The sequence below is a fragment of the Mya arenaria genome, chromosome 12 (assembly GCF_026914265.1).
Source record: "Mya arenaria isolate MELC-2E11 chromosome 12, ASM2691426v1".
Taxonomy (NCBI): domain Eukaryota; kingdom Metazoa; phylum Mollusca; class Bivalvia; order Myida; family Myidae; genus Mya; species Mya arenaria.
This window is the reverse complement of record NC_069133.1, coordinates 18,306,178-18,378,266: the sequence shown is the minus strand read 5'-3', so window position 1 is coordinate 18,378,266 and position 72,089 is coordinate 18,306,178. Positions and strand designations below refer to the sequence as shown.

Here is a 72,089-nt window from a genome sequence, read left to right as displayed (position 1 = left end):
GAAGAAGCATTATCATCATATTCAGTTGTATTTTCTGTCGATGTTATGTTAACGTAATCACATTCTGTTAAAATAAATAAGAAAGTCTTATTTCTTAAGCAAATCTTTATCACTATATATAAGTTGTAGCATAAGAAGTTAATATGTAAGAAGAAACAGGCATATGTTTCACAATGAACAGTACACACAAGAAGTTGATAGTGCAAGCTTTAAACGATCTCATGTTGAAAGGGTGGTATTTCTGTGGTCATTTAAAAATTCATAGTCTAATGATTGTTAGACATCGCTTAAAAGAAACATTTATTATTCTTTATATTTTGAAATTTCTTTTTATTCGTCATTGTTGAATCGGTGTAAAATGTTTCGTTAAATACAAAATTTATGCTTCGCACCCCCACAATGTTTTGTATTACCCCTTTTTCACACGGCCATTTTAGCAAAGATGGCAATGGCCGATTTTGCCCAACATAATACTGTTGGTTCTGTGTGCTGACATCCGTTTAAATTAATTACAGAATCAGTGCTTTTTGGTGATGTTTAAAGCATCGCAGGGCCAATAGATAATGATATTGTTTATCACGTTCTGTCAAACATAGTTAGTTTATAGAAAGTACTAAATGTGTGCTTTCGTAAAGTGAACTTTACGCTATACAGTAACTTAAGACACTTCGTTTACTCATTTAGTTGTCACTAGGTATTGTTTCCAATCACACTATCACACAAAGAAGACAATTGCTCATTGTTGTTTAGTACTCAATTTTAAACAAAACATGAGATAATAGAAACTTGAAACACTCATTCCTAATGTGAGATACCCATTGTTTTACTCAAATAAATTTGAAAAGATATTTTAAGTCACTCTGCAAGTCACAGTTTTAGTGGTGAAAGCGACTTTATGAACAGTTGATATTCTATTCAACATATATTATTCGATTGATTGAGCTACTTGGGAACTATTAAAAGTTTGCATTTCAAAACAATTAAATGTCCCTTTTAGTTAATGAACCCCCTTAAATAATAAGGAAACAGAATGGCAACCAGTGGTGGTGCGTGTTATATAAGAGGTGACTTAATGGGCTTCAACAATTAATATTATTCAAAACTCAATGTTTGAGAAGGGGAATGGTTTTAATCCCACACATTGCGTATTGATGTTGTATTGATATGCTTTAGATCAGTCAAAACCATTCTTTTGTAAAAACAAAACAAGCTGTCACTAACATTTACATTTGATTAAGGGGTAAACCACATATAATGGCTAAATCGGAGCTGCCCAGGAAAGTTTATTTACTGACCCTGCAATATCCCTGAAATATTGTTGAAAGCCTTCAAAACAACGTTAACCATCATTCGAACAAACAAATTAACAAATTACTATTGGTGGCTCAAAACACTTGTGACTGTTGGGCTTTATATGCTCTGTTTGTAGAAGAGTTATAAATATGCTCAATAAATGATCTTTTTATACAGTTGAAATTAAACTGAAAAAATATTATAACTTATATTTTTTAATTTTAATTTTTTTCTCGACTGGTAGATTTCAGAGGTACAGATTTCCTGTAAATTGATTAATAAAGATGCTGCCCTTATTTGGAAAAACAATGTGAAATACCTCATTTTTTGAACACTATAGAATGCCAACAAGGTCAGTATTATTTAGAGTTCTGTCCGTTTTAGTAATGGTCAATACTACTTTCTTAAAGTATTCTTCACACTGTGTTCTATAAAATTGAATAAACTGTGTTGAGGAAAATTGCATTCATTGTAAATGGACGTCATGTTGTTATGAAAGATAATACGAAGATTAAGAACATATTTTTTATAAGAAAACTAGAATGATTTAAGGTTTTTTGCACTTACTGAAAACAACAAAGCTTTCATGCAAAAACAAAATTATCATACAATCAACAATTACTTTCAAGAAACAACTGTAAAACATGTACCCGGTCAAATCTACCTTATTCGCAAGCATTCTACAGCAAAGTTACTTTGCGCATGCACACTATGATGGACAGACCCTTCATGTATGTAGTGGATAAGGTGAAGTAAGAAAATGACATAACATTCATCTGAATTGAAAATACAAGAAACTAGAATTGTGCTCATAAACATAGATTCCCCAATAATCGTGCGTTTTTCACATGGATGCCTTTATGTAAGTGAATTTGTGCTTCACTCGGAGCAATGTTAAATTATTTTTTTCAAAGAAGTAATCCGATTATTTTGCGTTCATCAGAATGAAATGCTATTGAGGGATATTGTTCATCCCAGGAAGCGCAATACGATTGTGAAGAAGGCTTTATAACTCTTTAGGTCACATGTTCCATGTAAAATTCACTCTGCAATACACATTATTAAAAGGATTATTATGTGGTCTGCTTTATGATTGTTTTTGAAGTCATATATTTCTTAACCACTTCCATAATTACTATGGAAATGCACATCTGTTGTTTTTTGAAACATAAACAGAGGTCTCCTAATGCATGTCTCATTATGTTCCATAAGGTTTGTCCTTTATAGATATGGAGCAGAATGTTGGTGTAACGTTGATAATGGGAATATAGGACACAAATGTTAAGAAAACCATTGAAGACTTGTAACAAAAACTGAAGGGGTATGACAGTGTAATAGGTAGAATATTTCGTTAAAATCTATTAAGGAGTTTCGGGGACACAAAATATGTAGCTAAATCTTTGACCTGAAACTTTTACCTTGACCTTGAGCTAGCATGCATGGAATGTGAGTTATGCACTTCTTTTTAATGAGGGGAAAACTTCACCTGAGGTTCATGAAAATCTTACAAGGGGTATCAGACATATGGAGTGGACAGAAAAGTAAACAATCAATGGCTAGAACATTTGACCTTCAACTGTGATATTTACATTGAAAGGCATTCTTGGAATGACACACAGACGGACATTTATGCTAAAAGATTATTACTTGCCCTTAATAGTATCAAGTTTGGGGGGGTATTTATAGCGAAACAAAATTTAACTAAAAAAACTTTCAAAAAAACACATACCAGTATGCAATGTTCTCTGCTTGATTGTTGTTTGAGAGTTATCAACAGTTTTATCTTCCTGCAGTTTATTTCTCCGTGGAAGAGGATTTGGTGGCTTTCCAAATAGGTTGCCTTGTGTAATACACTTTTTATCAGTACAAAAGGGAAAATATGGCCCTATTTCGCTCACCTGTGTATCTGGAGATATTTCCAAGAAAGTCCTTTGGGGTCAATGAGGCTTTGGTTGCTTATCAAAAGGAGGTTCTATTTAAGTCAGTGGAGGGTTTGGAGTCCCATGGTTGCTAAGGAATGGGATGGTAAACAGAGATGCAAGTCTTGTTGATTTAGCCACTGAGTACGTACAAAACATGTGTTTGCTAGGAAAGTCAAAGGATGTATATATTAAGGGAAGAAGTGGTTGCTAGGGAAGCAAGCTGCTGCTAAGAAAGGTCACTTAAAATGTATCAAGAAAGTATTCCATACCACAATATAGTAAAAACTAGCCTGCCCTCTGTCAGCCATGTTTCTTACAAACCACTATGGCTTTAAATAATTCTGAAGATGGTCATCCAATATTTTTTGTGAAATAATTTGAAATTGGGCAAACAGTTTAAAAAAGAGAAGATTTTTCTTTCGATTTACATAGAGGAATCTTGGGTTGGACCATTAACGATCATCCCTGAGAAATTGGTTGAAAATGGTCGAGTTGTTTAGGATGAGATGTCATTTAAAATAATTAACATCCACGACAGATTGATAACGGACAGAGACCCATCCTTAGACAACCAGATGGTTGTTTCTGATATCAAAAACAGATGTCTACCATTATGGTTTTCTCACGCAGTTCCCCGACTATGGAAAAAAAATGAAATATGTATGGGCGAGTTTTTTCAAAATCCTTTCAGCAGTTCCAGAACCATGGAACAGATACAACATATAGTCATACATGCACATTGTCTCGATATGGTGAACATTTGTGGTTATTCATTTCAAAATCCTTCAATGGGTTCTCAATATATGTAGCAGGCGCGAAATATAGCCATAATATAGTCATATGGCCTTTGAACTCTAAGTATGACCTTGACTTTGGTGAACATTAGTGGCAAGTTATTTCAAAATCCTTCAAAAAGTTCAAGATATATGGAGAGGCTTTTTACAGACATATGGACGGACGGACGGACAGAAATTTGTCTCTTAATTTATGGGGGGAGACATAACAAGATCTGTAATTGACTCTGATGCATGCCCGCATGGACTAATGTGTTACGGTTAAACCGAAACTTTAAATTTTCAATATTTAAATGACATTCAAATAAGGGCAAGAACAATGTTATTTTATTCTTATTTCGTTCTGAATTTGTTACTTGGCCAGATTTCACAGGCTGTCCACATGCACAGGTAGTTGAATGCAGTTTTAATGACAACATACAATTTCTTACTAACCGAAATATTGTTAAATTTGAACTAAATAGGGTGCGGACTATCGTCAAAGATATAGCTTTTCTTAGAGACTTGTTCATAGATTAAGAATTGAGAAAATGCATTTTAAGCATTTTTGACGGACGAACAAACATACAAACGCTGGACAATAAACACTAAACATGCTTTGATTAAAATAAAAGAACTTTTGAGTTTTTAAAAGTATTTGAGTAGCTAATAGTTTTAATTGCATTTGTGGGTTATTCAAATTCCGTTGTTTGTTTTTCAAAAAAGACCTATAAGGCCTATATGTGGAGATATGTAGCTTCGCCTATGCAGTTGAGCTCAAAAAACAAGTATGGCCAAAGTTAAGTTTTATTGGTTAAATGACAAAAGTTAAACTAGTAAATACAAAGCGGTCTGCAAGTCTCTTGGAAAGTTCATACCTTGACCTGTTCCAGTAACTGGTGGCTTGCCTGGTTGTTCTGTTGAGCCATCATGTGAATCTCCTGTGGACCCAGGATTGTAACTTGGAGAAGCTTGCCCTCCGTCACCTGGATTCCGTTTTTGCCCCGTTGAAGGTTTGCTGCGAGAATTGTTCTGTTGTTTGCTCGCCCTTTCATCAGACTGATTATCACCGCTACCTTCTGTTTCTTCTGCTTCTGTTAAGTATAAATGAGCAGATATATTGTTATTATTTTAATGGACCACAAACAGACTACAATACCAACAATTCTGAGTAACAAGAGATGATTGCAAAACATGTATGCATCCCTTATGGCAGCCATTAAGTCATTTGACTTTTTTTACTGTCTGTGGGGTTATTTAATGTTATGGCCAACATCCCTTCGAAGTAACAAGTGGGGTTATTCAATGTTCTGACTGACACGAGTTTGAATATAGAAGAAATATTTCATGATCATTTCTTGACCTTTGATCTTACTAAGCATTGAATGGTGACATGTTTAGCTCATTGAAAGAGCCTTTGGTACATAAATATTCAATACAGAATATCATGGTTTTGAACAACACGCAGATTATTGGTAACATTACATGATAAAGATACAACCCTTACAAGGTTCAGTCCCCTTTGACGAATTGACACAGCACCTACATACTGAACAAAGAAGGCAAGTGTTTTTGAAAATCCTATAATGCATGGTCAAAATCCAGCATGGAAAAAGATCATTATTACCTTTAGCCTATAAAAATGGCATTGACCTTTGAGTTACAGAGCAGATTTTGTCCGCAAGATGCTATCTTACCATAGTGAATCTTTAGTTTTTTGAAAATCCTAAAATGCATGGTCAAGACACAGCCAGGACAAAGATTATATCAACCTTAAGGTGGAACGCGACTATGATTTTTTTTTCGAGTTACTGTCTGAAAATTGGTATACGAATAGAAGAGCATATATGCCCAGTTAGGGACTGTTTTTACTTTTTAAATATTCGGAACTGTTTTGAATCTACGAGTTTTCAAAATATACCACTGACGTCAATTTTGAGACGTCTCTCATATTTTTGCGTTCCAGCTACAATAACCGATCGTTTCATCAATTCTTCGTTTACAGCTATGAAATTTAAACCTCAAGTCCGTCTTGTGAAAACGTTCACGCACATATATTTTTCTTTCTCTTGTTGAACGTCATTGTTTCTAAATTTGTCTATAACATCATTTTTCGCGGGAAAAACGGCGTCGTGTTTCGCTGAAAAAAGTGCGCCCTTCTTTAATTCTTGAAAAAACTGCTCGTTTAATTTTTGATTTTTTTAAATACATGTATTCAATGTTTTATTACAAATCGCATGATATCAAGAAAAGGGTACCTCACCGACTTCGTTTTTGCGCAGTATCAAATAATCTAACCCCTATACCTGTTTCTTTTTCAATACGTAGTGTATTTAAACGTTTAGCATGACGTTAATCGAATTGCTTTTGTTTATTAAATGGAAAAAATAGAAATCTTAGAGTGTCTGATCAGTTTTTTGTTAGGGATATTTGTTATTGTTGTTGTACAAAATATCTAATTCCACACAAGACGGGCGCTGAATAACCAGCTTTATGAATCAATGACTTAAATCTGGTGGCTATTTTAATGAGAGGCTTTCTTAATTATTAAGCAATCTCATTTGCCGAATTATAATATTTTGATAATACACATCAATAATCGTTCCAGTCACTATGCTATGAGCTGTGACTGCTGATTAGTGCTTTGTTTTTTTATATAATTATACATCTACAGTAATAACACAACAATAAACGGTTCTACTACTTTATTAGTTACCGATTTCTTTAATAAGTATCAGTAGAGATCTGCAGTTATAAGACTCTAAACTAAGCAAAAGCATAGTAAATCCAGTGTGTGACACTCATTTCATACACAAAATATAACTAACAAGCCAAAAAATTATAATCGACCGAAATCTGCATTGTAATAAGCACAAACGGATCCCGGCAGTAGAGGGGGTGCAGCTCACCCCCTTCCCCCTTAAAATCATCCAAGTTTTCTTCTGTATGGCACTATCGGAGAAAAATGTAATAGTATACAGATCTATAAAATACCCGACTATAGTGTTCAGTGTCTTGAATCTAAGTTTGATGTAGACAATCGGTTATCGTTGAATAAAAACATATACAATTAATAAATTCCACTTATATTGGTAACCATATTATTGACTAAGTTTGGTAGTGAATATAACCCTTGAACATTTTTAACAAGGGTCATTTGTTACGCAACGGTTTGGGGAGGGGTGGGGGATGGTCAGTTCTTGATGTTAAAAAAATGACGGTCATTCTTTGAACAGAAAGAAAATTACTCATGTGGTCAATATATAACCGGGTCAATCGGCGTTAATTTAAAACACACTAAAAATTTAAAGTGAAACTCTTATTTAAATCAATATTACACGTGTATAACAAACATTTATTTTGACTGATAAACCCTTACTTCTTACGTAATAATAAACTCATACAAAATATTATTCACTGATAACAAGATTGTAACTGTTTATTTAATAGTAGAAAAAGCAAAAATGATTCATTTTTTATTTGGTGAATGCTAAAGGATTTACTATGGTCTCTTATTTCTTTCAAATTAAACTCTGTATTCTTCATAAGAACCATTGTTTTCGATATGTATTTATTCTTTTAGTATAAGTTGTGGTAAATCGTATTTGTGTTTAATACTTGTGTTTGCACTGATTGTAAATGATCCCATTGAATTGTTTCTATTATCTCATCTTATTAAGGGTTGTTATAGTTCACACAAATGCACTTACATGAACGCACGTATACGCCCACATACTCGTACATGCACGCACGTCCATACACACGAACGCGTGCACACACACACACACACACACACGCACACACACACACTATGATAAAATATATGTTCCAAATGGCTCAAATGATGATCTTAAAGTTAATGTTTTAGTGCAGTAAAATGTTTAATTTTGTTAATCAATGCATTGTTTGTTTTAATCCATAACGAGTTATTTTGTTTTCCTGACTTTACCACGCAATCAAAGCTTCTCGTGCGTTCAAGCAAATTCATGAGACAACTTTCGGCGATGCATTTAATGCCCATGATACAGAAGCCAACATAGCTACCTTATCCCGCACTCAATGTCCCTGCCGTGCGTATTGTACACGCGTGCGTGCGGGCGTGCGTTTGTACATACATGTCTGCGTGTGAGAGCGTACATGTGTGTGAGAGCGTGTGTGTGCGCGTGCGTGTGTGTGCGTGTGTCTGGGCGTGCGTATGATCGTCTGTGTGTGTGTGTGCGTGCGTGCGTGCGTGTGTGTGCGGGAGCGCGATCGCGTGCACATTAATGCATGTGTGTGCAGGCGTGCTTGAGTGTGGTATGGTGGGGGTGCTTTTTAACGAATAAATAAAAAGCTTACATTCTACATGCAAATAAAATAAGTCTATTTGACTTCCATGAGAGTAAGGTCGTGTGTGATCTGACGCTTGGATGCAGAATTCTTGTCGAAAACAGAGGTTCTTATGAGAAATACCGAGTTGATTTGAAAGAAATGAGCATAAAACATGGTATTTTTACATTATGAGACAGTTAATATTTTAGCATTCACCTATAATTTAATGTTTTTGTGCATTTTGTTATTAAACACGCGGTTAAAATCTTGTAACCAGTATTTAATATTTTCCATAAATGCATAATTGAGTAAGAAGTTAAAGTTTTATTAGACAAAATTGATCTTGTTATACATGTTTATGCATGGATTTTGGATAAGCATGTCACTTTAACTATAATAGTTCATTTATAATCAGTGCTTTAATGATTTAATAATGTTAAACTATTCGGAATTTAAAAGAAGAAAACAATGAATTATCAATTTAACTAAAATTAACAACAGCTGTTAAATGTTATTGATCAGTGGTTTATTCAAAACTAAGCTTTTATTAGCGTTAATAATAGTTCGATTTACGTCATGCTAAACGTTTTATAACAATACGTAATGAAAAAGAAACAGGTATAGGGGTTAGATTATTTGATACTGTGCAAAAACGAAGTCGGTGAGGTACCCTTTTTTGATATCAGGCGATTTGTAATAAAACATTGAATACATGTATTTAAAAAAATCAAAAATTAAACGAGCAGTTTTTCCAAGAATTAAAGAAAGGCGCACTTTTTTCAGCGAAACACGACGCCATTTTTCCCGCGAAAAATGACGTTAAAGACGAATTTCAAATAAATAACGTAAAACAAGAGAACGAAAAATATATGTGCGTGAACGTTTTTACAAGACGCACTTGAGGTTTAAATTTCATAGCTGTAAACGAAGAATTGGTGAAACGATCGGTTATTGTAGCTGGAACGCAAAAATATGAGAGACGTCTCGAAATTGACGTCAGTGGTATATTTTGAGGAGTCATAGTTTCAAAACTGTTCCGAATATTGAAAATGTAAAAACAGTCCTTAATTGGGCATATGCTCTTCTATTCGTATACCAATTTTCAGACAGTAACTCGAAAAAAAAATCATAGTCGCGTTCCACCTTAATGTCTTAGTGTGATCCTGACCCTTTGAGGTACATACCTTGTTCGTGCGCCAACTATCCACCTCATCATGGTGAACCTTCATGGCAAGTGTTTTGAAAGTCCTTTCGACATAGTCTAGCCACTGGATGTATTCAGTATTTATTTTAGAGAATAAGGTAATTGAATTTCTAGTGATAAGAGTTATGTGTTACCTTTGAATAAATCAGTTCCTGCCCCTGCCTTCATGTATGCCATTGCGTTTTCTGTTCGAGTTATGTTCGGCTGCTTTTGAAAACGACGACTGGGTTCTTCAGACTCTGGCAAACTATTCGACGTCGTCCTTGTTTCAGAATAATCATCATCTGATTTTGACCCTTTAAAAAGAACACTACCGGCATAATCTTAAAAGTATAATTACTGAATACATTTATGATGATATTATCCTTTTTTGCATGTTACCCTGCAATCGCTGGTAGAAAATAAACACAAGATTTAAAACATGCTTAAAAGAATATTAGAAGGGTAACAGAATAGCAATAGCAATGAAATAACATTCCAAACGTATATTGGAATGGTTATTAACTAGTCAGAAATTTATAACAACTACCAGAAATTTAACATTCTAGAATGAATATTGGAATTGAAATAAAAGAGCAATAATAGATATTCAAATTTGGTAATTCATCCTTACTTGCACTGGTTAAGGTCAGACGAAGACAGTTTTAACCGATACATTTTCCATTTTATACACTTAAAACCAAAGTGGCACTGAAGTAAACATTCTTTTTATTTAAGTAGATTCGAACCACTTATATTCTTACCAGAACTGAAATCACATGCGTTTGGTTTCCTCTCATCTTCAGATGATGATGAAGACCTCTCTGCTATTTGGAGCTTAGGTTTCTTCCCATTATGCACAATCAGTTGGTGAAACACACCATCTACACTAATTAATTCTTTGCTTTCAAAGAAAACTTCATTAGCCTTGATAGTCTTTAACGTTGTCAGTTTGTTTGTTTTTAAATCTCGAATGCACCAGACTCTTCCTTGTTTTGAAATCTCGTATTCCCCATTGCTTTTCAACTTGTCACTGCCAGCTGATGTATCAAGTGCAGATCCATAGCTAGAAGCATCTCCTTGTAAGCTGAAACTTTTCGAATTTCCAGACTGTCGAATGCTTCCAGTAGATTGATTATTTCCTTGCAATGTTTTTGGTGGTCCCTTTCCTGTATATTTAAGTTTTGGCTGAATACTTTTACTATTGAATGAACTGCGCATCGTTAATTTTGATTGTGAAGATGTTTCCTGGAGCGTGGATCTCTCCATAGTTGTGTATCCATCACTATCTGTAATAGACAAATAATTTAGTTATTTATTCTTCAAATCAAATTATTTTAGCTCTTTTTATACAAAAGAAATATTTATCAATATCAAGGTCATAAGTGATCACTATGATGTCACTTTGACTGCATGACATGTGTATTCCATTACTTCAAGTGAAATCATGTGATATTAATAACAACAGTGCGCGATATCGCTCTCCTAATTAAAAGAACCAACAACTTTATGGTTATATATGATGTTGCTGCGTGCGAGGGAAATAAGTGGTTGTCTAGAGATGATATGGTTAATCAGATTATTTTGAGGGACAATTGATGTGATGGCAATAGAGGCCAACAGTTGTTATGGAAATCAATTTATGCTTAGGAAGTCATTGATTGCTACGGGTGAAGGTAGTTTCTAGGGTATATGTGGTTGCTAAGGAAGTCATTGGTGGCTAAAAGGAGTGTCAAGAAAGCTTTATGACTCGTTAGATGATGTTTCATTTCTTATTTACTTTGCAAGAAGTCATGTTTAAGGACTACTATGTGGAATGCATTTGGATTGTTTTTGTTATATATTGCTAAACCACTTTCTTTGGAGCTTTAGACATGCACATCGGTTGGTTTTGGAAACAGATGTCTCATAATGCATTACTCGTTCTCTTCCACCAGATTTGACGTGTGGAGATATGGAGCAGATTGTTGGTGTTGCGTTGATAATATGAATATTGGACATAAATGTAAAGAAAATTAGAAGAAGGCCTGTAACAGTAACACAGGGGATACGTCAGTGTAACAGGTGGACTATTTCATTATAATCCTTCAAGGGGTTTTGGAACCACGAAATCTATGGCTTAAGCCGTTGACCCTAAACTCTGACATTAACCCAAAACCAGCAATGTGAGTTTTGCACTTTATCTGTACCCGGGGAATTTTTGACCTAAGCTTATTGAAAGTTTTAGGATGGGTGTAAAACATACAGAGTGAACAAGAAAGTCAACACAAAATAAATGGCTTGAACAGTTGATCTTGATATTGACATTGAGCCGGCTTTCTTGGAATGATAGACCGACGAGAATACACCTGAAATAATATCATGTCTCCTCTATAGCAACAAGGTTGGGGGAATTGGGGGAGACATTTCTTTTCGGCGACAAGAATTTAACAGAAATACCATTCAAAACTCACATACCAGTATGCAATGTTCTCTTAGAGTTTCTTGTTTAAGGGTTATCGACAGTTTTGTCTTCCTGCAGTTGAGTACTCCGTGGAAGAAGTTTCCGTGGTTTTCAATTTAGGTTGCGTGGTGTTTCTTGATGATATAAAACATATTTAGTTGTTGAAATTTCTTTATTATCCGCAGTTTATAACAGGGAGACTTCTAAAACAACATAAATGCTGTTCCGCTTTTATCAGTACAAAAGATCCAATATGGTCCTATATTGCTCACTTAAGAATCAATAGATATTTTCAAGACGGTAATTTAGGGATAAAGAGGCTTTGGTTGCTAAGAGAAAAGGAGGTTCTAAGGAAGTGAGTGGTTCGGAAGTACATGGATACTAAGGAGTGTGAAAGTAGTAAAAAGGGAAGCAAGTCATTGTTGATTAAGCCACTGGATAGTTAAAAAATGTTGTTTCTAGGGAAGTTAAAGTTTGCTAAGGATAGCCATGTTTATTACAATAGGAGATGCTAGGAAAGCAAGCTGCAGAACAAAAGGGTCACCTTTAAAAAAATGTATCAAGAATGTATTCGTATAGCCAGCCATATGATGAAAACGAGCCCGCTCGCTGGCAACCATTTTTATTACATACCAACATGGCTTTAAACAATTTGAAAGAGGGACATCCAACATTTACTTGAAATATTTTTGAAATCGGAAGAAATCGGGCAAAACGTTAAAAATGAGAAGATTTTCTTTCGGGTTGCCATAGAGAAATCTGGGGAAGTGCCACCAAGGATTATCAGGTGAAGTTAAGTTGAAGTTGGTCCAGTGGTTTAAGTTGAAGTTGGTCCAGTGGTTTAGGATGATATGTCATTTAAAGTAAAACATTAAAACAAACATGTTGACGACGGACTGATAATAGAGAGAGATTCATCCCCATAGCTCCTTGGAAATTTGTTCTCTTATTAGTTAAAATGTCTACACAACAAAGACAGCTAGATGGTTGTTTTTGTCAATGGGGTTCACAGGATATGTAACAGACACGAAATATAAGCAGACGCCTTATTTTGATTACAATTCATACAGAATTTGTTTTCAAGTGCAAAAAGATTTAGTAAAATACGAATAATGAAAGTAATTAAAACAAGCTACTTGATATGTTTTAAATATCATTAAAGCGTTAAGGGTGAAGCCTTTTCCTTTTTTTCCATTTAAACACAAGATGTTGGTAGAATGCATACTGTCCTAAATTGCGACTTTCCTGACATTACATAGTAAGATCTATTGATATATATGTAATGTTATAACATTGTCGTGTCTATGATTTCGTTAAGAGTTTCAATACAAATTGAAAACACAATACAGGCTCTTGGACTTTTAGACCAGAACGAGGTTACTCCGCCAGTCAATGATAAGCTAAATATCATTGAAATATCTAGTTTCTGCCATCCTTTTTTATCGAACATAATTTTGACCTTTTAGTTTTTGGGTGTAAACGAAATAAATTGTGCTAGCCAAAATGTATCGTGATTATCACAAATATTATATCATTTTAAATTTAACTAAAGAATGTAAATTTTCCACAAACTTTTATCGCTGAAAAAAGGCATTAATTTAATGTTTTTTGTAATTATGAATATAATTATTCATTTTATTCTTAAGATTAAGAGAGCTTGCATTAAAACGAGGATATGTCCATTAACGATGGTAATTGTTGTAGTTCAATGTAAGCTTATCCAATAAAATCATTTAATACTTTAAGCCGCAAATAAAATCGAAACATAACGTGAGATATAGTGCACCTTATCTTTTTTGTACATAGCTGTTAAGATCTGACGCTATCAGAATATTGAACAAACGATATAGTTTTAATACTTTAACATGGCCCACTTTTGAAAGATATCATAATATGTGACAGTTATACAGCGTTATCAATCCATTGTGTATAAAATCAAATAATGCAACAAGACTGATCGTAATAATAATAACTAAATGTATAATGTTTAAAATAAAAATGAGGCTTGATATTTCGTCTATTTTTGTCTAGTTGTTTTAAGATTTATAGCAGACAAATACAATTGAGCTTATGTTGATTTTTTCCAAGTTTTTTTTCAGACAAGTAAGTGCCTTGACATGAAGTTAAGTGTTTGTTTTTATTGAATATTCTATACGAGGGTTGTTACCTGCTCTGATGTTCTTATTTTCATCAATTGTCTCGGAAGCTTTGTTTGTAGGTCGATTTCCGGATAAGCTAGTGTTTGGATATAAAATTCCAGATTGCATCTGCTGACTATTTCCCCGTGAAGAGTCATCTGCCCTCGCAACCCTTTTTTGTTGACTGCCTGGTGTTGTCTCTGACATCACTGAAATATTCCACGAAACGCTTTAACAGAATATGTTTTTATTCTCAGTAATTCGATTTCGTGCAACTTATCGATGTTTTTTTTACATTATTTTATGTTTGGACAAAAACTATGACCTTGTACATTAGCATGATATTTAGTTCCAAATATTGACGCACATGTAAAAGTAATTGAAAACAATGATGGTGATGATGATAATGATGATGATGATGATGATGATGATGATGATGATGCTGATGATGATGATGATGATGATGATTATGATGATGATGATAAAGAAATAAAAAAATAATTTATATTTATCCTAATGAGCATGCGCATGCGCATGCGCATCACATGGTCAATTGCTGTCGTCAAGATACCACACAACAGTCATCAAATAACTTCCTCTTTCGTAGGTGTTTATTTGTTTATGCTTGTTGGCCACTTATTCTATCAATTTATGTAATATTTAACACATGTTTTAGTTCCGCAATTAATTGTTGGTTAACACACACATATAATTTCGTAATTAGTTCCTTCTTGATGTTGATAATATATTGTTTCATCTTACCTGAAAAATCACTGATGACTTAACATTATCTATAAACGTTCTACTTTCGCGTTCGATCGATCAACACTGATAAGATAGGATGAAAAGCACTTTATTTGCACAAAGTTTATGTAGTAATTTGTGTCGCGATTTGCAGAGTGAAAATGTTCATGCGAAAAACTACAGAAACGAGCTCAGTAGCAACATAAACATAAACCCGGTTTAATGGCACTATGAAAAAACGAAAAATAAGGGAGTTCAGGGGTGACTTGAGGACATTTTGACCTGTCGTAGGCTCGCTTTGGTGCCTGCTTATCGTACTGGTCTCCACAGCCGACAATTTTGTATGCATATGTCTCTGCCACTGACACAAAACCATGTAAGTACGGACATTTGTGACTGATGCAATCATTTATCTGGGGTTCAATGTGCCTATGGCACTGTCGTCCGGTCCACCTTTTGTCACTCCACCAAAGCAGATTAAAGATTCTCAATAATCTGGTTTATGAAACCATAATGACAACCATTGTTGCTTGTAATGCTTACTCTCAGATACTTCGAAAAAGGCCATCGATGACTGTCTTGCTATTGACTTGACACTCAATACTACAATTCCCCTCGTCTTCCAACTCAGTATGTTCTGATATGACGTCATGACCGTTCCATTGCACGCTGCATTCCCGAAGGTGAAACCTACCCAAATCAATCACACTACTTGTTGTCGTCATGAAAGTATTACGTGATTAACTACTAGTGATTTTATTCACTGGTGCACAAGTCTAGTTCAGGAAATGTCATGTAACTCTGTGACAATTTTCCATGTGGCCAATTGAAAATGAGTAGACAAGTTAGGGCTGACAAGTCGGTTCTGACCTTGAACGGTTTTCCCAGCAAGTAATGCTTAAAGTGCCAGGTGAAATAAGCTACAGCAAGTAGCAAGGAGTTCCTTTCTCATGGTGAAATACCTCTTCTCCTTTTGTGTCTTCAGTAGACAAAGCAAGCTTCTACCAGCTGACCTTTCTTGCAACGAACCTTTAACACAGATAGACCATTTAAATAATCAACAAATCCTTGTGAGCCACGGAAACATTGAATGAATCAATTAATCCCTGGCCACCACTTTAAGGTGGTAAAACAACTGAACCATTTCACCCGACTCCACATTGTCTTTTCTTCCTTCCTTCGACACAGATCCCATACGCGTTTTATCGATGCTTGTTGACTATCCACTACCGCCACGTTATCCTATACACCAGAGTTAACATAATACAACCGACCAAATAATTTCATTTAATAATAATGCGCTATGCCAAAATTCATTTTTTATTTGCCAAAATTATTGTTAGTTTGGTATCATTTTTTTTCTTACATTGTTTTTATACATTTCAATATTTCAAAGTGCCCGATAGTGATGGGGAATAGTAATTATCAATAAAGGTAATATTGTCATTTTGAAAAGCAATTAAGCAATGTTCAGTTCGGTAGGAATTTGCAATCGGCCGCCGATTAAATTTTAGCAAATTTCGTCAAGGTTTTTTTTTGGGTGTTCCCCTTTCATATTGCACTTTTTTTTCAATCAAACAAACATAAGTTTGATAGTGTATTGAAAGTTACTTTGCTATTTATTTGATGTCTTCAACAGTTCGTTTCGAATTTTTGGGAAGGCCATCGACCGTCAAATTTCCGTCGCTTATTTTCATTGAGATCTATTCTGACGTATTGCAGAAAAAAATATATCATATTAACACAAATTTAACTTTTTCATATCAAGGAAGCGACAATACACCTTACGGTTTATTTATTATAGTTTATAGATAACAATCAGGTAAATACATCATTTAGTATGACGTCAATGAAAAAACATGAATCGACCCACTTACATAGACCAATAACCTAAATAGATTACGGGATAATAGGCTCTGATATGTTTTTGGAAGCTATAAGCCTGCATAAAAAGTCATAACATGCTCCCCAGCTGCTTAAATTATCTTGGTAAGGTATTTGTGCGACTCATCAGCTTTCAAGGCAAATACTTTGTGCTCTTTTTTACATAAGAAACCTATTCATAAACTATAGGTTGATTTTACATGATATAGGTTTGCATTGTCTGAATGCATTCAGTTGTACAGTGATGCTTGTCGAGAATAAATGTGTGTAAAGCTTATGCAATCTTAAGTTATTACACTTATGTTAACAAACTTTAATATAAGAATAACTGTAAACACTTTATCGCAGTCACGTATCACTTAACGCCCAAAATATTACAAGTGAAGACGCAAGTAGATTAAAAGATATATAATTTTAAACTTACTGGGGAGTATCACGTACATCGACCGAACAAGATGGCGAAAAAATTCGCCCGCTTATTCCTATTGTTTCGGCTTTTACGGATGTTGAATGTTAAGGTAAGATCTTTAGAATAGGTGCAGAGGTAACCCGCATTGTAACACAATTTACTCGCGTGATTTTTGTTTTTCGGAGGTTTGCTTAGTTTTAACCTGAAACTCGATACAGATTTTATTTTTGTTCGTACATTGTCCGAATAAGTTTGTTTTCCATGTGTTTTAGCGCAAAAAGCAGGTATATAAAACAAATATTTACATAATATCAATTAAATTTGCAAATGTTGTAATTTTCAAGTGATAGTTCGGTGTTAAACAAAAGTTCTGGACAATTTTCGTAGCGAGTACATTGTCTGAACAAAATATTTACAAGGTATTTTTTGGGTTTCACCTTTTCCATATTATATATTTCGTTCATTTAACTAGCGATTACCAAATTTATTGAATTTCCATTAACTTTCTTGGTGTGATTAAAGTCGCGCTTTTTTACAATATAGGTGCTTTTCGGTGAATCTCCTATACAATGCATATTAATGAAGCGATATAACCTGCCATGGATTACAGCCCCCGAAGAAATCTTAAAAGTCTCAGGTATCATGTATTGTCACTGGCTCAACTCCTGATTACAGCTTTTCATGTTGCTTCAAATATATGAGTCATGCTTTTTTTAAATATTGAACCTCAAAACTAAAAAGAAGTTAAATTTTTAAAACATTTAAAATTTGGGTCCCTTTATCGACTTTTGCATCGCTGCCGACCCTTAAATCTCACACACTCAACCTAGGTCAGTACTCGTATGTTTAAGCGTTTGTGTAAAATGCAACCTTCTACCAGATTTAATGTATAAAATATTTGGGTACGCATCTAGATAATATTAAAAGCACCACATGTGGTGAAAATAAAGAAAAGTTGTTAGGCTCGCTTTTCTTTACCTAATTGGCAAAAGATGTAAAGAAATAATGTAATTTGTCCATTTCGAGGCGTATAAACAAATATGCCCGGAGGTCAATAACTCCTTTCAAATTTTAAGCATGCGCAAAGAATAGTTGGGTATAAAATATTGTCCGGACCGGACCAAATCCGGACTAACGGAAATCTCCGAACTGTTACGGGAATCGTTCGGAATTTTCCTAATTTTGTGTTGGTATAAAAAGACTGGCCGGACCAGACCAAATTTAAATACGAATTGCTATGTTTTATAGATATTGTATCTATTATAAAATATATAGAGGATATTTGTTTAATTCAGTGTAAGATCGTATTTTATTTCACGAGTGTCATTGAAAGCCACGAGTGAAAATGTAGTTTTTTTATGATCACGAGTGAAATTAAATACGATCTTACACTGAAATATACAAATTTTCTGTTTCTTTTATGCTTATTTTCGGAGTTTTATTTGTTTTTTATTTATTTATGAACTACCCCCTTTTTTGAAAAGGGTGGGCTTTACGCCGCTACCCGTGGGGCGCCCCTCATGCATAATTATAGCTGTCAACTTTTCTACTTTCGGTTTGCTGAGAAATAGTTCTCTGCTATTCATTCTTATTGCTTAATATTCGCTCGTTTTTTATTGCAAAGCTTTATGAAAAGTAAACATGAAGTATTATTAGTGCACTAATGTTCCAAAAAATAATGAAAACACTTTTTATTTTAACCAAATTACTACGCCGCTATTTATAGAATGAAAATTTGGAAGGTCAAATGTGTTAGCAAAACAAATGTGGATACTTATTGGATTTTAACCATTCTTCTTAATTTAAGACTGGAAATACGCGTGTTTTTAAAGTAAGTTAATATTCAGTCATCTTACTGTCAGAGACCAGTCTGTTTCGCTTTAAAATGTTTGTTTTCCGGAAGAGTAAATGCCACGCTAGTTTGTTGACACATTTTGAGATGTGGGTGGGGTAAAAAATATCGGATCTATCTGTAAATTGTTGTGTGAATTCTCCAGGAAGCTCATTTTACGTACTACAACGGTTAACAGTTCAAAATACATTTGAACGATGATATAAAATTTTATTTATGTTCGAACAGTTGTTTTTGTCTGTAATTTGTTTGGAATGAAAGCAAATGTTCGAACATTCGGCTTCAAAGATCAGTAAAATGTTTGATAAACGGGATAACCGGTAATAAACGGTAAGTTGTTAATTTCCAATTATATATTTATTTAAATTTATAAAATATTTCTTTATTTTTTTAAACATTTTTTGACATAATTTACTGAAGTCCAGTGTTCTGTTTTGACCAAGGCAAGTACATGTAACAACAAAGGATTTTAAAAGTAGTTCTGAAAATTGATATTTTCACTCCTTATTTTGCAGTGAAAATATCAAATTGATATTTTCACTGTTGTTATTTCACTGTTAAAACCCCATATTTCATCGTAAAGCATGAAAGAAAATCTATTATGTCTGTCTGTGCGTCTGTTTGGGCGTCTGTCTGTATGTATCTCTGTATGTGCGTCTGTACGTGCATCTGTATGTGCGGCTGTCTGTGTGCCTGTAAGTATGCCTGTCTGTCTATATGTATGTCTGTCTGTATGTATGTATGTCTGTCTTGATTAAAATTTCCATGTGTCAGTACTGAAACTGTCCATTTCGCCCCCTCACAAAACACTGACTGTACATTGCTATGGATCTATTTAGAGCGAGCTTTTTTTGCTGTCTCCTACAGCAATTTTGTACTTGTAACTATTGCCCTCAAACAAAACTGCCAAGCTCCATTTATTAGCTCGCAAACTTCTTGAGATTATAAGTATCTTCCATAGCCGAGAGTGTAAGATAGGTTCATTTCGACCCGAGCGTAAACCTCGTTTCCGCAAAACACCCTGCACGAGGGTTGGAATGAACCTAATTTACACCAGCGGCTATGGTTACTGCTTTTACTCCCACCTCAGTTAAACAAAATTAAGTAAAAATGTGTTTTTTGCTGGAACTCTTTCATGCGTAGTGAAAATAAATGTGTATGAATATGTGATCATTCGTGGTTGTCATGGATATGTGCGTAGTGACTCAGATTAAGTTAATAGTCAAATCGGTCTTTAATAGTTCTGAGGAGAGTGAAGCATTATTTCTTGAAAGGTGCGTGAACACTTTTAATGGTGACATTTGAAGCGAGAAATAATTAATTAGCATTCTGAATAAGACAAGGTGTCTGTGATGCTTCAGACGACAGTCTTCAACAAGGGAGGTAATTACAATGTGGTGACAATTGAAAAGAAGTTCCATACGGGCATTTTATCTTCGCTCGTGAGCAAGATTATAGGTATCTTCCATGGCCGAGAGTGTAAGATGGGTTCATTCCGACCTGAGCGAAGGGTGTTTTGCGGAAACGAGGTTTACCGAGGTCTTACACGAGCGGCTATGGTAGATGCTTTTTCTCACACCTCAGTTAAACAAAATTAAGTAAAAATGTATTTTTTTGCTGGAACTCATTTGTGCTTAGTGAAAATAATTGCGTATGGATATGCGGTTATTCGTAGTTGTCATGGATATGCGCACAGTGATACACATTATGTTAATAGCCAAATAGTTCTAATGAGAGTGAGGCATTATTTCTTGAAAGGTGCGTGTAACCTGTTTTACGGTAACATATGAAGCGAGAAATAATTAATTAGCGTTCTAAATATTGCCATAAGACAACGTTTCCACGATGCTACAGACGACAGTATTCAACAAGGGAGGTTATTACTATGCGGCGACCATAAAAAAGGAGTTCCATACGGGCATTTTATCTTCGCCCGTGGGCAAGATAAGAATTTCTAGCATTGTTAAATTATGGGATCTACTTATCTGAGGTGGGAGAAAAGAATTTCTAGCATGGTTACATTATTGGATTTACTTATCGGAGGTGTGAGAAGACAAATTCTAGAATGGTTAATTTTTTAACACCGCATGTAAGATAAATCACGCGCAACAACGCACAACTTCTTATTTCTTTTACTGTATGGTTTATGAAAAGTATATTATATCATTTCAATAAAGCGCAAACAAATATAAAAGTATGCGAAACTTTTAAATATGATTGAAAAAAAAATCATAGATACGCGATTTTTAGAGGAACTACTGGACATCAATAGTGATTCAAAATAACTGCGCTCTATGACGACAGTACACAAAGTCGCACGCGTTTTTTTGGTGCCGCAAAATGTACAAAAATGCGTTTTCTACGTAATTTTTGATAATTTTACATATGCAAGATAAATATATCAGTTTTTCGGCAAGCCTCGGTACGCGCGTGTCCGGGGGTTTGATTGTTCTATCCGTACCGGAAACACTTAACAGATACTTAAAGGATCCTGATGTGTGTGTGTTTTTCTTTCGGACGGAGGTTCAACTCATAATCCCATCAGTTGAAACTTCTATGGGCCTTATAATTTAACAATCGAAGCAAATATGTCAGGCGGCTGAGCAATGTCATGATAAGGGTACCGCAATGAATGGGAACAACTCGACAACAATATGTACTACTAAAGCCAGATTAATGAGCCTTATTTCACATTGTTCTTGTTTTCATTTCCGCAATGAAGGGGGACAACTCGACAACAATATGTATTACTAAAGCCAGATTAATGAGCCCTTTTTTACATTGTTCATGTTTTCACTGGTAATATGTCTACTTACTTCCATTTGAATATATTATTTGTTATGTAAAGTTATTTTAAACATTTATGTTTTTACCGATAGTTACTTCGAAACAGACGACCTACGAACTTCTTCATACTCGCGTGTACGTCAGTGTACGTCAGTGGTCCAATGCCCACGTTTAAAATGACACTCTTATTCAAAATCAATAACTACACATGTATAGCAAATATACATTTTGAGCTATACACCTATAACTAATAACTAAATAATGCATTTATGGAAAATATTACTTCTAACAAGATTGTGGCCGTGTAATCCCAGAAAACGAAATATTATTAAATGATTGGTGAATGCTAAAAGATTTCCTGTTATCTGCTATAGTCTCATAGATAGAAATATCATGTTTTCTGGACCTTTTTCTTCCATTTCAAATTAAACTCGATAGTCCTCATAAGAGCCATTGTGTTCGACATTTATTCAACTTTTTGGTACATCAAAACAATCGTTTAAATTGTGGTAACTCTTATTTGGGAGTAAGAGTGCATCAGTTACATATACTCAGTACTCAGTACTGTATCAGTATCAGTACTCTTCTTATACGAGAATAACAGTACCCCGTTCGGTACACTCATAAAAATAAGGGTGGTTTTCAACATACAACTTATTTTAGTCTTATCGTCATACATAATCGATTTCACTCACTCTATTGGTCAGTTATTAAAGTTAATAAAGTAATCCGATTAGCTACATCGTTTTTAAATTCAATTAAGACCAATATTGAATACCAGTCCGGCGCTCACAGTTCTATATGGATACACCTGTTTTCTGGATCAGTCCACTGGAATGTACCTGAAACGGGCAAATATGTTCATTAAGAGTACATCAATAACAGTAAATTTCTTATAAATATGCATTTTGTACTGTCTATAATTATAATATTCCCTGAAAAACATATTATATAGACAGTAGAAAGTGCATGGTAATAAAATAAAAAAACTTTTTCAAAACATTTGCATAGTATATGTTTTAGTTTGGATTTATAAGATTTTTATTCCTTTTTAAATATTATTAGTTTGAATATGCCAGTGGTAGATTTGTATTGATCCGTTGTGTTATCTTGAAGAGGAGGTACATTTTACCGGTCTTGGTGTTATAAACATACGGTTTATTCTGAACAAAAATAAATAAAAAATAAATAAAATAAGGTATGCTTCTATAAATTATATGTTAAACTGTTAATACAAACATTACGCAATTGTCTATTAGAGTTTGTTTTTTCTAGATGTTGATGTCTAATAAATTAAGTGGAAATATTTCTCCAGAAATCAGCCCAAACTCTAAAATCTACCTTCATACCTCCATGTACCTTCTTACCTTTACTCGCAAACTTCCAAACCATCACAATCGTCGTGCCGTTCACTGAGCATTGAGCATTCGTCCCGTTACCAAACACGCTGGCAACGCAAACCAGTCCGCCATTGATGACGTCAGTACGACGCCAGAAGCGCACTGCCTCATGCGTATACGCGTACGTCAGACCTCCATATGTGCAAACTGGATCCAGCACGGTGGCGCTGTACGCCATGAAGCCACTTCCGGGGAACCGATATCCGACGTTTGGACCATCTAAGGCTTCCACCTGACAGAACATATCACAAGGATACAGATGTTTTAAACAACATGCCCATGTTGTGTATGCCCATTTATAATGACGGATTAACCAGACTGAAGAAGAAGAAGAAGAAGAAGAAGAAGAAGAAGAAGAAGAAGAAGAAGAAGAAGAAGAAGAAGAAGAAGAAGAAGAAGAAGAAGAAGAAGGAGGAGGAGGAGGAGGAGGAGAATGAGAAGAAGTAGAAGAAGAAGAAGAAGAAGAAGAAGAAGAAGAAGAAGAAGAAGAAGAAGATTCGGTCATCGAAAAATAGTTTTTCTGCACATCAATGACGGTAGCATTATGGAATGCCAATACATTACAATTACGGACGCACCCATGCTCTGGTAAGAGAGTCCACGCTGACGGAAGTGAGCGGAATCTCAAGCTTTTCGTCGACTACTTCCGGTCCAAGGTCTACGGTGGCATTGAACGTGCTGGGTTAGTCACGTGGTTAAGTTATTGTATGACCGGAGAAATTGTAGATTTTATACCTTGTCTTTATAAATGAAATTATTTCCATTAAAATTTATTATTATTATTATTATTATTATTATTATTATTATTATTATTATTATTATTATTATTATTATTAATTCTTGCTTTCGCTGGATTAAAGTCTAGAACAGGAAATATGTTACATCTTAATATGCCGGAAAATGCTCTGACTTTCATCGACAACAAAAACAAAAAACAAACAATCCGGAACTATAGCACGGGAAAATGTAGTAACATGTACACAACAGTCTACACTATAGACTTTCGTTAAAGTGAGTTGGTAGAACCCGTTACACAAACAATCCGCCACCCTATACTACGCCTTGGATAAACATCTATGTTCGTCTCGCAATGTGTGAGTCATAACTTATTTATTCTTATGTAGAAGCCATGATTCAAATCAAAGCAACGAAATTTAAGCAGTATTGGATTGTTTTATTTACTAAGTGTACTAAATTGCATTCCGGAATGAAGTTCCGGCCCAAACAATGAACGGTTTCCCATTTCATAACATCGATGAAATAGCAAGCCTTAAACATTTTCGATAAAGTATTATGCTAATCCAACCTTGCATAAGAAAGTTATAGCGCGGACACTAGAATGTGTACTCTGACCTTTAAGTGTCTCGTATGACCTTGACCTTTGAGGTATGGACCCGGGTCAATGTCACTGCATATCGTCGTAATGAGAACAACATTCGTACCAAGTAATATGGTAATCCATCCATGCATAGGTAAGTTATAGCGCAGACACGAGTATGTGTACTCTGACTTTTAAATGTCTCATGTGACCTTGATCTTTGAGATGGACTTGGGTGAAGGTCACTGCACATCGTCTCAATGAGGACAACATTTGTACCAAGTAATATGGTAATCCATCAATGCATAAGTAAGTTATAGCGCGGACACGAGCATGTGTACTCTGGCTTTTAAATGTTTTGTGTGACCTTGACCTTGGAGGTACGGACCCTGGTCAAGGTCACTACACATTGTCTCAATGAGGACAACATTTGTACCAAGTAAAATGGTTATCCATCAATGCATAAGTAAGTTATAGCGCGGACACAAGTATGTGCACTCTGACCTTTAATTGCTCGTGTGACCTTGACCTTTGAGGTATGGACCCGGTTAAAGGTCACTGCACATCGTCTTAATGAGGACAATATTTGTACCAAGTAATATGGTAATCCATCAATGCATAAGTAAGTTATAGCCCGGACAAGAAATGTTACAGCATGACGGACAGACAGACGGACAGACAGACAGACTGACAGACGGACGAAGTGCATTCCTATAATCCCCTACCCACTCCATGGCGTGGGATTTGACGTAAGCGAAAACTATGATGACAAACATGTTTGTTACAAAAAGTAAATAGAACGGCAGTTCCCAAGTAGCTAAGTGTAGTTCTGTTCAGGACTATTGAATAAAATAAGTTTATCTTGTTTCGAGCTAACAAAAAATATTCTTTCAACACACCTGGACAGTTCCTTGTCGTTACAATTATGGCCGAATAATTATCGACGTAGTTAGAAACAGTCAATTAATTGAAGAATAATTAAATGTACGAATCATACATAGGTATAGTTATCCACACTTAGAAACTGAAAAACCAGAAATGTGTCAAATAGAAAAACATGCTTTTAAGGTACATTTACTGTAAAGGTAATTAACGTAGGTTAAAACATGCGCAATGCATGATTCTAAATGGTCAATTTCAAACAATAATAAGAGTTCCTTTTTTCAACAAAAATTGCAAACACTGAATAAATGCACGAACTGAAGACGTTGACCCCCAAAGTTCATTAATATTATCATACTGAGAGCTGATATTTATTTTCTGCAGGCATCAGACAGAAATATCTAGTGTGTTTCTCGACGTTAGGTCTCAAGGCAGCAAAATGTCCGATTTTCGCAAGTATTATACTATTCGCTTTAATGTGCGGAGGTAACCTTTCCTCGGGAATTACATAACAGGTTTCATCGTCTAAAGGACTGTTGTCCAGAAAAGCGTGTGTCATAATAATCTTAAAGTGATCTTCATGAAAAAACTTCAGAAATCATCCAAGGTTTTCCATTACATTTGAAATACCAAAATAGCGTTGTCTAAATTGCCATTTATTTCCTCCGTGTGATTAAAGTCGCGCGTTTTTATACAATCTGCTTTCCTGACATTTCCTCTGCCATGCATATTGATGATGTGATTAGAGATTCTACAATTACCTGTTATTGATTACACCCTCTGAAGTGATCCCAAAGGTACCGGGTATCATGTCTAGTCACTGGCATAATATTATTACATCTTACATCTCACAAATGAAACAAGAAGAGTACGAGTTGGGGAAAGAGTGGTAGTAAGGTCAGTTAAAATACTGTTGTTGCAGAGTGAAACTACGTCGGATATTTGATAAAGGTTACGACAAAATTGAAGATGAGGTCATTTGTCTCTTTTAAGCAGACCAGAACGAGTTGAAGTGAGGTAGGCCTGAAAGTGTGAAACTTGTGAAGTACGCTTGTTCTTTAATCCTGGTAAAGTGTTTTTTGTGTCTTCAATTTTACTGCATTGGCAACAAGAACTATATACAATTTTTTTAGAACAGTCACCCGGTACGAGTATTGCAGTGCATGCTTACCTTTAGTGTGTTGCATACTCGACTTCCGATCTCGATCGTTATGAAACTGAAAGGAACAGGTTTGTTGATTTGGTTTAAATTGCGTTCGAAAGCTTGAAAGGATGGGCCGGATGCATTTTCGTCCGAAAGAGCATTTCATGGCGTGAAAGTGGAAGAAGGAGAAAAAAAGTTCGGCAATAACTGAGATCTGCATGGACTTTTATTTTAAAATTGGGCAAGCTCGTGTTTGTGTCGTCTGTCCTTTCGTTGTTCTCGAGCAAGTTAAATGCATATATTGTTAACATGCGCAATATATGTTGCACCAGAGATAATTCTGACGGCATCGTGTTGTTTTTTCTCAAGTTCTTTTTCGTACTCGACTAAGGCTCTGAAAATTAGTTATTTAAAATATTCCTAGTGATCCTTAAATTTGTCGTAGAAAATGGTGAATGCGTTGGATTTTTTATATCTCGAGAGGAGAGAGGTGTCTCTGTTTCGGCGGATTAGGAAACTAGCCAACAGTATGAACCTTCGTCATTAAGTATACTTGCTTCAGCAATAGGGTCATCGACAATAATGTACATGGCTGTATCATATGCGAACAGGCAAATTTGAGACCTAATTTCCTGCATAATGTCGTATTTATAATAGACAAAGAAGCGAACCAAAAATGTAGCCTTGAGGAACGCCTGCTGTTACAGATACAATGTCAGATTTGGTACCAGACAGAACAATTATAATGTTTTCTTCTGTTAATTTGTAAAAAATACCTTTGTGCCAAACAAGGTCAAAGGCTTGAGAAATGTCACAAAAAAACTGCCATAACACTTTTGCCTTCGTCCAGAGCAAGACAAAATTAGTCATACAAGGAAACCAATAGACAGTGGAGAATAAAATCAGACAGAAAAAGTGTAAAGTATTCGGTTGTTCTAAAGAAATTTAAGATAAACTTTTGTAATATACAATCAAGAGCTTTGCTGACAATACTCATGGGGATGAGGTATTTCCGTAAAATTGTATTAAAGAACATAAGTATTCAGACGAATTGCTTCTGTTGCCGTGCCGATCTCTAGAACCTGAACTAAATCAAAGACTTATTGGCAAGCTATATCGACGTTTGGCGAAGTTGGCCTATCCAATTTAGAAACATAAAGGGTCCTAGTAAGACGATCCGGAAAATTCAATGTTAAATGTGATTGGAAATGGTATCCATGAAGATTAGCCTTATCAGACTTGATTTTAAATATTCCTTCAACATGGTTGAGTGAAACTAGAACATAATCTTCTAAGTTTTGGAAAGTTATACAACACTTTGTTTGCACTTTCACTCAATCAAAGAATCTCACTTTATTTTACAAAGTTCTACATGTTAATTAAGCTTTTATAGAACAGTGCAAGAGTTCCGATGCAATTATATTTTCGCCAAACATTTAACCAAGGTTTATATCGTAGAATAATGTAATTTCACTGAGTATTTGCACTGTTGCTTGCGCTGAAAAAATGAGAGCTATTTAAGAACAAAGTAAATCAGACCTTTACCTTACGAACCTTCAACGTTATTAAATTGCAACCCTTTATATTAACCAATGCACGCGTATATCTTAAAGGTATAAGACGGTTTATTACAATCACATTTTCTTTAACACTTACATCTACATATCTAGGCGAGAAGTTGTACAAGAGCCCGCGACACTACGTGTTGAACCTGACGCAGACTGACTGGCACGTGACCCTTGTGTACGTGATGGCGGCCCCCTAGCAACTGTCTACGACCTGTCAACTATCCCCGACCTAAACTTGTCTTCCGCGCACTCTGGGTCAGTGCGTTAAATTGTTCGGATATTGCAATCATCGTTCTTTTTAAGAGAGTTTAATATGTTATAGTTATAAATACTACTATGATTAGTTAATTATCACCTAAACTGAACACTATTGAAGTATTGATCTTTTCTACACCCTAGAACAAATGGCCCGGTCTGGATAGGACACGTCTTGAGGACAGCTACCTAGGATTGGGATTTCCAGGAAGATAAGGTCATGTGGTTCAACTGGATCCCAGATCAAATAACCAGTGATGACGAAACCGTAAGTCAATGCGTGGCGGCGTCCGTTGACAGATCGTACTATTGGCACGTCATATCATGTGACAAGGAGCTTCCACATCTCTGTCAGTTTAAACAAGGTCAGTGGCCGAGCGTACATACCGCATCTAAACATAATGTAGACTTCCATTGGTAATAATTGCAATGCAAAACAAGTTATTGAACATTGAATATGTTATCATCTAACCTTTAAAGAAATAAATATTCTAAATATTCTTAAAATGGACAATGGACGAGAGTAAAAAATATCCAATCAATCTTGCGTCAGGATAGCAAGTTTTTGTGTTAGAAACATTTCAGAACACTTGTTGACTAAATTGGCATTAATCTAATGATTTTTATATCACCATATTTCTGTACAAAATTTATTATTAAGATTTGTGATGTTCCTACAAAATATACAATGAATGTTCTTTTGCAAGCTGATTCGTGCCGGTTTGAGCCGTATCCCAACATGACCATAACGGCCCACAATTACGTGTATCTTTACCAGAAAACCGCCACCCAGTGCATGCAAGTCTGCACACAGGAAGTGGTGAGGTTCATGAATATAACGATCATTCAATCATCATCATCATCATCATCATCATCATCATCAGCATCATCATAATCATCATCATCATCATCATCATTATCGTCATCATCATCATCACCATCATCATCATCAGCAGCAGCAGCAACAGCATCGTCGTCGTCGTCGTCTTCGTTGTCGTCGTCTTCATCATCATCATCATCATCATCATCATCATCATCATCATCATCATCATCATCATCATCATCATCACATTCTTTTTGGTAGTTTGGATAGTACGAAACAGCAATTATTGCTTTGACGCCCTGCATCCTTCAGTAAACAGATTAATTTCAAACCAGAATGTGTATCGTAGGATCGTTTGTAGATAAATAATAAAAATAACTTTTCAGAACCTAATACATGACATTTCACACTGAAAAAGTATTTAAACTTTACTAAAGGGCTACACATGCCAGTCGTTTGACTTCCGGCTTAATGACGGACGTTGCCAGTTCAACAGTGGAAATAGGTGGACCCTGCACCAATACTACACGTTCACTTCCGGCTGGGTGTACTACCATCGCACGTGTAACTCGGGTACGTCTCTTTATAATTGGCTGGCCTTAATAAGTTCGAATTAAAATTAGCAGCTCCTGCGTTTTTGAGCCATTCCAAACCTTAGCATATGCCCTGTACTACATTCTGATAAGGAGAAACCTTTCGTCAGTCAAAACAATATGACTTAATATGTTGAATGTGTGGAACGTAATTTTAGTATCTAATAATCTTTCAGACGTATTCATTTAGGCTAAAAACACTTATTCAATGTCCTTTTTACCCTAGCACGACTCTGGTGAGCAGCAACGTCAAGAGCTCCAGCTTCATTCACACTTCCACGTCATATATAGGTATGCACATACACTTCATGTCATGTCGGTAAAATCCGTCACCGTTCGGTGTGGATTTCGTCAATAATCTGACATTTGATGCTGGGTGTAGTTGATGTACCTTGAGGGCCACCTTTAAAGAAAATATGCTTATACATTAGGAATATTGATGATTTAATCATACTTACTCGAATAATAGTGATTCTTTACAAAACATATCGTATTCGTAGAACCTTCGAAAGGTATTCTACTGATAACGGCAAAATACAGAAAGCCTTCCCTCATAAGTCACCCTGTTAATTACAAATGAAAAGTTTAAAGTCACGCTCCAGATCCATGTGTAATCTGGTTAAGGTTTTTACATGACTTCTTAAATGTATTTTACTGATAATCGCAAAATACAGAACACCTTCCCTCATTAGTAAACCTGTTTTTAACGAATTCTAAGTTTTAAAATCACGATGTAAATCCATGTGTAATCTGGAGTAGGATTTAACAAGAGTTCTTTCGTTTGACTAGGATAATGTTTCCTTTAAATAAACCTTTAATTATTCTGATATAATCGCTGTATTCAATCGTTCTTTGTCTTTTTCTGTCATTTCAGAATCGTCGTTCGAGAATCGACCTACGTGTTACGAGACCAAAGAGGTACTATTAACTCAATACCACTTGATCTTACGATTACACGTGACGTCACATCTTCTCATGAACTGACACAGACTTATTGTCTTACATTTACACGTGACGTCATGGTATCACGTGACGTATTTGTTACGAGGGATGTTTATGTTACCTACAGAGACACAGACGGTCTGGCAGACGTCAAACACGACGATAGTTGCCACGTCGACGCATGTCATAACGTGGACGCCAGTGGTTGCAAACTTCTCAATAAGCAATGAAACTGATCCTGTTCAGGAGCTGGAAGAAATAACAGAGCAAGCCAAAGAGAGACAGAAAATCCTTAAAAAGGTCAGCGCCAAGGATAAACGCCCTTTAGCAAAGTACATGGGCTATGTCGCAATAATATTTCTCACATGCGTCATCGGATCATTGGTTTTCTTCGATATGTTGACGATATGTCAGAAGTGTTCGGAGCGGAAAAAGAAAAGGAAAGGGAATCAGAGGTCAAGGCGTGGTGTTAATATTGAGGACCAACGAACTAAACCAGTCACTCCGACAATTGACTGGGCAAAGCTGAAAGCAAACTGTGATAAAAAGCGAGAAGAAGCGGTTCAAAAACGATCAAAAGAGCCGATGTGTTCTGCAAATGTAACTGACGACCAGAAAACTGAAGTAACGCTTAAACGTGTGAGGAAACTATCAGGCGTTCCCATTGTAGTGAATGGTGGTACTAAAATGACACCGGAAAGCACAGTTCTGGTAGGTCATAATGGAATTGTAAAACTAAAAGGAGTTAACAATAAAAATATCCAAGATCAAAATGAAGAAACAAATGACTGTTTGGTTACGGCGGCAGAGATCCCAGAGACGAAACAAAGGAGTAAACTTCACTGGCGTTCCAAACATTAGAATATGGATGAATTGGAAACTGAGAACAGCGATGCCGCCATTGCCGATGTTTTTCAGAAAAGAGAAATGACTACATGTTAGATTCCAATGACTCAAAAAGCGGATATACTGTGGGAACTAGCGTGGACGTTCCCAACTCGACTGACTTTTAATGCTGTTATCTATCTTACATTATTAAGTCAAGCCAAGTATACTTTATTGAATGTCACAGGTCCTCTTTATGCGGCAACATGAGCAACGCATATACACAAAACAGTATGCTAGAAGTACACTACAATCGAATCTATGTGATTTGGCAATGTTAATAAAGTATAAATAAGAAATTGCTAACAATACAGATGTAGAGCAAAACAAATGAAATGGAAATATTCTAAATGTAAACATCCATATATATTTTAATTTGTATATGCAGTTTATCGAGTAGGAAAAACAGTTTACGATAAGTATTGTTAATTATTTGTGTATGTATTTAGTTGTTTGAATGTTTCGAGGTTACGTGTGTTTAATAGAGTTTTAATGCGTAGTGCAAAACAATGTTAGGGTTTCTATATGTTTAAACTGTTTATGGTTACCATGAGTTGAGATTAAATTACTTTTCGAGATGTTTGAAAAATTAGCAACTATACGTAGGAGTTAACAATTGTTTGTTTGCTTCGACTCTTAATACTTAATAACATTCGGATGTTTATAGTTGAACATAGGGATGATTTGTTTTCTTGATTTTATAAACTCTGGGCACAACAGGAAATGATATCTCTTTACAATTATTACTTTTCCTTTGGCTCAAGTCAATATGTCTTTATCTTCCTGTTTCAACTTTGCCCATTTTGTATAAATTGATCAATTAATGTTTGTATGACTAGTTTGTCGATTACATTTGGAGTATGTGCACTTGCGTTGCACCATACATATGAATTACCAGTTTCATCCAAAATTGAGTTGACATGTTTATATCATTTGAGGGAGTTTTGTGTTGGAGTTGTAGCACTCAAAACTAAGTTTTTCTTCATAACCTGTGATTATTGTTCTCCTGAAATTATTTTTTTTTATTCAATTTCAATTTCAATAAGATATCTGCTGGTTTCGCCATAAAACATAAATGACTGTGCAATTTGTCTGGTTTTAGATAGAATGCGCAAAAAAATGATGCACTTTTTCGGTCACACTTAGGTTTTCATACCCTCATATATCAAATCGCACGAATTTAATTTTATTGGAATTTCCCTAAATAATGGCTTGATGCAAACTAGTAGACGGGGGACATGAACAGAAATAATGTAGTTGTCTATGCTTGTCCTCGATTTGATCAGCTGTGAACCAAACACATGATTCACATACCATTCTGAGTTTGTTTACATATTTTAAATGAGGGTTTGCGAAATACAACTTGTACATGTACCTGTTCCTGTAAGGTGTAATTCGCGTACATGTACGAGATACTGAATTTCTGTGTCTACGTCGAGGATTTGAGAGCGTATGTCACATTAATTGTGATTACGTCACATACTAAACAGGCCTGTGTCTCGAAATTACAGTTATTAAGAACATGAAGTCATTTTGAAGGAGCTTATGGATATGTATACAACGTATCTTGTGACTATGTCTGTAGTTTTCATTGTACAAAGTACACATAACTAAATCAGAAGAGAAGAGAGCATACGAAGAGAAGTCTACCTGTAGTGTAGTGTAGTGTAGTGTAGTGTAGTGTAGTGTAGTGTAGTGCAATTTCTCTACTTGACGTACTTATTTGTTTGTAACTATAATCTTTTATTCTTTTAATGTTTTTTTAATTATAAAAATGAAACAAAAAGGGCCCTAATGAGGAGCAAAATAAATGGAAATGTCATTTAATTGCAGTAGGTGGAGTCGGTCCGCCATTTGAAAGTATGCTGAGATAGTAAACATTTTCCCCCAGTGTTCTGTGGCAAATATTACGAAAACAAATGCTTCATTTAATTTCTTTTTAAAATAAATAAGTCTGAATCCGACTGTACATATATTGATTTTATGTTAGACTTTCTAAAGTTTGTAACTCAGTATATTTATAAACTTCATTATTTATTACAAATACATGACGGTGTGTGGGCTTGGTCTGCCTGCCATTTGACAGATTCTGGGCGACACACATAAAACAGACGTTCATGGCACACATAAGCAAAATAGACGACAGTTTCTCCCTTAGAGGGAGTGACATATCAAACATTCGTTGGGACCAAACCTCGTGTCTCGGAAATGGGACGAAGCTGGTGTATGATAGGTATGCAGGCTAATTACACAACGCACTTAGAGGAGAGGCGCCGGATCTAAACTCATAATCGACTTTGGGCCCAAATGAGCTTATGACAGTACCACCACTTTGTTAAATAAGATCATATTATCTTTTTAAGAAGTGCTCATTATTTTTGATGTGTTCCGGCGTAATATCTACGTGGGCCAGAATGTTCTTACGGTGTGTGTAAGCACCAAAAGGGATTTGTTTACCTAGCAGATCTCAAAACATGCACATGTCCGATTCGGCAATAAAGCTCCTGGCGCTCAGTTCATACAATATTGAAATGAAATAGGAGCAAACCAGCAGTTAAAGTGTTTAACTCGGTACCGCATTCTCCGATTCTCGAAGTATGTACATTTATGAGATTATGAAATAAAATATAAATTCTACTCACGTGTGTAAAAGTAAAGAAAGTCGCAGCTTCACCACGAAAGTATCAAAAGCACATTCTTTTTGCATCACAGTTCAGTAAATTGGAGCGTTTAGAAGCCATGATGATGCTGCTTTACAAGTTGGTCACAAAAGATTGCTATACATACCATAGTCGTCTACCGGTTACGTTGGTAGAGCAAAATACTCTTTGGTATTCTGCCGAGTTTTCATCGTTTTTAAATGACGAGTTTAATTAATTTGATACAAAATAATCATGAATTTGAGATTTTATTTATAACAAAACTCAATCCCTGTCGAAATTTAGGTCAAAATTTCTTCAATACGCATTTTCGTGTCCTAGAGCGAAGAATTTGCATTGTGTATTATTAGGATGCTTCATCCGAAGGAAAGAAAATAGCTCGACCTAAAAACACTTAAAAACAACAAAAATACATATTTTAATCCATTTAAATCAGGCAAATCAATAATAATAGCAATGTCATAACTGCGTGACGTCATGAGTAATCACGCGAGTGTGTACATGTCCCTGGAGTACAGGATGCTGGACATTTCCTTGTGTTGATTTGGATTTATGTGGCTATCATTGTTTATAGATGCTATTTTCTTGTGTACCGATGTTTGCAGGAACATTGTTGTCGTTCAATTTCTGGACAAGGTATATTCTGGCGCTGTGATCAGGGAGGTGTTTGTTTGGATTAAGCCCAGCCTTCTTCACCATTCGTTTCATCCATTGTGGAACTGAGTTTGTTGACACCGACATGATTTCTTTTGAGTCATCGTTTCTAATGTTTGTCAATTTTTGACAGCGCGTATGAATACATTTTTCTGTGATGCGATTACCTAGTTTGCATAATTATTACACTAGTGATATATGAAAATTATTGCATGGGGTTATATCACTTCTGCGACGTATGTTATGTTTTAAATAGCCTTACAACAATACGGCTGTATGGTTACCGCAATGGTTAGCGCACTCGCCTCTCACCAAGGCGACACGTGTTCGAATCCCGACCAGGGCGCATATGAGTTGGGTAAGTGCTCACCATGCTAGACGAGTGGGTTTTCTCCAGGCACTCAGGGTTCCCCCACAACATTAGACCACGCTCTCGCGCAACATCGTGCCAACGCGAGTGACTTAGTATAAGTTGTTATTACTTTCTTCACAATCGATGTATAATATATACTGTCGAAACAAACAAAAAGCTTATTTTCAAAACTAAAAGCTTGTAATGCCATTGGTAAATAGCCATGTAAGTACAAAATACGTGTATATACGTGGTTTCTCATGGTTTCTACGATGGATCAGTCGATTTTCAGTTAATCTCTTAAATCCTAAATAAAACGTTGAAGAGCTAGCGCCTGTGGTCTGACCAAAGGTCTGACCAAAGCCTGGTCTTTGTGATTGCGTATCAGCGGCACTAACAGGAAGTTTTCGTCCAGATTTTGACTGAATCTTGAATTGTACGTAAGCCTTTTTTAACACAATTGTCTTCTTCCTTTTAGTTTAAAGTCATCACATCAAGGTCCCAGTGACATTGAAAGCGAAAACGTTGTCTCATTAATGACTCGCTCTCTTCATGCCTACCACAATGGACTGTGAACGCGATAAGCTTGACCGTGGTTTTGATTGAATTGATTGCATAAGCCCCTTTTTATCACAGAGGTCTACTATATGCTTGAATCGATTAATCAGGGCTTGATTGAATAGTTTATAATAACGCTTGTAACGCATTGCCACTAAACACACATTGAATCAATTGATGTTTTTTTTATTATTATTTAGATGATCAAACATATCTCAAATAAAATGAAACCTCCAACTCATCTCACAACCAGGGAAAACACTTTAAGTTTGGCTTTGCTGTTTATTTTATTTTAAAATAAGGTTAATTGTACAATTTTGACTTTGTAATGATTTATGCATAGTTCACCTTAAGATAAATAAAGTTTTTTGCCGAATGTATGACGACCCGTAACATATACTTGATGGCCACACTTCTTAAAACAAAAGTCTATGATTTTCAACACTATATTTCACATTTCTTAAACAGTTAAACATCTGTATTTATGACTTCCAAAATTGTTGAAATCAACATCATGAAATACATCTTATAAACATGCATTTGTAATAACATTGCAAGCTTACCATCGTGGTAATTCTTCGTACAAAGTGTCTAGTTACAAGACATTGTAAAGTTCAATAAATTTAATTGTTCTGAATAAATAACAAAAAGTATTTGACTTTATATGCAACAACAACAACAACAACAACAACAACAACAGCAAAACAAACGGAATCTTTACCATTTCATAAACACATTAACTTTAAATATATGGCTGTATGAATGGTTTAATGGTTTTTTCCAAATATTGAAAAAATGTCTATAAAACATTTAACTCAGATATGACGAATCATTCATTAATTAATTAATTATGTGCTTGTACTTATTGCATTATAATTTGGCGAGCATTTTAATTTTCGAAATAAAATGGCCTTATAGTGTTACTATTTTTGACAATGATTTGTGCATACACACATAATTATACTTTAATTTGTTTGGAAAGCAGATGTCACAATAATAAACAAGTTATTAACTAAATTTCTTGCTTACTTACATACTTATTTATAAAGAATACACAACAATGTACTATGAACAGTGGAGCTTGAGAGTCCTTAATGCTCAAGTTTAAATCAAACATGGTTTATAAATCATTGGAAAAAACAAATGAACTCTACTAAACTCGGTGTATAAGCAGTATTGTAGTATAAACGCATTTATGTTAGTGACTGAAGTACTCTTTGGTATAAGGTTACAAAACACACAATAGCACTGTTTACAGACATCATAGAGATACATAGCTATATAAATATAAAATGTTACATACTTATAGTTCCATATCATAAGACCAGGAATAGAGCAAAGCTAAACTATGTATGAATGCAACAAAAAGCTTTAAAAAATGTAAGGTATTAGAATAGTAAACGTTCTTAGTCACAAATATTCTGACACGAACACAATTTGTTCGTACAAAAAAAACCTTATTGTTAATTATAATAATTCCTCAACTACATGTAAACATCAGAATAATACTAAAAACAATTCACGAACAATTGAAATATACCTTTAATAAGTTGGATATTAACTGAAATCTTTAGGAACATTTATACAATTCCACAAATTTATACAACTAAGCAAAATATCCATTCACACATTCTATACAGTAGACGGAAGAGAAAATTTCTTATCACAATATCACTTAGAAATCAGCTTCGCAGAATAACACAAAATGCACATTCTAGTTCAATAATGTTGTTCGGATCATAGTTTGTAATCCATATTAGAAATAACCATGAACCTCACCAATGCCAATACGTGAAGCAATGTCGATAACTCTGGCTTAAAATAGTGTCCAGTGATGCCCCGTAGTCATTTTTTCTCTGACCCGTTTCAAAAATGCGTCGTCAGGGTAGCCAACTCTGCAAAAGCATGACTATATGGGGTTAACCGCTTTTTACAGTTCAGACTTTTCTACTGATCATTGGTCTTCGGTAAAATTGAAGTATCATTAAAAAGTTTACTGTTTATAGAATATTTTTATAACTTAGATTTAATTAATTTGTTCTGTGAGGATTATATTCATTATTTACATTAAGTTATATTTTATCAACTACATGACAACTACGCTTGTGAAACTGATATACTGTAGGCAAAACATACGCACATATAACTTGTATAATATAGTTATACGGACTATACTTTCTTAAGTTTAAATAATATTTGCCTTTAAATTACAAAACAATGGCTTCCGACAGACAAACAAAGGCTTTTCTTATTTTAAACGGGCAGTACCTCGGATGTAATTGATTCAATTAAATGAAATCTTGAGCGGGCACCGCTGCACTTAGACTATACATCATTATTTTTTGTGTGTTTATAATTATAATTAGTAACGTAGTAACGTAGCAATCAGGTTCGGATAGACAAACTAATTTTGTGTCTTTAATCAAAGAGAATTAACTCTGGTCTTACTGCTCGTATGTAGAATAATCTTGTGTGTTCGTTTTACACACTAAATGGTTTCAAGTTTAATTATTCCTATCTGCGGAATACATATATTTACTATTGTCACAGCTGTACACTAGATTACACAGTTACTCTTGTTATACTGATCCAATCCAGGCATTCTTGCGGGTATACAATCACATTAGGGTTATACACAAATGAATTAAAGTTTATCAATTATATAGAAATTTATTTCAATAACACTGTTTGATACTGAATAAATCCGACGATACTTGCGTGTGCACCCCACCCTATTATTATTCACATTTCATATCAGCTACAGTAATTTGTAATTGTTTTCTTTATAGGTATAGATTCGTAAGGACAAATATAATCTTTTTAATTAATCAAAGGGCTTTAACTTTGTGTTACTGTCCCGAACCAAACGAAATTTGAGCGAGCATTCCCATATTTATACTGGACACATTCGCAACATGTGACACAATTTCATTGACTCATTAAAAGTGTATACGAAATATAAAGTGGACAAGGGATGCATGTTAAATCTTTGGATCTTGTTTTTGTGTCATTGACTTTGAGCTTTTTTCTAACAATTACAATTCGTAGAGAAAAACCAAGTAGTGATTAACATCTCACTCAAAGACTTAAACGAATGTAGGAGAATGTTATAGAAATTATAGAGTTGCGTAATAATTTATCCTCTGAATGAAGGACTATAACAAGTTCACGGCACAGTTATAGTCAAGGCTAATAATTTGATTCATAGCAAATTAAGTCAAATATATATAAATTACATATGAATGACGTGTAAATCGCGAAATCACAAAATAAAATATGTTTTGACAATTGTGCTTTATCTTATTGAGGTTTTTGTGCCTTTATGCATTAGAAACGCTCGTGAGAAATTGTGCTTATCAATGAAACAAATTAATGTTAAATATTTACCTGGTTTCATTTCTGCTTCTACTTTCTTAAATGCCTAAAACAAATTTATTCAGTAGATATGACAATTTTGCATTGTGGTTTTTATTTATTGAAATTTCATGACATTCGAGTATATTGGTAAACTTATTAATAAACATTGATTCAAAACCTGAAAACACAATAACTGCATTGATCTAATGAAATCCGTGTAAGTTGCAATGATATAAGCACACAAAAGAATCGTTGACAAGTTGGGAATTACCATACCTGAAATATGTTTTCCTCTGTCTGATATATGACAATTGTTATATCTTCCAAATGACTCCTATCGCCATGAAATTGCACAAAGTCGCTAACAGCTAGGAATATGGCCGTTGCTGCATCCCTGGGTTTATAACCCAGATAGCCAGTTCCAAGTGCCGGCAGAGCAATGGAATTGCAGCTCATTCTATTTGCTTCATTCAACAGCAGTCGAACCGTTGCTCGCATCTTCTGTAAAGGAATGACTAGGGTAAAAAAGCAGTTATTTGTTTGTGTGATTTTATTTTGTTTAAGTAATAAAAAAGCAGTTAGTTTAGATTTTTCGAAAAACGTTTCAAACACTATTTTAAACACAGGTTTCGTGTAAGGATATGTGCAGCCTACCTTTTCATTTAAATACCGGATCTTTTATACGAGTCCTATTTTATATGCTCACTTAAAATATCAGGCTCATAAGATCAATGTTGAAAATGGTATTGAAAACCATTTAGCTAGTTAGTTTACTTATTATCTAGTTTTTGAATTTAATTTTTGACGACGGCTTGTACACTCAACATAGGTACTATATGGCCATTGTTTTGTTTAAAAACCTATAATGTTTGCCGTGAAAGTAAAATGTGATTTTAACTTGGTGCAAAATCAGAATAACCCTCTTGTGTACGTTAATATAAGTGCAAGTAAGACCCGAGCTGTAACAAATGTTACGGTAAAGAGCACAGTTTTTTTTAAAACTAGAGTTGTGGGCCTTGCTGTACTTGTGCATATTGTCAAAGATTAACTTATTAGCACAGCGACGCTGACAACGTCATCCCCAACAACAATGCTATCTCATTAACCCGACATTTTGTCGAGCAAAAACAGACGAACTTAAAATCCCAATCGTAATATTTTAACGTTAATAAAACATCATACCGATAGACAGCTTTTCTCCTGTTTTGTTCCATCATTGTCGTTCAATGGTTCGAGAGCACAATGAAATATATGCTTACAATTGCTTAGATCAAAGGCCGAAGTAACAATGTATTCCCAGAAGTTAATCTTTTTAGCATTTCTATACACAGCTTTTTGCAGCTTTGTTCCTGCACGTTTATTTATCTGTGATGACACATGTCCACGGTCCAAGTTCAAGTCAACACTTGTCGAATTAACAATAACATCTGCCTGAAATAATCGGAAGAGACAATCCATGCATTTAAATACAGTCCAACATTCCGCCATTAAACATTGAATTAAAAAAATACAATAAAAAATAAAGAAATAAACAGATTTTTAGCTTGCTGTACAAAGAAAAGGGCATTGATCGCCACACTTTGACAAAGTGAGATGAAAAAATTGTCGATCCTTACTTTTCCCGAGCTAACTAATGCTGAGAAACATTATCAATCCAAATTATTGCTAAGACTAATAGTCGATCCTTACTTTTCCCGAGCTAACTAATGCTGAGAAACATTATCAATCCAAATTATTGCTAAGACTAATAGTCGATCCTTACTTTTCCAGAGCTAAATAATGCTGAGAAACATCAATCCAAATTATTGCTAAGACTAATAGTCGATCCTTACTTTTCCCGAGCTAACTAATGCTGAGAAACATTATCAATCTAAATTATTGCTGAGACTAATAGTCGATCCTTACTACGGTATTGCTTGTCAACTGTAACCATTGTCAAGAATTAGCCATCTTAACTATTGCTAAGAAACATTATAGAGCCTAATACTGGGACAAATTGTCGACCCTATCTATTTCTAAAGAACCACTCTTACTATTAACGTGACACACTAATGATCATATCGATTGCTCGCACACGCACTATTCGATTCTAACTAATGCTGTGACACATTTTTGATCATATCGATTGCTCGCACACACTATTGATTCTAACTATTGCTGTGACACATTTTTGATCATATCGATTGCTCGCACACACTATTGATTCTAACTATTGCTGTGACACATTTTTTATCACAATGTTTGTTGAGACACATAATTGACGTCTGTTTTATCTCAGTCATGTGGAATAACCCATCATCAGGTTTTGAATCCATGATCAATGCCATTGCAACACATACGCTTACCTGAAGGAAGTAGTTTATAGTTGCTGCACATGCCCTTAATTCTGCTGCTTATACTTTTTTGAAAAGTTTAGGAGCACTGCAAGGTTATTACGTCGACAGACATTGACGATGACTGACAACATACCAACACTTTGAATAATTACAGAGACAGAAGATTAAATTAAAAATACCTTGACACGTGTTATTTCATCTTTCAAAATTTGAACTCTTAGTTTGTTTCTTTCTAGAAGGCTCGGCATACTTAATCTTGAAGCTTCTTTTTCTGAATAGAAGAAAACGAAAATTAAACACAATAATTACATTATTCTAATATAATTCATGAATGATTGCGTTTATATCTTTTATTTTCACAAAAAAAAAACACGAATTCAGGTTTTGCCTCGAATATTTGTCAAACGTTTTAGAAAAAAGTAAATGTATGCGCTATAACACAGTTTTTTTTTTACATTTTCGAGTTATAACCTTGAGTAATCTCACATAAAATTGTTTAGAATGAAAAATTTCCTGGTGTGTTCTTAATTGTGTATCAGTTACATAGTTCACATATTTGGTAGATGTTTATTCTGTTAGTGGTTGCTGTATAGTTGAGGAAATATCTGGTATAAAAAGAACAACAGAAAAGATATTCAGTGAATAGTTATGCTATTTTTCGGTCTGGAGTGTGATTTTGATTGAATAAATTAAATTAACTAAGAAGAAATATTAAATTATTCAAAAAAATGTTCGTAAATAATATCACTCCAAGGATAGTGAAGTGATAGGGCATTATACATTGTATGTTTTCTCAAATAAAGGTAGTGCTAAATGAACGATATGTCCGAATTATTACTAGACAGTTAAACTCGATGTAATCAACTGCTGCAGGCGGCCTTTGAACAGTGTATGTAACTGGATCCCTATGTGGTTGTTCCATCACTTTTGGTACATGTGCAAGTACATCGTTGGAACTTGTTTCTTCTTCTTCTTACATGAATTATTATGCATGTAATTGTGGCTAAAATAGCACATTCATTGCATTTTAAAACTCTCTGTGATTGCAAGAAACGGGAAATTATCATCCATTTACATGAAACCTGATTCAAATACTGTATTGATGTGGTGGTGATTGAAATTTGTATTTGTATTCATAATTTATGCGAAATAAGTTCAATAATGTGTCAATGTTTCTGAGAGTAAAAGTTAGGTTAGACACTTTTTGATTGGAGGTGCACATGTGCACATTCTCACAAGTAATTTGGTTAAACATTTTTATGTTATTACCTTAAACTGATATACAGTACTCGCTAAATAAAAGTTTGAACATGTCTTTTCTTTCAAACTATCAGGAGGAATAACCAGAAAAATATGCCTTGTTCAAATTATCATAGGTAATATGTATGCAAGAGTTCATATGATGATCTATAATAGTTATTAAGTAATGGCAAAGCTAAAGTTTTGCGTGACCTTTTCAAACTATTAAGAGTCATTATTAGACAATTATTAAAATCTGAGTGATTTTCTGTGCTACTCATGAGCACATTTTAACTGGTAAACTGTAATCACAGTTTAATGAAATGATCTTAAAAAGTTGTTAAGTAAGGCTCAAGTAAATATGCAGTACTTTCTACGGGTATAACTGAACTATTAGGGGAACCAGTGTGAACCTGTGCATGAGCTTTTTTTATCTAGTTACAAGTGTACATAATTTTATGGGAATATATTAAAGATTTATTTGGTTATACACAACGCTAATGTTTGTTAAAGACAAATTGACTTATCAAAAGTTATAACGTGATCATATGTAGAGGCGTCTACACATGTGTACATTGTCACTAGAAACAGATGTATGAAGTATCATGTAAATATCTTGATTTTTTATTATTAAAGTATTGCATGACTTGACAATCAAAGGAGGCAGAGTTACAACCCTTGTTGTTGTATTAAACATTTTATGTGCGTGTTGCCCCTTGCAATATATGTAAATCATTCAAGTTTCATCTGACTACCTGCATTAGTGTCGGACGAACAGACGGAACAACGCTGGACCTAAACACCCGATCCTAATAGCTCGACTAAAGAAATTTGTGCGCCACTTTATTCTTCAAATCACAACAGTTAAACTGGTGAATACAATGCATTATGCATGTGTCTTAGAAACTTTATACCTCGATCTGTTCCACTAACTGGTGCCTTCACTTCCTGTTCTGTTAAGCCATCATTTATATCTCCTGTGGACCCGGGACTGTAACTTGGAGAAGCTTGCCCTCCGTCACCTCCGTCACCTAGACTACGTTTTTGCCTCGCTAAAGCATCATCTGGTTTGCTGCGAATATAATTCTGATTTATGCCCGCCATTTCATCAGGCCTATTGAGATCACTGCCTTGTGTTCCTTCTGTTTCTGTTTCTATAACTTAAAGTATAAATGAGCAGATATCAAAATTAGGATATTTTTCATATTAATGGACTTCAAACAGACCAACAAGTCTAAGTAACGAGAGGTTACTGTAAAACAAGTATGCACCCCTATTGGCAGCCAATAAGTCATTTTACTTTTAAATGTCTGTTGGGTTACTTCAGGTTATGGCCAACATCCATTTCAAGTAACAAGTGGGGTAGTTCGAGGTTATGACCAACATCCCTACATATTAAATATAGTATATATTAATATTGACAAGTTCTTAGGGCCGAATCCAGAACAACCACTCTCACTAACACTCAATGAGTTAATCCCCTGTAATCACATACCAGTTCATGTATTTTCGTGTAAAAGGTATATCCGCATGTTCAGGTGAGAGTGAGACTCAAGTGCTTTGCGTGAGTGGGACATGTGTGAGTGATCAGGTAGGCCACTTAAACCGCCCTCGAAGTTTGGTTGTGAATACGAACTGGTTGAGTGTGAGTACTATATGGACATGACAAGTAAAAACGACGAAATATATCAGATATTTGAAACAAATAAGCGACATCCACTTTACTCAGACAATATTTAAGAGACCGGGATGATTCATCGAAGTACATGTACTTCAATAACGTGGACTTCTATTTTTTTATAATTTTCAAAAGGATGCGCCAATCACATATTTGTTTTGTTTCGTGCTGATCTTGAAGCCCCAGCAAACTTGATGGTTGCAATTCATCGATGGCTGCAAAAAATGCTACTTAATGTACGTGTAGTTAGCGGCCTAGCGGTGTGAAGTTAGCGCCCTAGCGGATTGAAGTTAGCAGCCTACCGGCCTAGCTGCGTGAAGTTATCGGCCTAGCGGATTAAAGTTATCGCACTAGCGGATTGAAGATAGCGCCCTGAAGTTAGCGCCCTAGCGGATTGAAGTTAGCAGCCTACCGGTCTAGCGGCGTGAAGTTATCGGCCTAGTGGATTGAAGTTAGCGCCCTAGCGGATTGAAGTTAGCGCCCTAGCGGATTGAAGTTAGCAGCCTACCGGCATAGCGGCGTGAAGTTAGCGCCCTAGCGGATTGAAGTTAGCAGCCTACCGGCCTAGCGGCGTAAAGTTAGCGCCCTAGCGGATTGAAGTTAGCGCCCCAGCGGATTGAAGTTAGCAGCCTACCGGCCTAGTGGCGTGATGTTATCGGCCTTGCGGCCTTGCGCCCTAGCGGCGTGAAGTTTATGGCCCAGCGGCCTAAATGTGTTCTCTAATTCAAAGTAATTGTTCATTTCGAACACAAATGATAAATCAATGCTATTTCATTCAAACATTCACAAGGCCTTAAATTGTTTACTATTTTAAAGCATTTTTATATGAGTTTGTTCTAAAAGAATGCAAAAATAATTGTTTTTTTATGCAGAATTCATCACTCTGGAGCGATTTTTTTCCCCAAAAAGTCGATCAAGCGGCCTAGCGGCGTGAAGTTAGCGGCCTAGCGGCCAATCCAGCAGCCTAAAACTGGGTAAAATGCTGATATTCGCTAAATGATGTTGATTTGTGAATAGAAACATTTAATTTATCATTGTTTTAGAAAAGAACGCATATTAAATGCTTTGAAATAGAAAGCAATTGTAGGCCAAAAGGCCGCTTACTTTACGCACAAGGTTTTATGCAACATGTTCATTTCAGAGCGTGGTTAGATAATTGATATGTATTTTCCAGCCTGCATTCACTTGGATTATTATTATTATTATTATTATTATTATTATTATTATTATTATTATTATTATTATTATTATTATTATTATCATCATCATCAAATTTCCCTACATTTCATGAGTTGTTTTTCACTCCGAGGTGTAATATCCCCATAAGAAGAAGTTTCATTCGCTAATTCTATCCATGTGCTATTTTTGACTAAGTGTTTTCAACTTTCATCTTCTATTTTCAAACGCAAAGACCGGTTTATGCAGACTACAAAAGCAAAACTATATACGAATACAAATTTAAATCACGTGATACAATTGGAAAACGTAATGTATTTAAAGAAAAACACAACAACAAAAACCATGCATTTTAACGCATTTTGCAGCAGTTATTTACAATCCAAAATATTTATTTTTTATTAACCAATTGTTTTAAAATGCTAATTTCAGTTTCAGAATAATAATGATTGTCGGTTGTTTGTCGACATATCTAACAATAAGGTACTCAAATTTCATATATAAACATATGTTTACATTGTATACCACTATAGTCAATCAGATAATCCGATATGATCTTGGAAATAGGCATGTATTTGTAGAGTATTGGCCACTTGATGAAGTAGAGTGTTAGCGATGAGTGTGAATACGAACAAATCACTTGAGTGTCACTCCCCTTATTCCACTCAAGTGATCACTTGAGTGTCCCTTACTGGAATGTGGTTGGAGTGTGAGAGATAGTGAATGTTCTGAATTAGGTCCTTAATGTCAGTATAGGAGTTGGTGAGTTATAATTTTAAGTGAAACATGTAAAACAATGAAGTAGTAAAATGGATATTATTAAGTTAAGACAAGCAAAACAGTTGAATTATTAATCATGTCTTTCGAGATTTTTTGGCCTTGACCTTTGATGTTTTTATCAAACTTGACATCAAATAGTGACATGTTGATTCCATTGAAAAACCCTGTTACACGGACAATGCTCTTCCATGCAATTGCAACACAGAATATCTTTTAGTTGAACAATGCGAAGCTAGGTAGTATTGCATGGAATAGATACAACCCTAACAAGGTTCTGACCTATTTGAGAAATGGACACACACACACCTGCACATACAAAAATGATTGTGTGACACTCAACCTCATCATGGTCGCCTGGGTTTTGTGAGCGACATGCTTTCTATTCATGTGAACCTTCATGGTATGCTGATTTTTTAATCCAATAATAGATGGTCAAGATATCAAAATAGTCAGCCCTGATACGATTCAGTCAAGGTTGACGGTTGGATGCATGGACGGATGCACTTCCATACATCGACCTATGTCTTGCTCTCCACACACTAGCTCGACAAATACCAATAGAGATCTACAGTTCATGACCAAACTCTCCTGTTTCTGGATGTGCTAGGAGTATTCTTAAAGGATATGTTTCTTTTTCTTGATATGTATTTGACTCTGATAAAAAAGTTTAACTAAAACGATCATGTCGGAGTCGAAGCCTATCACTTTTCCATCAACTAAAACTCAAGATGTTGGAAAAACACAATGCTCTCAGTTGCTTCTTCCTCAACCTAACATTTGAGCTGATGTTGATAAAAATAGTAATAATATATGAAATTACAATTATCATATCCTGGGTGAAGACACTACAGTGACTTTTGACTTAGAGGCCAAACCATTTAAAAGGGTCTTCTGCCGTTTAATGGTAGGCTAATTATCATTCCAGTTTTTATTTTGTTATAATCGTTCACATTTAGTCTTGTTTAAAAAGTAAAATGTGTCAGCTATTTATTTATCTATCTATTTACCCCTTACAAAATGATCAAGCTCAAATAAAAAGAAAAAAATAAGTGTTTTTAACCTAAAAGTATGCATTTTCAACCTAATCAATGAAAAACGTATTCCAAATATTTAAAGTAAGTATATCGTATGATCAGTGTGATACTTAACTTAAGAAGATAATTAATGTTAGGAAACCTAAGTCGGAATTCGTAAAACATCTAATTATAAGTTATTTCCTAGTTAAGTGAGTCAATTTCCTAAAGTTTTCATAGTCAAATTAAAAGAAAAGTGTTTTTTTTTAACGTAAGTCTGTATTTTTAATCAAATCAATTAAAAAAAGTATTTCAGGTATAATTTTGTTATAAAATCATCCGATAAGTGAGATTCTTTACATAAAAACATGACATAATCTTTGAAATGACTCAAATTATTTTATGAATACCTGCCCTTAAGTCATTTCTTGTTTTAAGTCGCATTCGTATACAAATACAATAGCTTATTTTAAGAAAACATATATATATATAATCAGCTCACATGAGAACAAAGGTCTACGTCTTACTAACAGGTTTATTATTGTGGAAGCTACTGATATACATATACAGTATAGTTGGTCACTTTGCCAGGCACAAAGTGATTTTAAAATAGATTGGGACTTGTTTTTGGTACAAAGAGAAGATGTGTGGTTTGCAAGACCCATGACCCTACTTCAAAGTTAAAGTCTTATATGGAGTAAAATCATAATGGAATGCTGCATATATTCACATAGAGTAGTATTGGCCGTATCAATGGTGTAACTTTGTTATGCTGAAAAGATTTTTTATCACTTGGCAAATGCGTTCAGTTCATAAAGACCACGGCTGCCAAAATTTTCAATTTAAATCTGTCGGCGCCTGTAAATGCATTATTTCCGCCGCCATCCCAAAGAAAAAAAAAGTATTATAAAATGAAATAAATGATCTACCGCGTGTAAACAACTTTCATGAAGTTAACTCGGTGTTACAAAAATATTTATATTGTGAAAAAAGAAAATATCGATCGCGATTACTCTATGCTAAACACCATGCGAACAAACTGTTGCGTTTTTGAGTGTCAATAAAAATAATTATTTTTAAAAGAATTTGCATTTGAATATTGAGTCAAAGGGAGAACAATATCCAAGATTTGTATTATTTATATAATCAGCAATATATGAGCAATAAACCAAGAATTGCCAGCAATTTTCTTGTGCTTCTAAAGATATCTTTTAAACCGTTTTAAAAATATTGCAACAGTTCTATTTATACTCACAGCACAATGCAATACTTTATGACATAATTTGTTTATTTGTATACGCTGTTATCTACAATGTGTCTGAACCGGCAATTAACATATATCGATTGATCATAGTATGGGATAAGCACTCGTCGCGTCGATCGATTGGTTATCTTGGCATGTTTATTTGGGTATTTAAGAATGACAAGACAAACAAGGTTTGTGTATTATATTTTTACTGACTCTACTGACAAGAAAAAATGGAACAAATATTTAGCCCTTTTTTTTTTGTTACAGAAACTTGACCGGGGGTGTCAAAATCAGTAAAAAAAAACGGCAAATTGTTGGTTTTAAGAAGCCCTGTTAAGGGCGACATGTTGCATGCAAGACTCCTGACAAGATAGTTGGTCATGTCCTGGCTGTAACTTTGTCAAGCAAAGAGTGATATTAAGACAAATTGGCACTTGTATTTATTACATAAAGGTGATGTGTTACATAGAAGATTCACAATGCTCCATCAAACTCAAAATTCAAGATACACTTAGAGTTTAACGAAGTGGAATGCTGCATATATGTATTTTCAATATAGGTTAATACGTCTAGGCAGTAGCTTTGTCATGCTTAGAGGGATTTTAAAATAATTTAAAGATCTGTTCAGTACATATGGAATACATGTTGTCTGAAAAATTCACTTCCCTTCTTGTTACTTCATAACTCCACCACACTTGACATCTACCATGATGGGGGCAGGTGTATGTTGAAAGTTTAGGATAGCTCTTTGTGGTTGTAGGAATATTAGTTATTACATAATCCTTAAAATTTATAGCATTTGTCACTTTTAGTGACATCTCTTGTGCTTTAATTGCTATATTCACATTAACCAGTTCAATTAATAAATTGCAATGAACTTTAATTTTTAAAACTGTAAGTTGGTTCCATATCGTCAGCTAGTATTCCAGTTTCATAAAAAAAATTGTAGAAGAATGACATACATTTAACGAAAAACTAAGTTGCATTGTTGGATAAGATGTTATACAAACTGTATTGATAACACTGTAAAACCTTCACAGATATTATTGTATCTTTTATAAGAGGGCCAGGTAATTCAGTTGGTGTTGAGGTCATTTTATATTATTTCGTTTAAATATATTGATTGTGTATGATCTCAACAGTAATGTACAAAAATAAGATAAAATGCACTATACTTCATGTCACTATTTTATTTTATTGCAGCTGACATTATTACATGATGTCTTTTTTTGTATGCTTAAGTCATGTGATAACATTCATTATTGTTATTGCAATGCAAACTCTAACAAGAAGATAAAATGTTGTCAACTGAGTTGAAGATTTATGCGAACTCTAAGTCAACATTTCCAAGTGCAATAAGAACATAATTAAACATTCATGAGTGATTAATCTAATTTTATTAAACATTCATGAGTGATTAATCTAATTTTAATACAAGATTGCATAATAATGTATGCTTACCAATACAAAACATTAATATTTTAGTTAGTACAATGGCAAAAGATAGGTATTGTTTTGTTTGAAGTCTAACAGTTCAAATTATATTTTAATGCATAAGAACTTATGATTAACGTATGAAGAGTGCTGGCTTAGTTTTCAAAAGACACCTTAAGTCACTTTCCAAAGTCAAGTATCACACTGATCATACTATAAAATAATTTAATAATTCGTTAAACACTTAATTTTCATTAACTTTTTATATATTCAATAATAGGCATATATTTTTATTCGAAAACTGTAAGGCTTTCATTCAAAAAGCTACTGATACATAGTTTACCTTGTTTGTGATCTTTCAATTTCCTTTGATGTTCTTCATTTCCTCCTTTCCCAGGATGGCGACTTCTTTCCGGTACTACAAAAAGTTTTTCTTTTCCATAATCATACATTTTTGGCCGTGCTCCTCCAGGATATTCACTTTTTGCAGCTTGGCCAATATTTCTGTCACCCTGAAACATTTTCAATATCAGTTTCATTTTTATTAATGTTACATCAATATCATAAACAACTTATACCAACTTATACCATTAAAAATTTGATTGAAATAGAAGGGGTTTCTTTCAAGCTAAAATAAGATAAGACCTTATTGGGGTTGCTTGCAATTTCAGCAAATTAAGATCTTTATTGATCACTTTCTAAAATAAATAACATTGATCAATTATACAGTATAAGATGGCCACAATGTCCCATAATCGCTAACCTGAGTAAATGTTGTTAACTTTGTTACCAACATACAATGTTACAAAACATTGTTTTATATTTTTATGTAACACTGGTGATCAGGACAAGTTTTTAACCCTGACGTATATTTTCAACAATCTCAGTAGAGGAACATTGAAAATGCACACACCATGCTACACACCAAAACTATAAGCTTGATATTTGTCTCAAAACTGTTAGCATAGTCGCAATTTCATTGCTGTACCTTCAAAACAAGTAGGTTAAAGGGTTAGAGTCAAGGTCATACAACGAAAACATAAATTTCTTAATAACTTTTTGATAGAAAAGATATGAATGTTTCTAAAACCTATTAAAAACTATTGCTATTTTCTGCTTCTCTATGTGTGAACAATTTATATTTGTTTGTATTTCAACGATGCAATTCTTGGCCAAAAATTTCATGGCTATCATAGCATTGCATCATTCTACAAAATTTCGTTGAGTTGAAATTTTGGCCAAGATTCATCAAAATTGTCCAGTCGGTCTAGGAGGAGCTGATGTTTTTAAGCAATCGTTGATGCCGGACGACTGACAAAGGATATAGACCGATCACATACCTTTCAATGAGCACATTGGGCATAGGGGAACTAAACAAACAGTTGGAACTAGATGGTTGTTTTTGGAATAAAAAGTTGATGTCTCCCAATCTGCACATCGTCTCAATATGGTAAACATTTGTGTCAAGTCATATTTTTTCAAAATATATAGAGGGGACACAAAATGTAGTTCTGACATTTGGCCTCGTTATTGTGACCTTGACATTAAACTGGGCTGGTTGTAAAATGTGCTCTGCACATCATCTCATTATGTGATTTGATACAAAATTGATACAAATATTATGACAGTGTATTCAACACGACACATGTTTTTGTTAAAGAATATATAATTTGTGATTTGTTAAGAATAAAATGCTTTTAAAATACCTTTTTAACATCTCTGTTGTCTGCACTGTCATCACCTTGATCAGTTTCGTTAAATGGTTCTAAAAATATAAATGTACATATGCAAAATGAACTTTAAGTGTTTCAATATGCAAAATGAACTTTAAGTGTTTCAATTCACATTGCAATTATTATTTCTTAAGCTCCTGTTAAGAATTTGTTATTGTCACATGGTTTTTATTTGCTGAATAAAAACAGCACGCCTCCACCCCTCCCCCTCCCCCCCCCCCAAAAAAAAAAAAAGAAAAGATAAAATATATCTAGGAAATTTAAAGTTATTAGCTTATTATGGGTACTTTAACAAAAGAATATATACACCGTCTTCACGGTAAGTTTCTCAATTTTTTGTAACATGACTGCGAGACAATTTGTGAGGCCCAAATGTCATTTCTTTTTTAATGAACATATTTTTTTATTTCATCCAATTATAATATTTAGCCATTGTCTAATAAATAAAAGACAAAACAACTCCATGGTCTCAAATGTGAGTCAGTGAATAGAAAAAATGTAGCTATGATTGAGGACGTTCCCATTTCTTGGGGAAACGTGATATATCCCTTTAAATTGGAGCAAGTAAAATTTCATCATGAGCACTATTTGTCACAATTACGGTAAAAATATTTTAAACCAAAACATTTAAGAATAGCATAAATACGGATCTGATTCAGACAGCTACCATTACCTTTAATAGATCATCAACATGACAAATGGAAATGTAAGGTATGGAATCTTACTGAAATGTTTGGGCAATCCAGTTTTCAAAATTTCTTTGAAATCTCTATAGACTTCTGCATTTGCCACACAGAAAGTAAAGCCAAATGGAAGATTTTTTGCATCATTAAGAAACTGACCGATTAACCAAATAATGATCTTCACATATTTGTAACTTTTTGGCCATGTTTTACATGGCCTGACATTAACTCCAATTTTGAAAAAGGCTTTCTTCTTTATTTCTTGTAGCACAAATTTTGTTCTAGTGTCTAAAAAATGGTTTTCCTTTTTGTTTCCTCCTTGCCACTTTGGAATCAGTATTGTTGTGCAAAGCTGATTTATTTCATTTGTGGTGAAAGTTGCTGGAAAACAACACAAAGTGAAACAGTAAATAAAGTTTCAATACATGCAGATTAATTTGGGCTCAGGTAAATACAGCTAACCTCTGACAAATCACTGAGCCACTATGAACTCACCTTATCAATAATATTATAATATAAGTTGAGTATTATTTTTTTTGTTCCAGAATATTCAACAAACAAAAATCAATATTAATATAAGTAGAACAAATGAAGTGAGAAAGTACAATGCATTAATTAATTGTGATTGTTCATTTATGTTTTGAGGATAAATTATCTTCTACACCGACATAATGTCCATCCAAATTTACTGTGCAACATCCTGTTAAGTTCTTTTGACACGGTTGTAACAAAAAAAGTGTTGTACAACTAATGTATTATCTTTACTTTACATGCGTTGTGATTAGCTAAACTGATTTATAACTAGAAAAGTTTTCATAGAACACAGATGCCCCAAAGTTGGACCGAAGGTTAATGTTTCTGTTTCTGACTCATATGACTCATATACACAGATGCCCAAACTTTATAACAAACAGTCATTATACACATTTCACACATTTAGGATTAAGTTTCTGTGTCTGACTCATAAACCTTTCGATATATGTAGGATACAATATTGCATGATCTGTAAGCTTTATGAATATACTCTAGAGCCTTAACATTGTACTAACTGGGCACAGCAAAACATATAGCACATGGTGCATAACAACAAATGCTGACGGACGGACAATTATGCGCACTTTGTGTGAAAATGGATAAATTAAGGGACTGTCACACCTAGCTGATTTTTATCGCCAGAGCTATAATTGAGCACAAATTTGAGAATTTTGGGAGATCGGTACTATAACAGCAGCAAAGCGGTATTACATCACTAGGAATATAGCATATAGTATATCGCCAGGACATCGACAAATTTTAAAGAGCATTTGCAGTGATACAGTATTTATACCGTACATCTGTAGTACAATGGCCGTGCAACGGTATCACTCAACTTTAGCTCTGGTCAGCGTTAGCACATCTGTAGAACAACGGCTGCACCTCAATATAACAAGATAGGTGATAATAAATTGGTATTTGCTAGCTGATCAGCTCTTACACTGGCACTAAATATTGCTACATTGGTAGTATGTGACAGGCTCTTAACAAATGTACTAAATATGTACAAGTATTTAAAATTCATACGTTCAAAGTTTTCATCACTTTCTTCAAAGCTCACAATCAGTTCTGCTCCACAATCCTCTGATGCAAGTTCAACAACAGATATGGTATTGCCACTGGGAGTATACCAAGATGCGACGTTTCTTAATCCGGGTGTCTTCACTGCTCCACTAACAGTGGCTTCTGACTCTATCACACTCTCTGTGTTTTCAATTTTGCATTTTTTAGAAGAAATCGAACTTCCAAATTCACGAAGGATATCTTTTAGTTCTTTTTCTAAAGAAACCTTATCCTCCTTGAGGCAAAAAAAGAAAAGATCAAAAACATCACCCTTTGTTTGACCATTTCTAAAAACCATATTTAGCACACCTTTTTTGGTTTTGAAACGCATCTCAACAAAATCTTTCATTTTGTTATCAAAAGTATTCTGAACTTGTTCAAGACAGTTTTTGATTTCTCGGACAATTTTATCCGCCTCTTCTTGAGAATGTAAACAGCAAACTACAACTGTCCGTTTTCCAGTATTAATATCCCAAAAAATGGAAGGATTTTTTGAACTTGTTTTTTCCATGAAAATAAGTAGAACATCTGGTATTTTCACATGATCACTATATTTAATGTCAGTGAATTTTACTTCGTTGAATCTCAACTTTTCATCTAGCCATTGCAAAGCTGCTTTTGATCCGCAAGCTTTCAAAGTTGTTGTAAAACCATCAGTTTTGACAGAAACATTCAATTTTGGATGTGTTTCTCTTAACATACTTTGAAAGTCTACATGGTTTACCATATTGCCTACACACTTTGGTTTTGTAAACTCATGTCTGTAACATACAGTCAAAGCACTGTTTAAATGTCCAATGATTGATTTTTTGGTATTTGAACTGCATGCAATAAATAATGAGGAACTCTCTTCTTCATAAAATGCAACATAATTCATGTTCATCTCTTCATCATGCAGCCTTTCAAACAACAACTTTATGTCAAAACCTGTTGCACAAATCTCCTCAACTTCAATATGTGAACTGGTTTTGAGGATAGTTTTCACAGTTTGTTTTACAATCTCTTTAAAACCAGGTTCTTCATCAAATCCTTTCTGCAAGTAAATGAGCAACTCCTCCCGTTTTACATCAAGGCGCAGCACACCTAAATGATGCAATTCCTTCACTTCTGATTGCCCGACATTTTCATTTTCACAGGCAATAAACAGCCATTTCACATAGTTTTTAATGTTTACTGGAACATCTCCTTCAAGTGCCTTACCATCAATGAAACACGTACATTTAATGAATAATTCTTCATGCTTTCCTGTTGACTGAGTGAGTAATGGTAATCTTTTATGACGTTCGGTCTTCTCCTTACAGTCTGGAAATGAATTATTTCAAGCCTAAAGCAACAAAAGTTATATGGTAGTTATATATTATTTATGCTACAAGGCGATTGACAACTATTTATCTTGACAAATATAGTCAGAGTATAACAAGAGCTGTCTCAGAGACAGCGCGCTCGACCTTATCCGCACTTTAAACCTGAATTCCTTAGTCAAATAATAAAACGACATCGTTTGCATTACATGCAAGATAATTATTTTACTTGACTGGTAAGAAAGTAGGATGGTTGAAAGGCCTAATATAAAATTTCAATGATATACATCAAGTATTTGCTGAGATCTTGCTTTATGCATGCTTGCATGCTTAACCTTAATACTTATTTTCTAAGATGAGTTATAAAGGGCCATGGTTTGCATTCATAATATGCAAAATAGAGTGATCTACGTGTAATTTGGTTTGATAGTTTGGAACACATTTCTAAAGTTTCAATGCATTACATGCTGTTTTTGATGAGATATTGACTTAAATGTGGTAACATGCAAAACCATAACCAGAATTTTTAATAATAAAGCAGCATAATTTGAATTATATGCACAATAAAGCATTATTTAACACCGACACCATGATGAGTAGTTTAGCTCTCCTTCTTCTTAGAATACTAGAGCTTAAAATGGCGAATATTTTATCTCCTGTTAAAACATCCGTGTCTGTGTCCTGTCATACACATGCATATATCAAAATGTCAATTATGTCAAACCTGCCAATATCTCAATCATGGAACAGTTCTGAGAAAGATTGCTATTTGACTATGAAAGCTATGGTAGGAAAACGATGGCTATGCATGCAAGTCCTATGTCAAACAGCAATACAAAATATCTGAACAGTTATCCAGATGTGTGACCTTGATCTATGACCCATCTAGATATGGGTCTTGCATGCTTCAAGCCCTCTTTTCATGATGAACATTTGTGCCAAGATATTTTAAAAACTCCCAAAGCATGATCAGATTATCTCCCAATGCATTGCCAGATTACAGCCTAAATAAGCCAAAATACAAGGCGGTGACTAATGATCCTTGACAGTGACATTTGACCTATAGACACGGGTTTTGTACACAACATGCCATCTCCTCATGGTGAATAGGTGTGCCAAGTTATTTCAAATTCCTCCAATACATGGGTACATTTAAGATGGGACAAGCCAAAATCGGACACAACAAAAAGAACCACAAGGTTGAGCAATAAATGTCCATCAAAGGAAATGGGTATCAAACTTATATGAATATGTACGTTAACCCTGTTATCAAACCATGTAATGAGTTAACAACTGTTCAAAGGGGCTAGACACCAGATGATAAAATTGCAAGAAACAAGTAAAAAATCAAAGACTTACATAAAATTGACAGTGTTGTGTACAACGCATTGAATCTTACTTACTGACGTATCAGATGGCTTACGAAACATGCATCTTTTGCAGTTTTTTCGCATTTTTCCAATATGAAATTTACTAGCGTTGTTTACCACGTAAATCCCAGTAAGTTTAAAGATAGCTTCGGTATATTTATTTATGCACATTAACTGATATGATTTAAACTGGCCTGTTTTTTTTAATTAAAGAAATATTCCTTAGGTGACCCTCAATCAAATTTCTTCTCCCCAGGTTGATTCCTAAAAAAAAGGATTTTAAAGTTTTTTCTGCCATGGGAACAACTTTGATTGAAGGTATCTGGAAGAGAATCAACCAAAGAACATTCTTGTGAAGTTTGGTTGGAATTGTCCCTGTGGTTTAGGAGGAGAAGTTGTTTGAAGGAAACTGTTGATGACGGACGGACGACGGATGATTATCCTATCACAAAAGCTCACGATTAGTGCTCATATAAGCTTAAGACACAAAATCAGGGTTCAACCCAAATACAAAGTAATGTGAGCTTTACTTGGCTCCGAAACAGTGCAACACATTGCCTTGGTGAGTGGAATGTGCAAACAAAGTTTTATTGAAATCCCTCAAGAGGTATGGGAATCATAATATTAAGTTGAAAACTAGAAAGAGTAAATGATACTGCTTTTCTAAATTTTAATTGAAATCTTGTTATCAAGGTGGCAAGTGTTGACTTTATATGGCTACTTCATTTTACTTTCACTTACATGTAGCAGAAATGAAATTTCTAATAGTAGCTATTTCTGAATAAGGCAGCAATGTAAATGTTATACTTATCATTTGTCAACACCTCGTTGTGAAAACTGGCTGATGGTGTGTACATGTACGTATTCAGACTTAATTTTGCTATTGTTACCTTCTTTTGAATCAACTTGGTCATCTTTTATGGTCCCATCCAGTCTCCACTTTGTTGGAGTTCCGTCAATGTCTCTAACCTCAAATATTTCTCCATCAAGTACAAGATATTCTTCTTCAAAATATGCCTCTTTTTGATTTATGAGAGATGAACGCCCAGTTTTTCTGTTTTTTAATGTCCATTTGTTTAAAATCTTCTTTAACACATAATCTCCATATGACAATGGCTTTTCCACTTTCCCTTCATTTGCTTTCCAAACGCCTTTAGCGTTCGTCATAGAATTTGCATCAAAACGTTTGAGGGATGTTGACATATCATCTTGTTGTTGGCCTGGACCACTGTTAACATCTTAAATATAGAGAAGTATATTTTCAAAGTTTAAATATCTTTTTGTTTTTGTAATACGTGATTTCTGGTGGTTCATACATTCATGCCATTATTTCAAAATATACTGGAACAGAATATTTTTCAGGTGACCTTGAGGTGGGCTTCTTCAATAATGCTGGAAATTCATATCATGAACTAATTTCATAATATCTTTTTTTCTAGATGGGACTGTATTCAGTCATGGTACACATAAGTACTTTTATCAGAGCCTATATACAATTATATAAATTAGATTTAAAATAGAACTGCAACAAAATTATTTGTAATTGATTTTTTTAAGATACATGTAATAACTGTTTTCTAAGTTGAAATGCTGGTATGAAAATGAAAAAAACACATGACAAATTTAAGAAAACCACTATCCTGTTCTCTTTGACCTACTTTATATGACAACTTTAAATGCAAATCACTTTCTGCTTATAGAAAATTTGTATCAAGTGATCATTAATATAAATTTCAAAGAAAAAGATGTGGACACAAGCATTTTTGAATATTAAGTGCAATTTTTTTTTTTAGGTATCAAACGAGAAAATGACTTTTCGGGGTATATTAACATTGGTGTTTGAATGTGATTATGTGCCCACTCATTTGGTAATCCTTCAATGAATGCACAGCTATTTTAACTTTTACTCCGAAGTTAGAGCCTAATCTTGAAGGTAGGTGACTGGAACATACACACTGCTCAATATACTGAACATTTGTACATTACTTAAAGGGGTTAAGGAGTGGTCAGAAAGTGATTTGCGATCCTCAAGTGTGTCTTTAAACTTGATGGTACTAAATAGTGAAAGAGTAAGACAGCTATACCTATTATTAACTACGGTGTGTTACAATTTGTATATCATGCATTAATAAAGATAAATCTAGCTTGCATTATAACCTTTCAAAGTGTCTTGTGTGTTGTGAGATTGTTTTGACAGAGAGGTCTCAATTTTAGATGCTACATCAGGTCTCTGACTTCCCTTAAGGGGTGTTGGTGAACTTCGATCACGCCAGCCTTCTCTGACGTTATCATTCCCTGGAATAGATATGGAACATTTCAGAAAAAGACATATCACTGTAAAAAGATATGATGACGTGAACAATATATTTGAGAGAAGTTTAATGCCGCAACTCTACTTTAAAATTTGGATCAGTGTTGTTTGTTTAAATATTATTGATAATTGATAAAATAATTTTTAATAAAATTGATACTAATTGATACTTGAGCATTTAGAAATGTTTGAAAAGGTAAGATAATAGATCAAAGAAGTCCATTATTCTACATATAGTCACTATTATCAAAGAAAGGATTTACCCACAATCAAGGCGGGAATCAGGAAGTTCTGCCAGTTAAATTATTATCATATCAATATTGGTTGACATCTCGCTGCTACTTAGCTTTCAAAATAATCTATATAAGGAAGTTTTGAATCCGCGGTTTATATGTCTGTTTTTTGCATTAATGGCTATAGAGATATTTTTTAAGTAATAAAAACAAAAGTCTCCTGTGTACTGCGCTCCTCCTCAATAATATATACGTATCTGTATATGAAGTTTGAAGCAAATACCTCACATACTTTTACCATTTTGCTCAGGACATAGAAGACCGACACAAACACACAAGCACGCACAAGCCTACCTGATTCTGAATATTCCATAGCTTCAGCCATATGTTGTTTATCATCATGATCATTATTGTCGCCATCTTTAGCAGTTATGAAAAATATTAAAGAAGGTATTACTAACAACAACTTCCAATGCCCATAACTTAGAAAAGGGACAGTTGATTCTTGACACCAAATTTGAATGATAATTGGTTGTATGTTAGAGAAATTTAGAGAACTGTAAATACAGTTTTTCCGATTGGTTCATAAATCTACAGCAATATATAAGATGAGGCTATCAAATCTGACCGAGATATTCTTTCAATAAACATATTACCTAAATTTGGTAAATGGAAGTATGCTTCTAAAGTTATCGATCAGAAAAGACAGATTTTAGGTAATTTCTGTGATAAAAAGAGTTATAACTCACGTGACTTGATAAGTATTTCTGGCTAATTAAATTTTCCCATGTATATTGCTTATACACTTTCTGACCAAATTCTGTCATGATTGAAGAAATATTTCTAAAGTTATTGATAGGACAAAACAAATTTAAGGTAATTTCTATAATGACAGAGTGATAACTCTGAGATGACTTGAGCAATAAAAATGGTTAACAAACTTTTCAAAGATTTTATATGAATACACATTTAGACCAAATTTAGTAATGATTGGACAAATGCTTCTAAAGTTATTGATCAAACAAGACAGGTTTTAGGTAATTTATATAAGTCAAGGGTAATAACTCTCCAGTGACTCAAGTAATGTGGCTGGTTAAATAATGTCATATATTTATGACCAAATTTGGAGATGATTGGACTGAGGCATACTGGACTCAGCCTGCCCAGACCATCCACCTTAAATGCTGCAAGTAACACTATAATATATATTAACTCCCAATGAACGGGTGTGTAAAACTGGTATAAAAACATATTTTGTTATGCTAAGGAGAATGAAGAAACAAAACAACTAGCATAATAGCTGTATAACATTTAGAGAATGATGAAGGTAAATGGCCTTATCTTGTTTACCGTATTGAAATAGTATACATGTTCAACAGGGGTCAAACGCTAGTAGTGTTCGAACAACCTACCAAGTTTGAGGTTCCTATGCCAAAATGTTCATCATATTTGGCCTTAACCTATGATCTAATGACCTCAAAATCATAAGGGTTCATCTATTTGTTATGCCTAACCTGCCTACCATGTCTGAGGTCACTGGGCCGCAGAGGTCTTCAATTATTGAAGTTGCTTTTGAGATGGAAGGATGGACAGATGGACAGACACAGATAGACACTCCGATTACTATAGGAGGGCACAAAAACGAAGATTAATATGCCAACAAATATTTTTTAAAGGAATGGATTTATCAGAACTAAATAGGTAAATGACTATAGTGTTAAAGCCAGGAAATGTCTACAAACAAGCATTTCAATATTTTAATAACTGCATTGCGTGTTTAGATATTGTTATTGAATTTAAAATGCTGGCTATACAAGACATTTTAAAGTTTTCAGTGTCATTTCCTGGATTTTCTAACTTAAGCCCTACGATATGCAAAGGATGGAAACAGTAGACTTTGTTGATCATTGATACAGTAGCAAGGTTTGGTCTACCGACCAACCAACCGCACAAACGATAAACAGGCAAAGCAGAACAGTCCAACTCCCTTCAAGAGATGCATAGAAATGGACAACGGAAGTTGTAAATAAAGATTGTGGTTTGAAAGAAAAGAATTGTATTTCTCCGTCTGCAAATAGAGTTGGGAATCTAATCATAGAAATACTTGGGGTTTACCTATACGTTATTATTATTTGTTTTATTGATAAGTTTTCCCAAGTTAATGCATACTTTGATAAAATTTAACTTTTGCGTTCTATCTTTATTAAGGATTGTTGGGATAAGAGTGAGGTTTGTGCACATAAACTGGTTTAAACCCACAGTAAATTTACACTTTACTGACCGTTCCAAGGCGGTACCTAACTATTCTTGATTAACATACCTGTTTTTTTATATTAAGTATGTATGCATTGTGCTGTTTGTGGAGTTCTGTGCTGTTCTTATATGTTTCTTGTTTGTGATTTTGTGTTCTATGTCTTTGGCGTTTGTTTAATGCCACTAAACCGGGTTTATGTTTAAACTTTTTGCTTATGAGCTTGTTTCTGTAGCTTTTTGCATAAATATTAATATGCATTAACCCATAATGATAAACCTTTATGTGTGATCTTGACCATTGAGGTAGAATGCGGGTCAATATGAAATATGTACTAAACACATTTGAAAGTAATTTCGAAATCCCCTCCAGCATGACAAAGTCAAAGCCTGGACATGCCTTACTACACTCTTTCTACCTGCACACATGCAACATTCCATAATAATTAAGTGTGACATTGAACTTTGAGGTAGGGTCATCCAACACATTGCCTTTATGTACCAGACACAAGTGACAATTTTCAATTACTTCCGCAAATGACAGGGTTACAGACAAGACAAGTAAACTCTATTTATGTGCATATATGTAGCATTCCGTAATGATAAAACTCTGAGTGTGACTTGAACTTGAATAAGGCTTGTAGGTATTGCACCTTTTTGCACCAAACACATGTGTCGATTAATTTTAAGATCCCTCTGTACCTGACATTCAGAGAAGGTACAGACGCCCAGACGTGATCAACTATACTGTATCTGCATACATCAATCGTTCCAAAATCACTATGGGGGAATGGACACCGGATATAGCTCAAAAAGTGATACACCGATAAGCGTTTGCTTTTGATACATGGAACGTTTTCTATCATTTTTTGTATTTTATGGTTATAATATTTATCAAAATCGAAGAGTTTCAAATAACTTGATCCTGTGCAATTTACGACTATGATGGAAATGTGTCTCCTCTTTTGTATAATAGCCCAAATTCTCGCCAAAAGTTGCATAATCGCTCACAAATGTTCATTTATGTGGTACAATTTCAAACATAAATCAACAAATTGAAAATCATAATAAAAACTGAATCGAGCGATTTCTTTGTAATAACATAATCTAGTAATGTGTTAGATATCATTACGATATGTTTTGTTGTTACGGAGATATTCATACCTATTGATGCCCTGGCGGTGAAAGGGGGATAGATGAAGCAGATAAATAACTGCACAGGGGATAGCTATTAAGTGGACTGAGGATAGTAACGATGTTTTTAGAATAAAGAGACTGTGATAATGATTACGGCCATTTACCTATACGCGAGCTCGAGGGAAATTGTTTGATGTTGTCCATATCGAGGGATGAGAGCAAACAAATGTTGCTGTTTTTTGTATCTGTATGCACTTAAAACTGTTTCATTCACACAGTTGAGTTAACCATGATGTGTTTTTCACAAGCATCAACGTTCGAGTCGCAAATGTCTAAATATTTGAAATACGCCGGTTTTCTGATTTATAGAGGAACACAAAACATATGGCCGTAGAATTTATGTGTTGTTTGTTGTTCATATATATAATATTGCTTTGGAAATCAAGTAGGTACGTTTTTACACACTGAAAGTCATCAGTAGGGAATGAGATTTTGTGATCAAATTTGGACACGTGAAGCTTTTTTCTAAGCATGGGTCGATGTTGCTATTACTTAGAACAGACTATTAATGGTCTCTGCTCGTTCACTTCAGTGAGAAAGTATGTATTGTGACCAACCCTGATAATTAAGCAGCTTGCATATATACGTTCAATTAGGAGAGCATGGATCAAACTCATTGTTAACTAAAGTTTGCTCAGTAATTTCTTATAAAATTGTACTCCCACTTTTTGCAGATTATTTGAAAGTTGGAAAAAGACATATATGTATATTGTATATTACCAGTGTTACCATCAATTTTTGACCTATTTTACATGTTATCACCAGAACACACTTGTCAACTTTGAAACTATCCTCAGTACATAACACGGCTATCCCAAGTACAGTACTGTGGACATTTCTAAGGGCATATCTTTAACAGTTTAAATGTTACATTGCCAGTTCGTACAATAAAAATAGTTGAGCTTATGCTTGTGAAATCCTTCGATTCAGATTTTTTATTTATTCGATATGTTTCCTAAAAATATCAATTTTTGTCGAAATTCTGTTAAGTTTCGAGGTGATCATCTCAGATTTGAAGAAACATTTTTCGAGGTCTGCTAAATCGTAAGCACTTTAATGTATAGCATAGGCCAAATTTAGCATTCAGCTATTAGTTCAAACACTTGTTTCATTTGTGGATACGGTAGATATGCAGCAAGATCTTACTTCTGGAAAAGAAAAACAACTGCATAATTGTCTGTTTACTTATTATGAGCTATATCCGGTGTCCGTTCCCACACAGTGACAATGATAAGCCAATAAGTATGAACTTTCAAGAGGCATAGTTCAACCTGTTGTTTACTTACTTCTTTATAAACAAGCCAACATTGAATAAGTTATTCCAAATAAAATATGTTAAATAGATATTTAATCCTGTTAAATTGATTATTCTTTCAGCAAGGAACATAGCTCAAAGGGGCATAATGTGAACACACCTGGCGTTCATATGAAGCAAAATTGACAGGTTTGTGTAGCTTAGTAACTTTTACCTTGAAGTTAAGCATCTTGACCTCGGTGCGACACGTTACCGTCGTATTGTGTCATTTAATCAAAATCACATCAGTTATGGACCGAACATAAAAGTTGGACGGATTGAATGACGAACGACAAAAGTGATTCCTATAAAGCATCTACCTCACTTTTTTAACAGGGGTTATGATAAAGTAAACCAATCATTACAAGTTACCTAATACATAAGCTAGTGCTGTGTTTCATTTCTGAAAATGTAAATGGATATTGTTGTTGTATTTTTCAGCTATTCATATTTGGTAAATCATCCTATTTTGCACTTGTTAAGGTCAGACGGAGACAGTTTTAACCGATACATTTTCCATTGTATACACTTAAAACCAAAGTGACACTGTAGTAAACATTCTGTTCATTTAAGTAGAATCGAACCACTTATATTCTTACCAGAACTGAAATCACATGCGTTTGGTTTCCTCTCATCTTCAGATGATGATGAAGACCTCTCTGCTATTTGGAGCTTAGGTTTCTTCCCATTATGCACAATCAGTTGGTGAAACACACCATCTACACTAACTAATTCTTTGCTTTCAAAGAAAACGTCATAAGCCTTGATATTCTTTAACGTTGTCAGGTTGTTAGTTTTCAAATCTCGAATGCACCAGACTCTTCCTTGTTTTGAAATCTCGTATTCCCCGTTGCTTTTCAACTTGTCACTGCCAGCTGATGTATCAAATCCATAGCTAGAAGCATCACCTTGTAAGCTGACATGTTTCGATCTTCCAGATTGTCTTATGCTTCCAGCTGATTGATGATTGTTATTTCCTTGTAATGCCTTTGGTGGTCCCTTTCCTGTATATTTAAGTTTTGGCTGAATATTTTTATTATTAAATGAATTGTGCATCGTATATTTGAATTGTGTAGGTGTTTCCTGGAGCGTTGATCTCTCCATAGTTCTGTATCCATCACTATCTGTTATAGACAAATAATTTAGTTATTTATTTGTAAAATCAAATTATTTTAGCTCTTTTTATACAAAATATATTAATGAATATCAAGGTCATGAGGGATCACCATGATGTCACTTTAACTGCATGATATGTGTATTTCATAACTTCAAGCGAAATTATTTGGTATTAAAATACAATAACAGCATTGCCCGATATCGCTCCACTAATTAAAAGGACCAACAATTTAATGGTTATTAATGATGTTGCTGCGTGAAAAGGAAGTAAGTGGTTGTCTAGAAATGTGATGGTTATTCAGATTATTCTGAGGGACAATTGATGTGATGGCAATGGAAGCCTACAGTTGCTATGGAAGTCAATTTATGCTAAGGAAGTCATTGATTGCTATGGGTGAAGGAAATTTGATAGGGTAAATGTTGTTGCTAAGGTAGTCATTGGTGGCTAAAAGAAGTGTAAAGAAAGCATTATGACTCTTCGGTGATGTTCCATTTATTATTCACTTTGCAAGAAGACATGTTTAAAAGGATTTCTATGTTGTGTGCATTTCGATTGTTTTTGATGTCATATATTGCTAAACCATTTTCATTGGAGCTATAGACATGCACATCTGTTGTTATCGAAACATTAATAGATGTCTCTTAATGCATGGCTCGTTCTCTTCCACAAGATTTGACGTTGGGAGATTTGGAACAGATTGTGGATGTTGCGTTGATAAAATAAAAATTGGACATAAATGTTAAGAAAATAAGTGAAGGAATGTTACATTAACAGGGGGGATATGTCAGATTAACAGGTTGAATATTTTATTAAAATCCTTCAAGAGGTTATGGGACCACACAATCTATGGCTTAAGCCGTATACCTTTAACTGTGACATTGACCCTAAGCCAGCATGGAATGTGAGTTATGCACTTCATCTGTACATGGGAAATATTTGACCTGAGTTTGTTGAAATTTTTAGAAGGGTTGTTAGACATACAGAGTGAACAAGAAAGTCAACTCAAAATATATGAACAGTTGACTTTCAAATATTGCCATTTAGCCGGCTTTCTTGGAATGATAGACCTACGGGCATACATCTAAAGAAATATCACATCCCCTCTAAAGCAGCAAGGTTGGGGGAGGGGGGACATTTATTTTTTTCAGCGACAAGCATTTACCAGAAATACCTGAAAAACAAAAAACACATGCCAGTATGCAATGTTCTCTTTGAGTTTCTTGTTTAATGGTTATCGACATTTTATCTTCCTGCAGTTGACTACTCCGTGGAAGAAGTTTTGGTGGTTTTCCAAATAGGTTGTGTGGTGTTTCTTAATAATATAAAACATATTTAGTTGTTGAAGTTTCTTTATTATCCGCAGTTTATAACAGCGAGACTTCTAAAACAACATAATTGTTCCGCTTTTATCAGTACAAAAGGGCCAATATGGTCCTATATCGCTTGTATGCGTATCTTTGGATATTTCAAGACAGTAATTTGGTGCTAAAGAGGCTTTGTTTGCTTAGACAAAAGGAGGTTCTAAGGGAGTAAGTGGACGGTTAGGAAGTACATGGTTGCTAAGGATTGGGATGGAAAAAAGGGAAGCAAGTCATTGCCACCGGGAACTTTAAAAATGTGGTTTCTAGAGATGTTAAAGTGTGCTAGTGATGTCCATGTTTATTTAGATAGGATATGGTTGCTAGGGAAGCAAGCTGCTACAAAAAGGGTTACTTGGAAAAAATGTATCAAAAATGTATTCACCTAGCCAAATAGTGAAAAAGAGCCCGCCCCCTGGCAGCAATATTTCTTACATACCAACAGGGTTTTAAAGAGTTTGAAAGAGAGAAACCCAACATTTCCTTGAAATATTTTTGAAATCGGACAAAATCGGGCAAAATGTTAAAAAGGAGAAGGTTTTTCCTTCGGGTTGCCATAGAGACATCTGGGAAGGACCACCAATGATTATCAGGTGAAGTTCAGTTGAAGATGGTCCAGTGTTTAGGATGATATGTCATTTAAAATAAAAACTTAAAAACAAAAACATTGACGACGGACTGACAATTGACAGAGATCGATTCCCATAACTCAACCTTGGGACTTTGTTCTCTTATGAGATAAAATGTCTTCACAACAAAGACAACTAGATGGTTGTTTTTGTCAATGGGGTTCACAAGATATGGAACAGACACGAAATATAAGCAGACGCCTGATTTTAATTACAATTCATACCGAATTTTGCTTTCAAGTGCAAAACGGTGAAGATTTAGTACAATACGATTAATTAAAGTAATTTAAACAAGCTACTTGATTTGTTTTAAATATCATAAAAGCGTCAAGGGTGAAGCTTTTTTCCTTTTTTTTCAATTTAAACACAAGATGTTGGTAAAATGCATACTGTCCTAAATTGCTACTTTCCTGACATTACATAGTAAGACCTATTGATATATATGTAATGTAATAACATTGTCGTGTCTATGATTTTGTTAAGAGTTTCAATACAAATTGAAAACACAACATTGGATCTCTTGACTTTTAGACCAGGACGAGGTTACTCCGCCAGTCAATGATATGCTAAATATCATTGAAATATTTATTCTAGTTACTGCCATCCTTTTAATTGAACATGATCTTGACCTTTCAGTTTTTGAGTGTAAACAAAATAAATTGTGCTAGCCAAAAAGTATCACAAAGATTATTTCCTTTTAAAGTCCAACTTAAGAATGTAAATTTTTCACAAACTTTACCTGACCAAAGTACTGCGCAAAGCTTAATTTGTTAAAAGGGTCTTAAGAAGTTGAGGAAAGCACATTAGCTAAATGTAATTTGAACTGTTGGATTTCAGTAATACTATGAACTATTTATCGCTGTTTTATCGCTGAAAACAGCCATTAATGCAATGTTTTTCTTATAATGTATATGAATTTGCAGTTTATTTTTAAGATTAAGAATCACTCATAATGGTTGTTTACATTCTTAACATTAGTACTGGTAATGTTTGCATTGTTCTTTATCTTAGTTTTCAAGATGTTATCTTAATGTAAGAGCTTGCATTACAACGATGATAATTGTTATAACATAAGCTTATCAAATAAATATCGTTTAATAATTTCAGCCGCAAATAAAATCGAAACATTACGTAGGATATGGTGTACTTGATCTTGTTATACATAGCTGTTTCGATCTTAAACGTTCAATATATTTAAATAAAAAATATGATTTCAAGCGTTTAATATAGCCTACTTTTGAAAGATATCAGAATATATATGATGTTTAGGCAGTAGTATCAATCCCTTATATATATCATAAAAAGGCATAAAGACAGATCCTAATAATAAGTATATAACTGTAATGTATATTTAAAAAAATAGCCTTGATGTGTCGTCTATTCTTTGTCTAGTTGTTAAGTTTTTTTGCGCAGAAATATAATTGAGCTTATGTTGTTTTTTCCAAGTTTTTCCAGACAAGCAAGGTCCATGACATGAACTTAAGGCTCTGTTATTCAGGGAATCTACTATACGGGGATTGTCACCTGTTCTGATGTTTTCCTCAATGGTCGCGGCAGCTTGGTTTGTAGGTCGATTTCCGGATAAGCTAGTGCTTGGACATAAAATTCCAGATTGCATCTGCTGACTATTTTCCTTTGAAGAGTAATCTACCCTCCCAACCCCCTTTATCGGGATGCCTGGTGTTGACTCTGACATCACTGAAATCTTTGATGACACGCTTAAACAGAATATGAATTCTTAGTAAAGAGATGCCGTTAAAACTTATCTATGTTTGTTTTTCATAATATAATGTTTAGTAATATACAAATAGTACGAAATTGTGCATGACAAAAGCATGCCAAATCAAATGAAATGAAAATTGCATTTTGTTATCTCCAGTTTTTGAAAAACAATCTTATGCCAAGGAAAAACAGAACAGATGTACGACAATGATTATGTTGAAATGAAACTGCAATGAAACTATGTAGTTAAACTCGTGATATTCATCAATGATGTATTAAACATGTAGAATTTCAGATGATGATATGAGATGAAGTTAGGAGATGATCAGGTCATCAGATTGCAGTTACAGTTACAGTTTGAGATACCTTTTAACGAAAGAAAATACTTTTATGTCAGTGGTTTTAGTACAGCTGTCTCTAAGCTCTGGAACATACTGACTTTAATGATAAGACAGTCTGCCTCTTTAGACACTTTTTAGAAAAGCCCCAAAACGCACTATTTAGAGACTTTTATACGCTGATTTAGATATATTGGTCCAGTTACATTTGATGCACTATTAAAGAGACTTTTCGATATTATTTTGAATATACATAGCTTAAGGAAAGTGATGATTTTAATGGTTTTATTGTCGTTTCTTTCATATGCTTTTAAATTCACTTTTTATGTATTTTTTTCTGGGGTTTTTTCTTTGTTAATGGGCATTCATTATACTCAGTTCTAGTTTCAGTTTTTAAATTGTTTTTTTTTTCAATCAAACAAGCATTAGTTGGAAAGTGTATTGAAAGCTTATTTGCTAAAAAAAAAATGTCTTTACGTAATCAATTGGTGTTCGCATTTTATTTTATTTATTTTTTTGATTTTTTTTTTTTTGGGGGGGGGGGGGCGGGGATCGACAGACAAAATTCGGTCGCTTTCAATATGATCGATTTTGACGTATTGCTTAACAAACTATATCATATTAATACAAATTAAGCCTTTTTTTCCTTCCAAGGGAGCAACAATACACTTAACGGTTTATTTGTTCTAGTTTCTAGTTAAAAAACAGGTAAAACACTATTTAGTATGACGTCACTGAAAAAAAACATGAATCGCTCACATAACCATTAACCGAAATAGATTACAGGATAATAGGCTCTTATATGTTTTTTTGAAGATATAAGCCTGCATATACAGTTTAAAGGCATGCTCCCCTGCTGATTTAATTATCTTGGTAAGGTATTTATGTGAGCCATAAGCTTTCAAGGCAAATACTTCGTGCTCTATTTGTCTATAAGAAAACTATTAATAAACAAGTCCAAAAATAGATCTGGATCAAAACTAGTAATATTATCGTTATTAAATAGTCTTTTTATAGATCTAATTTAATTAAAATACATGATCTTAATACTTTTTATGTTACTTATATTGCCAAACTTGAATATAAGAATTATTGTAAACACTTTTATCGCAGTCAAGTATCACTTAAAGCCCAATACTTAACAACGGAAAACGAAAGTAGATATATCTAAATACCGTGTTTTCTGCACATTTCTTTTAAATTAAACTCGGTATCCTTCATAACCACACATATATATGTTAAAAGCAAAGGACAGTGAATAAGTTGATGCTTAATCGTGTCTGCGTTGATTACCTGTATTGTTTTAAAAGGTGATTCACAACATCCGATACAATTTTAACACCCAGCAAGTCAGTCGATTTACTTCCTTGTTCCAATTTTTAAAGGTTATATTGATCTGAGCCCATCTGATAAAGTTAACTTAATAACCGGGTTGTATTGCTTATATGCAGTTTTATACGAAGCGCTCCACAACTATATGCCCTTTTATCCTGCCATTTATCCATATTTCAATAACAAGGTGCCGTGTAAACTTTAGTTTATGACGATAGTAGACCACGTGATGTTTATCTAAAGTCAGATGGTCATGTGACCGCGAAAACGAACTTCTTTTCAATATTCTGCAATGTCAGAAGAAGAGCACAAATACTGTTTCAGTATCTTTTCAATGAACCACTAACAGCCGACCTCAACAATCACTCGCCCATCATTATGCAAAATAATGACACTGGCAAAACAATCGACCTGAAATCTACATGTGATGTGAAAACCTTACCCCACCCGCAAATGCTGGAAATTGTTAAACAGCATTCAACGAAACTCGATGATAGTTTATTCCATTTCTGTGGTGAATGACAAAATCTCACTTACAACAGAAATGAATGATCTATTTGCCGGTGCATTTCTGAACATCCAACACTATCAACATCAATTAAATTCATTTAATATGTGGCGATTGTTTGTAAACACTCGTGATCTTGAATCTTGACCTGTGTACTGTACTATGTGACTTGCGGAATAATTGTTACATCATCAGATAATGTTTGGAGACTGATCCATAGGTATGCACGTTTAAAAAGTTTTTTTTGTTTTTAATTGATATTGAGGTATTAAAATGCAATGACTTTGAATATAAGCGTATTGAAAAAGTTGAACAGTTTTAAGAACTATTTTGGGGGCGAATTAAGAATGGATACCGAGTGTGATGACGTCAACAGTGAAAAAACAGTTGCCCCCCCCCCCTTATTTTTAAAGCTTCTTAATAATTTAAGGTGTACAGTGTTTAATTAAACAAAGTAGCAGGATAAATACTAGGTAAGTGTCGTGGATGGAGAAAGTTAAAGTTATCTGGCTCAGCTACTTCCTCCATCTACAGGGCGGGTAATCGACCTGCACCGTACCATTTCAAATGTAACCAAAAACAGACTATCTTGGATCTAAAAATGTACGTTTTTAACTATTTCTCCGTTTTTAGAATAAACTTGAAGAAGAAATATAGTTATAAACCAGCTCCTCACTTTCCCACATCTTTTGGTACTACGTTGAGTAGAAACTCATTATAGAACAAAAGTTACATGTGCATGGTAAATTGAATAAGCGTGAAATGGTAACGATTTGACAGGGTAACGTGCAGTGTTTCTGGCTATTTCTCATCTTTTTTTTGTCCAGGAAAGTTATTTTATTGGTAAACTCTCCTAATATGTAGTGCCAATTTACATTTCATGTTCAATGACAAAATTCCAAATATAATCAAGCACTATTATTCAGTTAAATTGTCGTATTTCTGTTTTGGTACGGCGCAGTGCTATAAAATAAATGATAAAGTGCAGTGAACATTTTCCCAGTATAACCAAACGACATTGTCGTCGTATCTTTCAGACTGATAATACGCACAGACCAGCACAGATCGCCAGTAAGTTGCAG

The 72,089-nt window shown here is 34.4% G+C and overlaps 1 protein-coding gene across 6 annotated transcripts; it reads right to left on the bottom strand.

Moving 5' to 3' along the window:
* Positions 1-36,056: 36,056 nt before the first annotated feature.
* LOC128212369 (uncharacterized) lies at positions 36,057-70,706 on the bottom strand. 6 transcript variants are annotated; one of them, XM_052917795.1, is made up of 16 exons: positions 70,461-70,706; positions 68,632-68,825; positions 64,603-65,127; positions 59,617-59,682; positions 58,876-59,013; positions 57,609-57,956; positions 54,012-55,349; positions 52,494-52,832; positions 51,742-51,800; positions 50,379-50,547; positions 43,620-43,865; positions 41,646-41,737; positions 40,313-40,561; positions 39,407-39,631; positions 39,161-39,194; positions 36,057-37,682 (listed from the first exon to the last, which is right to left on the bottom strand). In XM_052917795.1, the coding sequence occupies exons 2-16, from the start codon at positions 68,801-68,803 to the stop codon at positions 37,654-37,656; spliced, it is 4,029 nt and encodes a 1,342-aa protein (XP_052773755.1). In that variant the 5' UTR covers positions 68,804-68,825; positions 70,461-70,706; the 3' UTR covers positions 36,057-37,653. The 6 variants fall into 6 exon arrangements, with proteins under 6 accessions (XP_052773755.1, XP_052773754.1, XP_052773757.1 ...); XM_052917794.1 differs by having other exon boundaries at positions 36,057-37,668; XM_052917797.1 differs by having other exon boundaries at positions 36,057-37,668; positions 39,407-39,628.
* Positions 70,707-72,089: the final 1,383 nt, after the last annotated feature.

What these genes read in the sequence shown, in the direction of transcription:
- LOC128212369 (XM_052917795.1), bottom strand. Translation starts at nt 68,803, where the DNA reads ATGTCAGAGTCAACACCAGGCATCCCGATAAAGGGGGTTGGGAGGGTA. An exon ending in ATTGAAAGATCACAAACAAG is followed by an intron (nt 43,866 to 50,378) that starts GTAAACTATGTA and finishes TTATACTTTAAG; the next exon opens with TTATAGAAACAGAAACAGAA. An exon ending in AGTTAGTGGAACAGATCGAG is followed by an intron (nt 41,738 to 43,619) that starts GTATAAAGTTTC and finishes TCTTCTATTCAG; the next exon opens with AAAAAGAAGCTTCAAGATTA.